Source organism: Urocitellus parryii, chromosome 13, assembly GCF_045843805.1.
Source record: "Urocitellus parryii isolate mUroPar1 chromosome 13, mUroPar1.hap1, whole genome shotgun sequence".
In the NCBI taxonomy this organism is placed as follows: domain Eukaryota; kingdom Metazoa; phylum Chordata; class Mammalia; order Rodentia; family Sciuridae; genus Urocitellus; species Urocitellus parryii.
The window spans coordinates 64,955,941-65,028,029 of NC_135543.1; the positions used below are offsets into that span (position 1 = coordinate 64,955,941).

The 72,089-nt window shown below is 42.4% G+C and overlaps 1 protein-coding gene across 4 annotated transcripts; it reads right to left on the bottom strand.

The window, feature by feature from the left end:
- Nucleotides 1-8,871: 8,871 nt before the first annotated feature.
- On the bottom strand, nucleotides 8,872-40,347 carry LOC113176149 (uncharacterized). Of its 4 annotated transcripts, none has more exons than XM_077792310.1 (7): nucleotides 39,966-40,347; nucleotides 39,004-39,371; nucleotides 38,712-38,922; nucleotides 38,121-38,178; nucleotides 36,017-36,143; nucleotides 17,604-17,705; nucleotides 8,872-12,259 (listed from the first exon to the last, which is right to left on the bottom strand). In XM_077792310.1, the coding sequence occupies exons 4-7, from the start codon at nucleotides 38,157-38,159 to the stop codon at nucleotides 10,389-10,391; spliced, it is 2,139 nt and encodes a 712-aa protein (XP_077648436.1). In that variant the 5' UTR covers nucleotides 38,160-38,178; nucleotides 38,712-38,922; nucleotides 39,004-39,371; nucleotides 39,966-40,347; the 3' UTR covers nucleotides 8,872-10,388. The 4 variants fall into 4 exon arrangements, with proteins under 4 accessions (XP_077648436.1, XP_077648435.1, XP_077648434.1 ...); XM_077792309.1 differs by lacking the exon at nucleotides 39,004-39,371 and adding an exon at nucleotides 39,737-39,826; XM_077792308.1 differs by lacking the exon at nucleotides 39,004-39,371.
- Nucleotides 40,348-72,089: the final 31,742 nt, after the last annotated feature.

Consider the following 72,089-nt stretch of genomic DNA (forward strand, 5'->3'; position numbering starts at 1 on the left):
TAATAATTTCCACAGGGCTGGGGATGTGGCTCAAGCGGTAGCGCGCTGGCCTGACATGCTTGCGGCCCGGGTTCAATCCCCAGCACCACATACCAACAAAGATGTTGTGTCTGCCGAGAACTAAAAAATAAATATTAAAAATTCTCTCTCTCTCTCTCTTTAAAAAAAAATAATAATTTCCACAAGTGGCCATTCATGGAAAGCCCAGAGCTGACATAATCAATGGGAAAATCTGAAATCTTTTTCCTCTAAGATCTGGTACATGGCAGGGGATACCCACTCTCACCACTTCTATTCAACATAGCATTGGAAGTACTTGCAAGAGCAATCAGACAAGACAATGACGTAAAAGTCCTCCAAATTTAAAAGGAAAAATTAAATTTTTCCTCTTTGCAGATGACATGATCGTGTATGTAGAAAATCCCCCAACTCCATAAAAATGTTGAAATTTAAAAATTCAGTAAAATGACAGAATATGTAATCAACATAGAGAAAGTTCCTTTTTTCTGTTTCTTCTTCTTGTACTAGGGAACTTTACTACTGAGCTACATGCCCAGTCTTTTTTTATTTTGAGACAATATCTTGCTAAGTTGCCAAGGCTGGCCTCAACCTTGATATCCTGTTTTAGTCTTCCATAAAAGTTGCTTTTCTGTACATCAAGAGCAAACTATCTCAAAAAATATTTATTTATGATAACATCATTTATCCCATTTATAATAATATAAAAGAAAATCATAATAATCATCATAATCCCATTTATGATAACATCAAAGAAAATACTTAGGAATAAGTTTAACATAGGAAGTGAAGGATCTGTGCACTGAAAATTATAAAACATTAATGAAAGAAAAACCAAATGGAAAGATATGCTATAATCATGGTTAGAGGAATTAATATTGTTAAAATGTCTAAACTGCTGAAAGCAAATATTCCCTGCCAAAATTCCAACAGCATTCTTCACAGAATAAGAAACAAAATTGTACAATTTGTAAAGAAACACAGGAGACCCTGAAACAGCCAAAGCAATTTTAAGAAAGAGAAAGAAGGTCAGAGGCATCACACATCCTGATTTCAAATTACATTGCAAAGCTATTATAATAAAACTAGTATGTGAACAGCTTAAAAACAGACTCATAGACTAACAGAGAAGAATGGCAAACCCAGAAATAAACTGAAACATACACAGTCAAATGATTTTTGACAAACACACCAAGAACAAACAATGGGGAAAAGGGCAATCTCTTCAATAAATGGCAGGGGGAAGACTGAATATCCACATGCAACAGAATAACTGGATGCTTATCTTACACCAGACACAAAAATCAACTCAAAATGGACAAAAGACCTAAATACAAGACCGGAAACAATGAAATTCATAGCCAAAGACACAGGGGGAATATTCTTGACACTGGTCTGCATATTGATTTTTTGAATATCATACAAAAATTTCAGACTATGAAATAAATAGTACTATATTAAACCCATAAGCTTCTGCACAGCAAAGAAAGTAATCAACAAAATGAAAAAGCAGTCTATAGATGAGGAAACTACTTGCAAACTGTGTATCTGGTAATGGATTAATATTCAAACTATATGAAGAACTCACACGTCTCAAAACAAAAGAAAAGGCAAACAAGAGCCTTTTATTAAACCTGACTTAAAAAATGAATTAAGGACTTGAATAGATGTTTCTTAAATGAAGACATAAAAATGGCCAACAGGTATATAAAAGGATGCTCAACATCACTATGCATCAGGAAAAAACAAATCAAAATCATAATATCACCATGTGCCTATTCGGATGGTTATGATTTAAAAAGGTAAGTATTCATAAGGGTATGGAGACAAGGGTGCCCTTCTACACAGTTGGTGGGAATGGAAATTGATGTAGCCAGTATGGAACACAACAGTTTACATAAAAAATTAAAAACAGTACTGTCATATAAACCAGCAAACCCTTTGCTAGTTATGTCTCCAATGCAAACAAAACCAGCAGGTCACAGAGATAATCTGCATTCCCATGATCACTGCAACCCAGTAGCCACAAGACAGAAGCAACCTAGGCTAGATGAACAGACAAATTGTGTGTGTGTACAGAACACTGTTCAGGCTTAATAAAAGAGAGCCTGCCATTTACCACAACACAGGTGAACCTGGAGGCCACGTTGCTGAGTGAAATAAGCCAGATAAAAAAAGAAAAATGCTGCAAGATCTCACTTATGGTGTGAAATCAACTACAGGGGCTGGGGATGTGGCTCAAGTGGTAGCGCGCTCGCCTGGCATGCGTGCGGCCCAGGTTCGATCCTCAGCACCACATACAAACAAAGATGTTGTGTCTGCCGATAACTAAAAAATAAATATTAAAAAAAATTCACTCTGTCTCTCTCTCTCTCACCTCTCTCTTAAAAAAAATCAACTACAGATAAATAAAAAATAAAACAGTGACTACCAGGGGTGGGGTGGAACCGGGGGAGAGGTAGTAAAAGGACATAAAGTGGAGATACATTGGATGAAAAAGTCTAGAGGTCTAGCAGGAGGGCACAGTCAATAAGACTGTATTTGTATTTGGGATTTATGCAGAGTAGATATTGGATGCTGTTTCTACATGCATGAAAAAGTATGTTAACTTGCTTGACTATAGTAGTAGTCACACTGTATGTAAGTACAGGTGGCCCTCTACTTACAATGGTTCAACTAAGGATTTTTTTTTTTTTTTTGCTTCATGACAGTGCAAAATGATACATATTCAGTAGAAATTATACATCAAATCTGAATTTTGAAATTCAAATTTTCCTATGTTAAACTTATTCCTTTTCCCTGGCTAGGGACACATAATATGATACTTTCTGCAATGCTAGACAGACAGGAGCAGCAAACTGCAGATCTTGGCCAGGCACATAATTATGAGGGAGAAGAGACTTTCAATTAGGAAATTCACTTTATAACAAACACAGAAATCAGTACAGACAACAACAATGGAAGAGGTTCCATGCAGGGCTGGGATGTAGCTCAGTGGCAAAGCGTCTGCCTTGTATTTGCAAAGCCCTGGGTTCGACCCCCAGTTCCAAAAAGGACAAAAAAAAAAAAAAAAAAAAAAAAAAGGAAAAGTTTCCATGTAAACAGAAACCAAGAGAGAGAGAGAGAGCAGAAGAAGTTATTCTGACAAACCAGAATTTAAATACAACAGGTTAACAAAACATCCAACAAAGCAAGAAGAAAGAACAATTATAAACATTTATAGACCTAGTAACAGGCCATCAAAATACAAGAACCAAACATGGGAGAAATACAGTCCATGATCACAGTTGGAAACTTCAGTTCTAATTGTTGGATTGTACAGCCAGACAGAAGACAAGCAAAACCTGAACACAGTAAACCTGTTGCTCTAACTGACATGTATTAGCTACCCAACAACAGAATACACATTCCTTTCAAGTGCATGGGGCATTCTGCAGGAGAGACTATGTCAGTCCAGAAAGTAAGTCTTGAGTAGTTTCAAAGATAGATATTACACAGTGTCTTCTACAATCCTGGTGGGATGAAGTTAGAAATCTGGAATATTAATAAATTTCTAGACATTATGCTCTGAATCAAAGAATGAAAGATGAAATCACAAGGAAAATTACAAAGTACTTAGAGACAAATGCAAAGGAAAACATAAAATACCAAGGCACATGGGACAATGGCCAGAGCAGCACTAAGCAGCAACCTTATAGCTAAATAATATAATAAGTTTGGGAAAATATGCCAAGGAGTCAGGCTAAGCAATTTTACTTTTACAATTTGTGTTCATTCACCCCCTCCCCAAAATTAATAATGTGAAAAAAATTACCAGTGTTTGCTGGAAATGTCACTTGAGCACTCTGCAACCCTACTGGGCAAGAGTCACATATCCCATCTTAACACGAAGCAGGACTTGATATTGTGCAGCACTAAGTCATACTTTGTGTCCACAGATGCAGCTTTTGTCCTCATCCAGGGGCTGAGGCCACTCCTGACCTCAGAGACCACTCCTGACCTCAGAGAAGGCAGGTGCGTGGGAAGCACTGCTCAGAGGCAAAAGCATCTCTACGATTGCAGGCCACAGAATGCCCACCTATCATGGTCACCTGCTGGGGGGGCACCTAGATGGTGGTTTCCCTGACTCATAATTCCTCTCCATGAAATTAGTGGATACCGGAAATCCCAGGAGCTTTTGATTGACAGCCCTTATTGGGCCCTGGTCCCAGAAGTTGCTCAAACCCTGTGTTTTCAGAGCCTGGCCACTAGGTTCTGCAGGAGGCCTGCACATCCTGCCTGACCAACCTGTCATCCATGCCAGGTGGCCATTCTTCCCAGGACATGCAGGTGATATGGCTCTTTTGGGCGACAAGCACTTGGCCTGTTGACCCAGGGTAGGAGTTTCATCTTTGGATTGAGTTTTTTCCAAAGATGTTACCTACTCATCTAATGCAAGTGGGAAGGTAGGAATGAAACCTTCATCTCCACCATTTTAAATGTAAGTTGGTATTAAAGCATTAACGAAGAATTAAGGGTTTGTAATTTATTATTTATTTATTTTGGGTGCTGGGCATAGAACCCAGAGGCGCTAACAAGTCAGGCAACCACTCTACCACTGAATTACATCCCCAACAAGCAATTTATTTATTTGCTATTTTACCATATATTATTTTGTATGCTTTAGAAATTGTTATATCCTAGCACAGCAATGTAAACTGATGGCAACTTAGTGGTGACTATTGCATACTTCTACACAACAGACTCCTTCCATAGTCTTCAATACTTGTTTTCCTATGTTGTGACTACTGGCTTCTGTCCTGTTCTGGCAATTTCAACATGAAAATAAATTACACTATCAAATAAAAGATGACTTTTCCCTCACCACGTGGTTCAATTTCACCTAACCTCCCGCTGAAGCATTTATAAGTACAGCCATGCCCATCCTCCTAGTGAGCTCCTCAAGATATGGAAGACCCCTCAGCATTGAGCTCATTTTACAAAGTCCTTATTAAAATTCTCCACTGACCTACAGGATGAGTTTTCAAACTATGACCTATGTCACCACCTCATGACCACTTTACACTTGGCAGGGACCCTTTACTATTTGAAATGATGGCATTTTTCTCAGGTCATGACGTACCTATGGCAAAGAAAGTGAAACCTCATCCTTTGGACACAGTAAGAGCCAAAATAACTGTTGATCTGAGTCCTCGTTTCTCTTGGGGCCCTTATGATGTGATTCTACTTCCCCAAAGAAGTCAGGATGCAGTTTCTGTGTTAAAAGACATTATGGGGGGCTGGGATCGTTGCTCAGTGGTAGAGCGCTCGCCTAGCACGGGCGGGGCCCGGGTTCGATCCTCAGCACCACATAAAAATAAAGGCATTGTGTTGGGTCCATCTACACCTAAAAATAAATATTCAAATAAATAAATTTAAAAAAAAAAGACATTATGGGGAACTTCTGTGATTTTTTTAAATTGTTGGTTGTTCAAAACATTACATAGTTCTTGACATATCATATTTCACACTGTGATTCAAGTGGGTTATGAACTCCCATTTTTACCCCGTATACAGATTGCAGAATCACATCAGTTACACTTCCATTGATTTACATATTGCCATACTAGTGTCTGTTGTATTCTGCTGCCTTTCCTATCCTCTACTATCCCCCCTCCCCTCCCCTCCCCTCTTCTCTCTCTACCCCCTCTACTGTAATTCATTTCTCCCCCTTGTATTATTTTTCCCTTTCCCCTCATTTCCTCTTGTATGTAATTTTGTATAACCCTGAGGGTCTCCTTCCATTTCCATGCAATTTCCCTTCTCTCTCGCTTTCCCTCCCACCTCTCATCCCTGTTTAATGTTAATCTTCTTCTCATGCTCTTCGTCCCTACTCTGTTCTTAGTTACTCTCCTTATATCAAAGAAGACATTTGGCATTTGTTTTTTAGGGATTGGCTGGCTTCACTTAGCATAATCTGCTCTAATGCCATCCATTTCCCTCCAAATTCTATGATTTTGTCATTTTTTAATGCGAGTAATACTCCATTGTGTATAAATGCCACATTTTTTTATCCATTCATCTATTGAAGGGCATCTAGGTTGGTTCCACAGTCTTGCTATTGTGAATTGTGCTGCTATGAACATCGATGTAGCAGTGTCCCTGTAGCATGCTCTTTTTAGGTCTTTAGGGAATAGACCCAGAAGGGGAATAGCTGGGTCAAATGGTGGTTCCATTCCCAGCTTGCCAAGAAATCTCCATACTGCTTTCCAAATTGGCTGCACCAATTTGCAGTCCCACCAACAGTGAACAAGTGTACCCTTTTCCCCACATCCTCGCCAGCACTTGTTGTTGTTTGACTTCCTAATGGCTGCCAATCATACTGGAGTGAGATGGTATCTTAGGGTGGTTTTGATTTACATTTCTCTGACTGCTAGCGAAGTTGAGCATAAAAATAAAGGCATTGTGTTGGGTCCATCTACACCTAAAAATAAATATTCAAATAAATAATTTTTTTTAAAAATGACATTATGGGGCACTTTTGTGATTTTTAAAATCAACTGTACTGGGGCATGATTCATAGAATGTAAAATATACACATTTTCAGTACATTTTGAGGAGCTATGAAAACTCATACAGCTTTGTAAACACTATCACAATCTAGATATATATCATCTCATTAGACAAAAACATTTTTTTTTAACTGGACTCAGTAAATTCTCACCAAGGCAAACCTTGCTCTAAATTAGTTATGTCTTTCCTAGATTTCACATAAATAGAATGACATATGGTTCTACCCACTTGTGCCTGGCTCAGCATTATCTTATTGAGATCTATCCATGTTGTTATCTGCATTAGTAGATCCTTCTTTTGTTGGTGAGTGGAATTCCATTATAAGGTAATATTGCTGTGTGTGTATTTTTCTGTTGACAGACCCTGCATTTCTTTCCAATTTGGGGTTACTGTGAGTACAGACTACATGGACATTTTTGAACAATTCTCTGCTTTTAGAATAGAAACTGCTGGGGCTGGGGATGTGGCTCAAGCGGTAGCGCGCTCGCCTGGCATGCGTGTGGCCCGGGTTCGATCCTCAGCACCACATACAAACAAAGATGTTGTGTCCGCCGAGAACTAAAAAATAAATATTAAAAAAAAAAACAATTCTCTCTCTCTCTCTCTCACTCTCTCTCCTCTCTCACTCTCTCTTTAAAAAAAAAAAAGAAAAAAAGAATAGAAACTGCTGGTTGTAGGTATCATTACCTTCTTGAGGAGCTAACAAATAGATCACAGTATCACATTATAATTTTATCTTTCCTTGTACTTGTGGGCCTCCTATGTAACTTTCGGGAAATGCTTATTTTGACCTTTTCCTTTCATTGCTAGTTTTATCTGACTTTTTTTATTACATCAAACTTTTTTTCCAAAATTTCAAATATTTATTACCAAACCAATCAAAACCACCTTCATGACTATATGATTACATGACTTCATGACTACAGCACCTTCGTGACTAACCAAAAGATCACATTCCCAGTTATACATTCTCAACTGTCCCAATAAGGGGTCCTTTTCAGCTTGATGTGACAAGGAGATCATAACCTTGATACGGCATAAATACATGTATCATTTCATGTGTAATTCCTTCCAGACTCAGCTTGGTTCTCCTCCAACGTCTCCTCTTGGAATTGCACCTGATTTTATTGTCAGTATTCATTGGAACTCACTGGGGAATGCAAAGATTCTGCTGTGTCTCTTGGCTAGGAACCCCTTGATTCAAAAGTCTTGTGAGAAGACAGGGTAAGGAACTGAATTAAGTGCACACACCATAGTCCATATTGTGAACATTCTTTAACACAGATGTGAGAACTTCGTCAGATACACCTACTAGAGTGTCTCTCAGTCTGTGGTTCCCTTACTCATTTTCGTGTTAAAATTTAAAAAGCTAAAGTTTTAAATTTTAATTCATCCCCAAATTTTTTACTCTTTGTTTCAAGCTTTTTAAAATTCTACCTTAAAATTTCTGCACACCTCAAATGCAATTTCTTCAGTTTTCTAAAAAAATGTACTTTAGCTATAATGTTTGCATATATGATTCTAAGTACATTTCAAATTACAGTGTAAGAGATATAAATGCATATACAGTTATTTTAGCACCAGTTTTGGGGAAAAAATCATCTTTCTTCTTCAAACTACCCTGAAACATTTCTTAAAGATTAACTAATGATTTTCCATTATACTTCAGGGAAGTAGGGAGCAGGACAGAGTATTATTCCTATCTGTACAGAAAGAAAACAGCTGGAAAGATTACAACTTTTCTTGAACGTACAGATACGGTGTGAGGTCACATGGCAAAAAAAAACTAACCCCCAATTCTGGAGAGCTCTTTGGCTTCAGAGAAAAACAAGGACCCAAACTGTTGCTTACCTCAGAGGATGCCAACTACCACATAAAACGACTATAATGGAAAAGATGGACACCATGCAGGATCAGACAGGTAATTCCAGCAGAGAGATGGAAATGATAATAAAATTAAAATCCTAGAAACACAATTAAAATCCTGGAAATAAAGTTAAAATCCTAGAAATAAAAAAAAGTGCAATAAAAGGGCCCACTGATATACTCAACATGGCCAAGGAAGCCATCAGTGATGCTGAAAGCACATGTATGTGTGTCCGTGTTTTACGTGTATCATGACTCTGTAATAAGGTACTGAAAACTTTTAGGAACAATGGCTCTTCCTATATGCACATCAGAAGGCAGCAGGGAACGTGGTCTGGCACTCTCAATTTTCAGATATTTGCTGTACAAGATTTATTATTAATATACATATGGCAAATTGAAGCTGATGTCAGAATAGTTATTAAGCAGGGGGTACATGATTCCATTCCAATTATGTTGGATTTAAATTCACAAATGCCTGGCAAGTGGCATGCATATATCCATATATAAATGACACTTCAGAAAACACTCATGTACATGCAATGCTTTTGTTTAGTTTATGCAATTTATTTAATTAAAAAATTTATTTAATTCATTTGTATGCAGTGCTGAGAACTAAACACACTGCTTCACACATTAGGCGGATGCTCTACCAGTGAGCTACAACCCCAGCCCTTTTTTTGTTCTTCTTAAGCTTTTTTTTGTACTAGTGAATGTGAATGAGTCAATATTGTATATTTTACTAGATATTTTCATATTTCATATGAACAAGTTTTGATATAAAATTTCTAAATAAAGGCTATTACCTACCTTTCTCAAAATTGACTCCCTTTGTATCTCTGAGACATAATAAAGTTTGATGTCTTATTGAAATGTTCATGTATTCAAAACTCAATTATCACAAATTTTTTATACCACTTTCTTTGTAGATTTCCTGTGTGTGTGTGTTAAAATACTGTTATTTCTACTTCCAATATTTTCCTGTTTGATAAAGAAGAGTTTTGGACAGAAGCTCTGGCCATTCAGGATACTGTCAGGTTTCCTAAGGGACTTTTCTGATACACAGAAAACATAAGTTGTTCTTACGTCCACAGAAATCACATGCTTACGTTTTATTAAGTAAGGGTTGGTGAGTTTAGGTCATTGCCAAGTATACCAAACCTTGCAGAACTTCAGCAGAGAACAAGTTTATTTTCTTGATATGAAACACCCAACTGAGTATGTGGAGGAGGAACCCCATTCACACGGTCCTTCCTTGACCCTGGTTTCTACCATCAGGTACGCCTTCATCCTAGTGTGTGAACTCCAACTTTTCCCTAGAAGTAATATCTACCCCACTCTGGTGAGAAACCAGAGGAATTATAGAAAATTTGAGAGATGTATTTAATGAGACTCGTCTGTCCCTGAACCCTACATTCTATTAGCTGGAAGTTAACAATATGACTTCCTTTGGTGAGAGTGGTTGAGAAATTATGTCTAGATGGAGGACGGGACAGAAGAGGACATGGCTACTGGTCAACATATTTAGTAATTAGATGAGGGAGACTACCTTTGTATAAGTCAAACTGGGGGTTGACTATGGCAGGATTGCCCATACCCGTCACCTGCATTCCTTGTCTGTCTTGATGTGTGGTTAGGTCTCTCTCTTTTAAATATTCTGGGCTAAACTGAGAAAGATAACCTTTGGCTAAAGGTTATCACACATTTATTACTTTCTAGGTTTTCTTTCTGTGATTTCTCTGATGATGAATTAGTTTTGATTGCCTACATAAAAATTTCATGTTTTTATTAGTTTCTTGAAGCTTTTTCTACAACATGCGCTTTTTGAGGATTGAATTCACAGAATATTTCCTATAGTCATTATCTTTCTAGTGTTTCTCTGCTGGGTAGGTTCTGTGATATCGATGAGATCAGCACTCTGGGTGAGAGACTGCCCATGTTTCCCATCTTCTTTACATTCCTACATTCAATCCTGCATGGGCTTTCTGATGTTCTCTGAGGCTTGATTTCTGGCTGAAAGTCTTCCCACATTCATCACATTTGTAAGGTTTCTCTCCTGTGTGAGTTCTCTGGTGTACTCTGAGATTTGATTTCTGGCTGAAGGCTTCCCCACACTGAGTACAGGTGTAGGGTTTCTCCCCCGTGTGAGTCCGCTGGTGCTTTCTCAGGACTGACTTCTCACTGAAAGCTCTTCCACATTCATTACAGTCATAGGGCTTCTCCCCGGTGTGAGTTCTCTGGTGTCCTCGGAGATTGGATTTCTGCCTGAAGGTTTTCCCACATTCCTCACATTTATAGGGTTTCTCCCCAGTATGAGTTCTGTGATGTACTCTGAGGTTTGACTTCTGACTGAACGCTTCCCCGCAGTGACTGCAGGTGTAGGGTTTCTCCCCTGTGTGAATCCTGTTGTGCCCTCTAAGCTGTGATTTCTGTCCGAAAGCTTTTCCGCACTGATTGCATCTGTAGGGCTTCTCCCCTGTGTGTGTTCGGTGGTGCTTTCTTAGGCCTGACTTCAGTTTGAAAGCTTTCCCACACTCATCACATCGATAGGGTCTCTCCCCTGTATGAGTTCTCCGGTGGTTCCTAAGGCCTGACATGTGGCTGAAAGATCTGCCACATTCACTGCAGTCGAAGGGTTTCTCTCCCGTGTGCGTTCTCTGGTGTACCATGAGGATTGACTTATAGTTGAAGGACTTCCCACACTCACGGCATTCGAAGGGTTTCTCCCCTGTGTGGGTTCTTTGATGGATTCTGAGGCCTGACTTTGCACTGAAAGACTTCTCACATGCGTCACATTTGTAGGGCTTCTCTCCTGTGTGAGTTCTCTGATGTCTCCTTAGGCGTGCCTTCTCACTGAAAGCTTTCCCACAGTCAGGACATCCATAAGGTCTCTCCCCACTCTGACTTTTCTGAGGCCGAATCAGGCATAAATCCGGAGAGCAGGATTTCCCACATGCATCACACTCGCAGGGTTTCACCCTTACGTGGGTTCCTGGATGCTCATTAAAAGTTGGTTGGCAGCTTAATGTTTCTGCACACGTGTTAAGCTCAGCGGGTTTATCTGTTGTGTGGGTTCTCTGATGTACTCGCGGGGGTAAATTGTGGCTGAAATTTTTTTCAAATTCAAAGTGCTTCACCTCAAAGTGAATTCTCTGCTGTCCTCTCATGTGGGATTTGTGGCCAAAGGGTTTTCCTCCTGTGTCAGTCCTTTGGGTGGTCCTACTGAAACTATTCCTGCTTTCATTAAGCTCATTGTGACTCTTGTCCTTTGGATGAATGCTCTGGGAGATGAAAAAGGTGGATCTGTCGCCTTGGTTTTCTCCAAACGTACTGAATTTATACGATTTCACCTTTTGGTGGACCACAGGAGAAGTAATGAGGGCAGCCTTTTCAAGTAAAGTTTTACCTCGTTCTTTATATTGAAAATCCTGCCCGAAATTCTGAATTGTCTGAGGCTGAATAACTTCCTCCTTACAGTGAAGAGCTCTCACATTCTTACTGCTAACAAAAGACTCCTCTCCAAGATTAGCTGTGTGACCCTTAATACTGAGGAGCCACCTCTCATACAAGTTAAGCTCACAAGTCTTTCCTCTTGAATACTGACAGCGTGAGGCCAAAAGGCTGAGGCTCGGGTAAGTAGGCCCAGAAGCAATACACTGATAAGGCATCATTCTTGCAGGGAAAATATTTATTTCCAGGTTACATGGTTTCTCTGGAATTTCTTGCTCTGTAGTCAATGATCTGTTGGTGAACAAAACTTGCCACAAACGTTTGCCTTGATTTTCTGGGCTCTTTTCTGAGACTTTATCAGGTTGTGAGTCTTCTAAAAATGAGAAAAATAAAAATACTTTTTAAATAGTTAAAGTATTTTTGTACTTAACACAGCCGTTACGAATGGGACACATATACATAAGCTCTATTACACATCTGATTCTGTGGTTTCTGGCTTAGCTTCCCAACAATTTGACATATATACTCTTTATGTACCTTTTTTTCCCCTTCAAAAAAGCTTTTTTTTTTTTTTGTAGTAAAAGGGAGGAAAACAAAAATGAACACACACATGCACTTGGCATCTTAAAATATAATTTTCAAAAGTGAGTAGAGAAAAGGATATAAAAGAAAGGAACAGCTGAGAATGTAGTTTATTTAAGACAGTTGAGATCCTGGGAGACAAAAATGGGGAAATGTGAAGAACTTGACAAAGAGTGTCAGCACTAAGTAGATGACAAGAGTAACAACAAGAAAATCAGTGCACAGCAGGGTTTACATCAGGGAGGAACACCAGATCTAGGTTCTCACTCAGTCAAATACAGATTACAAAGGGAGGACAACCATTAGCCTATTCTGGCTATAGCTGTTTTTTCCATTCTGCGTCTCAACACCAACATAATTTATAATGGCATCAATTTCCTCATGTGGGAAGAAGTCGTCCCACAGGCCAAGCTTTAATTCCCTCCACAGCAGCGTCATGGGAACACAAATGGGAAACTGGAGTGTGGAACCGACAGGAGTCAGTCATTTCCTGACTAGACTGTATCATTACATCAGAGACATTTAACAGTTACCCTTTCTAGTCATCAAGTGTTAATTTTCTTTCAACTCGCTTACTCATTTCCCCCAAACCAGTCTTGTCCCTCTCCAATCCTTAATTCTGCTATCTACTTTTAAAACATACTTATTTTGTATTGACTCAGAATCTTAAGGGACTGTTTTTCAACCTGGCCCTAGAAACTTCACATTTCCTTATCATGTATTTCTTGCAATATATTTGATACAATTGCCCTGCTGCTACACATATGCTATCCAAAAATGTCAGCCTGTGCTAAAAATGTTCAAAGCATTGAATTTATTTTCCTAGGTACCAACAGGTAAAAGATCTAAGAGGGATGTGATTCAGGAAAAGAAAGCTGCATGCCTATTATGTATTCGAGCTACCACTCCACTAGTCCATGGTACTTTGCTCTCATTTTGACAAGACAGCAGTCTTTTTAAAAAATATTTTTTAATTGTCAATAAACCTTTACTTTATTTATTTATATGCGGTGCCAAGAACCAAACCCAGTGCCTTGCACATGCTACGTAAGCGCTGTACCACGGAGCCACCATCCCAACCCCAAGACATCAGTGTTTAAATGACACATGGCTCATTTCTATCAATTTCCCTTTTACTCACATTCTTTCTCCAAATCAACCCAAATTCCTGCCTGACACACATGTAATTTCATTTAGAAAGACATAGTATTGTCTAATGAAGCAATATGAAATTTCTCTTCCAATAGGCTCTGGAGTTAGTCTACAATGTTTATTACGTGGTACATGCTGGAGTATGGGAGAGTGAAACATCCTGCTTTACTCCCCTAGATAATCCAGGTGGTAAAAGAACTCACTCAATCACTGTGTTCTCTGGCACAGAGTTTCATTTGTGTTTTCGCACATCCACGAAGTGAGGTAAGAGTTTACAGAGAGATAACAGCATTTCAAGATTAGAGTAGAAATCTGAGCCAACATTTAACATGAGTAGTAATGCTTCATTCTCCTTTTCATGTATAGTAATTTTTATTATTTTTATTATGAGAACCACTTTTTGGCTTTACAATTTGTATCATTATAGTTTATAGTTTATTTAGTTTTACTATCTTTTTAAATATTTATCTTTTAGTTATAGGTGGACACAATATCTTTATCTTATATTTATGTGTGCTGAGGATTGAACCCAGTGTCTTGTGCATTCTAGGCAAGAGCTCTACCATTGAGCCACAACCCCGCCCCTCATTATACTTTTATCTTTAAAAAGTATGACTTTTCTTTGAAAACATTCTTGCTTTTTAACATAAGTACATAAACAAATATTTTTCTTTTAAGCAGAATTTTGCCTGTTGTCCAAGATGCATGTTTTTCATTTTTAAAAATCTTCTGGATATTGAAAAATTTTGATTTACTCTAATCAAATATGCTTTTAAAGATACATGCTCATTTTTTAAATTTCAAGACAGACTTTTTTTTAAATTATATTGTATTCAAATTTTAGTTTCATGGAACAATAATATCTCTACTTTTTGGCGCTTACTGACATTTCCCTAAAATACTTTTACATTTTGTCAGTGTTCCGAGGTGGTTTTAAGAGGTTTATTCTTTGTTTTCAGAGTAGAGAGTTGAAAAACATGTCAATTTAATCTTAATGAAACATGCTGACTTATAAATTCTGGAGCAAGGGGTCAGTGAACTTTTTCAGTGAGAGGGAGGAGAGTGAGTGATCTGGCTGTCTTGTCACGTGGCCTCTGCTGCAATGGCTCCGCTCTGCCTTGTAGCAAGAAGCCATGAACAGACATGGCTGTGTTCTAATCTCTCTTTCTTCACCAAAACAGGCAGCAGGCAGGGTTTGTGCTGACGGGTGCAGTGTGCTGAGCAGTATTCTAGAGAGTCAACTGGTATCACTGGCTGTGCTACTGAAATCAGAGAGGAATATGAAGATCTACTGTATCCTACAACTGGAGAAATGAAAAGTTGTGCTCAAAAAAAAAAGATCTACTGTATTTAATTTGGTCATGTTTCTTCTTACAATTCTTGCAGTTTTTTTAAAAAATAAAACTTGAGGGGCTGGGGATGTGGCTCAAGCGGTAGCGCGCTCGCCTGGCATGCGTGCGGCCCGGGTTCGATCCTCAGCACCACATACAAACAAAGATGTTGTGTCCGCCGAGAACTAAAAAATAAATATTAAAAAAATTCTCTCTCTCCTCTCTCACTCTCTCTTTAAAAAAAAAAAAATAAAAAAAAAAATAAAACTTGAGATCAATTTATTTGGTGGATAAATATTCAAAACTCATATATTCTTTTAAAATTGTCTCTAGCATTATTAAAATGTCCCTTTCCTCATCTGTTCTTTGATCTGAACATTTAGTATGAGTGAGATAAACATGGTTATGCTTATTGGTTTAACAACTCATAACTGTAGTCTGAACTATCTCTTTAAGCCAACAGGGCATCATTTCCTTTTAAAATGAGAATGTAACCCATTTATATTAGTTGATGTAGCACAGGCATCTGTCTTACTCTGTATTATGCTGTGGGTCTGAGTAGCCTTTGTGCAAACAAAAGATGATACAGCAGGCCTGAGACAGGACTGCTTCAAGGTCAGCCCTGGGCTGGTGTCTGGGAACTTAGACTTCAAGAGTATTCCCAAGGTTCCCAGCACTGCTCAGAGGGGCCATCTTACCCAGACTCCCTGTGCCTATGCTGAGCAACGCTCTCCCTCCACATCTACACAGGGTCCCAGCACTGCTCAGAGGGGCCATCATACCCAGACTGCCTGTGCCTATGCTGAGCACCGCTCTCCCTCCACATCTACACAGGGTCCCAGCACTGCTCAGAGGGCCATCTTACCCAGACTGCCTGTGCCTATGCTGAGCACCTGCTCTCCCTCCACATCTACACAGGGTCCCAGCACTGCTCAGAGGGGCCATCATACCCAGACTGCCTGTGCCTATGCTGAGCACCTGCTCTCCCTCCACATCTACACAGGGTCCCAGCACTGCTCAGAGGGGCCATCATACCCAGACTGCCTGTGCCTATGCTGAGCACCTGCTCTCCCTCCACATCTGCACAGGGTCCCAGCACTGCTCAGAGGGGCCATCTTACCCAGACTCCCTGTGCCTATGCTGACCACCTGCTCTCCCTCCACATCTACACAGGGTCCCAGCACTGCTCAGAGGGGCCATCTTACCCAGACTGCCTGTGCCTATGCTGAGCACCTGCTCTCCCTCCACATCTACACAGGGTCCCAGCACTGCTCAGAGGGGCCATCTTACCCAGACTGCCTGTGCCTATGCTGAGCACCGCTCTCCCTTCACATCTACACAGGGTCCCAGGACTGATCAGAGGGGCCATCTTACCCAGACTGCCTGGGCCTATGCTGAGCACCTGCTCTCCCTCCACATCTACACAGGGTCCCAGCACTGCTCAGAGGGGCCATCTTACCCAGACTGCCTGGGCCTATGCTGACCACCGCTCTCCCTTCACATCTACACAGGGTCCCAGGACTGATCAGAGGGGCCATCTTACCTAGACTGCCTGTGCCTATGCTGACCACTGCTCTCCCTTCACATCTACACAGGGTCCCAGCACTGCTCAGAGGGGCCATCTTACCCAGACTCCCTGTGCCTATGCTGACCACCACTCTCCCTCCACATCTACACAGGGTCCCAGCACTGCTCAGAGGGGCCATCTTACCCAGACTGCCTGTGCCTATGCTGAGCACCGCTCTCCCTCCACATCTACACAGGGTCCCAGCACTGCTCAGAGGGGCCATCTTACCCAGACTGCCTGTGCCTATGCTGAGCACCTGCTCTCCCTCCACATCTACACAGGGTCCCAGCACTGCTCAGAGGGGCCATCTTACCCAGACTGCCTGTGCCTATGCTGAGCACCTGCTCTCCCTCCACATCTACACAGGGTCCCAGCACTGCTCAGAGGGGCCATCTTACCCAGACTGCCTGTGCCTATGCTGAGCACCTGTTCTCCCTCCACATCTACACAGGGTCCCAGCACTGCTCAGAGGGGCCATCATACCCAGACTCCCTGTGCCTATGCTGAGCACCTGCTCTCCCTCCACATCTACACAGGGTCCCAGCACTGCTCAGAGGGGCCATCTTACCCAGACTGCCTGTGCCTATGCTGACCACCGCTCTCCCTCCACATCTACACAGGGTCCCAGCACTGCTCAGAGGGGCCATCTTACCCAGACACATCCACACTTTGACTCATGATGGATAAAGATGCCTATAAACCATCTGCCTGACTCACAGACCGTCTGATCATCCACACAACCTGTGAATCATCTACGACTCATCCTGAACCTGTGCTTTCCATCTGAATACCCAGACTTTTAACATACTATTGAAGGTACCTATATGATAGAAATCCTGGGCTCCTAGTCCTAATCATCAGGATTCTGAGTAGACAACATGTTATAATTCATAGCCAGGGGAACCCACTGTGTCCTGTTTCTGTGATTGTGCCACTTTTCCTGGTACTCTGCCTCCTGCCCTTTTTAAACGGATTCTCCTCTGTATCCTTTCTGTTGATTTTTAGCTACAAGTATGGCCATATGCTGAGTGGTAAGCGTCCTCCTAGCTACTCAGTGAGTTTTCTGCCAGTATTCGATTACTCACCCGGGGAGCTCCAGTTTAGGAACCCTTTCTCTTTCTCTAATGACCACGGGTCTTCTCCTTGTTCCAATGTGAAGATCAGTTCTGGTTTGGTAAAGCAGAACCCTGTAAGTAGGAAATAATTTAGAACTTGAGTAGGCTGCGTAGATTCCGGTGCTCCTGAGTGTGAAGAAAAGCACTGGGGGAAGCCGCCCGTGTGACGCGTTAGGACCTTTCCTGGGCATCACAGCCAGGGGAGGGACAGGTCTGGCACTGGGAACCTCAAGTGGCTCTCCCACGGAGAGGGACCGCCCAGTACACGTGACCTTCTCTCCGTTCTGCTAGAAAGGTCCCAGGCAGCACACCAGAGAAGGGACTGACCCGTCATCAGGAGCTAAGCAGCCCACCTGCCCCACCTGTATCCTTTTTGGTGAAAATCTTTCCTGCAAAGCCTGTGAAGTCTCCCGATATAAATAGAGCAGGCACAGGTTCCTTTGTTGGAAGCTGGACCTGTCTGGTCAGCTGGCCCATCCTGACCTTGCCTTTGAAACTACTTTCTGTGTTCTGTGGTGATTTCACCATCCTGTTTTTCTTAGCTCCAGCCTATTCCACTGGAGGGATCTCCATTTCCACCGCTGCCCAGGGTGCTGGCAGTAAGGCACAGCTTAAAAAATGGCACATTTTGGGCTGGGGATGTGGCTCAAGTAGTAGCGCGCTCGCCTGGCATGCATGCGGCCCGGGTTCGATCCTCAGCACCACACACACACAAAGATGTTGTGTCCGCCGATAACTAAAAAATAAATATTAAAAATTCTCTCTCTCTCTCACTCTCTCTCTTAAAAAAATGGCACATTCAAGGTGTTTGCTGTACCTTTTGGAGGGAAAGTGACAATAAACATTTTTTTTCTTACACTCAAATAATTTCCTTAAATCTCTGAACTGCAATCCTAAATAACATTATATACTAAAATGGTCAATGTCTTGGATTTAAACAGGAGATTTCATGAGGACTTCCATTTCTATCTATAGTAAAATAAATTCATTTCTCTCTCCATATCAGACATCTAAAAATAAATGTATATTCCATATACAGGCTTAAGACAAAAGGCAGGAGGACAGAGAGACAAATGAGGTGAGCCCTATAAGAATAACAGATCATTATTTCATATTTGGCAGTAGAATTACCTCATATTTCCTAGCCTTTAAGAGACTTGCCTTGATTGTCCTAACACTGTTTCAAGGACACTGTAAAAAGTCCTTCAATTTGAGATTGTCTGATGTTTTTCTCATAACTAAACTGTTGTCGTGTATATATGGGGAAAAGCCACAGATTAAATGTCTGCCATTTTTATCACATTTCATTAACGGTACGTGCTACCAACACTAATGGCTGGTGAGGTTATCCTTGTTCATCTGGCTGAAAAACCGTATGCCAGGTCTCCCCTGGAAATTTGCTCCTTCTCCCCTGTGCACACTGTCTCCAGAAGGAAGTCACTGGGCACAGCCCACTAAAGTAGGGCAGAGTTATGCTCTATCTCCCTGAAGGGGCAGTAACTACATCAATTAGTAGGATAACTCTGTTTAGGAGATTTTTCAACTTTTCCCAATTATTTATTTATATTCAATGACTTAACTTAGTATTCAAGTATGGGTATTTTATACTTTGGGTTATAAATCAATAATTTATTGTTGCTCAAATTGCTGTAGTCTGGGCTACTGAGAATTTAGTGCCCCAAACTGAATTCCTCCTCTGTTCTCTGTCATATGCACATATCTTGGTTCTTGAGCGTTTCCTCACTTTCTGGATCTACAAGATGCTCCATGCTCATCTCACATTCCTTGTCTGGATCCTAGAATCAGCCATTTCCCCAGGAATCCTGGCTCCTTTTACTGGCGATTGGTACTAGAAACTACTTGTGGTCTAGAAAAGAGATTTTCTGTTTTCATGATTCAGTTTTGGCGCATGCTGTGTTTCTAGGAATGTGTTCCTCTCACCCAGCTGATGCAATCTGTTGGGATACAGCTGTTCACAGTATTCTCTTATGGTCACTTTATTTCTGTACAGTTGGCAATACCTCTCACTTTCACTTGTGATATCAGTAATTTGAGTGTTCTTTCTCAATCTAGTCTGTCAATTTTTCGTATCTTCTTAAGTAAAAAAAACTACTGGTTTATTACTTTTCTCTGTAGTTTTCCTTGCCTTTATTTCTTTTCTAATCACTATTATTTCCTTCCTTCTACTAATTTAGATTTAATTGGATCTTCTTTTTCTAGTATTTTCAGATATAAAAGGTAGGTCACTGATTCAAGATTGTCCTTTTTTTTTTGGGGGGGGAGGGCGGGTACCAGGGATTGAACTCAGGAGCACTCAACCACTGAGCCACATCCCCCGCCCTATTTTGTATTTTATTTAGAGACAGGGTCTCACTGAGTTGATTAGCACCTTTCTTTTGCTGAGGCTGACTTTGAACTCACAATCCTCCTGTTTCAGCCTCCTGAGCCGCTGGGATTATAGGTGTGCGTCACCAAGCCTGGCAAGATTGACCTTTTTTAAGGCATGCATTTAGGGCCATAAATTCTGATCTTAGAATTACTTTCACTGCACCATCAAAGTTTTGGTTTATGATATTTTTTTCCCTAGGTTTTTCCTTCCTATTTTTAAATCATGTTCTTGTTCTCAAGAACTTCTTTTCTGTGCCCAAATTGGTAAAGTTATACTCTGAAGGGATACTGTCCTTTCAAACAGGTCATCCTAGGCAGCTAACTGTGCAATGCATTGGGGTCTCTGAGCAAAATTCTGTGACTTGAACGAAATAGTTTTAAGTATGGATTTTTTTGAAAACTAATATTTAATATTGCTTTTCCTAAAAGGAAAAACTGCCTACTTTGCTATTTAAAAACTCTCAACAACTATTTTCTACTGCCGCTTATTTCATGTGCACCCACAATGAAAATGTTTAAATTAACTATGTTGTACAAACAAACAGAACTTTATAAAAATTAGCCAGATACGGTGGCACATGCCTGTAATCTCAGTGGCTCAGAAGGCTGCGGTAGGAGGATCATGAGTTCAAAGCCAGCCTCAGCAAAAGGGAGGCACTAAGCAACTCAGTGAGACCCTGTCTCTAAATAAAATACAAAATAGGGCTGGGGGTGTGACTCAGTGGTTTAGTGCCCCCGAGTTCAATCACCAGTACTTGCCCCCTCTAAAAAAACTTAGTTAAGGCTTTTTGGCTCATGTTTCAGCACATGGTCAGCTGGCTTCGGACCATGGACCTGTGGTGAGGCTCAGCACCATGGGGGAGAAGGCAGGTGCAGCAGAGCATCTCACCTCATGGCAACCAGGAAGCAGAACTGGCATTTATACAAATCCATCTGATCTTGCTTGTCTCATGCTGCATCATTTAAACGTCTTGAAAATTTGGTTTTTGCAATAGATGCTTTAATCTATGACTCCCCTTGTAATAACAATATAACTATATTGCTTCACATATGGTGTAAGCATCTTTATAACTGTGTTCCCTGTAGCCCATCCTATCCCATGGAACTGCTGTGATTCACTTCAGTTATCTGTATAAACTAATCACCCAACCACTGTAACGGCTGTTCGTATTTTCATTTGTATCCTGGGCACTCTAGGCATTATGTCAGGAGGCTCTGGGTTTTGTTTATCTTCTGCTTTAGGAAGTGTCTGGATCGTTTCTGGTACCATGGAAGCTGGAGAGGCAGATACTTCTGATTTCAGGGTGAGGTCTGGAGTCCAGGTTCTCCATCTGGTCTTTACTGACATGTGAGAGTGCTACGGTTTGAATATTGGTCCTCTCCAAAATTCATGTTAAAATTTAATTCCACTGTGATAAATTTAATCGTGAGACCTGTAAGAAGGGATCAGACCCTGAGTGGGACTAACACCATGATACAAGAGTGAGTTCAGCTCCTTTCTCCCTCTTGCCCTCTTTGTGCTTCCACCCTATGCCATGTGATGACACATTTAGGAAATCCTTGCCAGAGGCTGGCACCATGATGCTGGATCCAGGAGTACAGAACTCTGAGCAGGTTCTGTTTGTTCTGAATTACCCACTCTGTGGTATTCTCTTAAAGCAGAACAAAACAGAAAACGTAAGAGCAAAACTGGTGCCGGAGGAAAGAGGTGCTTCTGTAACAAATACGTGAAAATGTGCAAGTGGCTTTGGAATAGGTGATGGGTGGAGGCTGGAACCGTTTGAAGTACATGCTGGGAAAAGCCTTTATAGTCGTGAATGAAGCACGAGGGAAATTCTGGCGAGGGCTCAGAAAGAGAGAGTTATAGGGAGTCTGAAACTTTTTTTTTTCTTTTTGGTACCAGGGACACTCAATCACTGAGCCACATGCCCAGCCCTTTTTTGAAATTTTTTTTTTTTATTAGCCATAGGGTCTCACTAGTTTGTTGAGGGTGGATTGGAACTTTCGATCCTCCTGCCTTAGCCTCCAGAGCTGCTGGAATTCCAAGGGTGTGCGATCACGCCCAGGAGCCTGAAACTTCTTAGAGATGACTTAAGTGGTCACGTATGTTGAGGAAAATAAGGGTGATAAAGGTAATTCTGATGAGGTCTAAGATGGAAATGAAACTGAAGGTATTAGAAATAGGAAAAAAGGCCAATCTTATTATAAAGTGGGAAGAACTTGGCTGAATTGTGCCCATGCGGAGTGTTTTCACTTTATTTAAGAGCAATAAATCAGGCTATCTGGTTCTTGCTGTTACACAGTCTCTCATATATATATATATAAAATTTTCCATGTTTATTCAGCTTGTCAATGGGTATTTGGACTGTTGGTATCCTATCACTCTGACAGACAATGCTCAGTAAATATCCCTGTGTATATAACACTTTATGTTTGTGTAGGTATTCCTAGAGATGCAGTGGTTGGGAAAAAGGTAATGCATATATAATTGTTTTTTTAGTTGCAAAAATTACATTCCTTAAGGGAAGATTTGATTATGTTACTGTTTTATTTAAAACCATCAATGATTACTTACTATATAGAGATAACTAATCACTCTCAGCTGGATTCTACCAGACCTTTAAAGAAAAACAAATGCTAATACTCCTCAAATTATTCCATGAAACATAAAGGAACACTTCCAAATTCATTCTATGAAGCCAGTATCATACCAAAACCAGATAAGGATACATCAAGGAAAGAAAACTGTAGACCAATATCCCTGATGAAATTAGACACAAAATACTTAATAAAATATTAGCAAATCATGTTCAACTACATAGTAAGAAGATTGTACATCAAAACCAGGTTGGTTTTATTCCAGAAATGCAAGAATGGTTTAACACATGCAAATCAATAAATGTAATTTATCATACAAATAGAATTAGTCATCTCAATAGATACAGGAGACCTTTGACAAAATTCAGCACCCATCCATTATAAAAACACTGAAAAAATTAGACAAAGAAGGAACCTATCTCAACATCAAAAAGGTTATACATGAAAAACCCAACATCAATCTCATAGAAATGGGGAAAAACTGAAAGCATTTCCATTAAAGTCTGGAATTAAGACAAGGATATCTACTCTCACCACTCCTACTTAATACAGTCAGAGTAATTAGGCTAGAAAAGGGAAATAAAAAGGATAAAAATGGAAAAGAAGTAGTAAAACCATCATTGCAGACAACATGATCTTATAATTAGAAGATCCAAAAGTCCCACCAAAAGACTGCTATACCCAAAGTAGTGGGTTACAAAATCAACATACAAAAATCAGTGGCTTTCCTCTATACAATCAATGAATCTGCTGAGAAAGAAATCAGGAAAATAATTCTATTCATAATAGCCTAAAAAACCCTCTAGGAATAATATATAAAATATGGAAGAAAGAAACTGAAGACAGCCTCAAAAGATGGAAAGACTTCCATGTTCATGGACATGCAGAATCAATATCATTAAAATGGCCAAGCCACCAAAAGCAATACACAAATTCAATGTAATTCCCATCAAAATACCAATGACATTCTTCACAGAACTGGGAGAAATAGTCCTAAAATTCATGTGGAAGACTAAAAGACCCAGAATAGCCAAAGCAGTGCTAAGCCAAAACAGCAGTGCTGGAGGCATCACAATCCCTGACTTCAAATTTTACTACAAAGCTAGGTCACAAATCTGCCTAGGACTGGCATAAGGAGACACACATAGAACAATGACACAGTAAAGACAGAGAGACAAACCCATGCATCTACAGCCATCTGGTCCCTGACAAAGGTGCCAAGAACACATTGGAGAAAACACAGCCTTTTTAACATATCGCACTGGGAAAACTGGTTATCCGTATGTAAAAGAATGAAAGTAGACCATCCTCTCCTACCCTCACAAAAGTCAACCCAAAATGATCAAAGACCCGGGATTCAGACCAGACACTATGTAACTCCTAAAAAATAAATGTAGGGTCAACACTCCAATATATAGGCACAGGCAATGGTTTTCTCAATAGGCCCCTATTTATGTCATTTGCAGGAAAATGAATAGAACCAGAGAGCACCATGTTAAGCAAAATAAGCCAAACCCAAAAGTTCAAGAGTTGGATGGTATGTGTATGGGGCGGGGGTAGGCAGGGATATCATGAAAACCAAGGGAGATGAGAAAAGGGACCAGAGGTTGGGAGGTGGGGGGAGAGAGGGGAAGTGCTTTGGAGTGATATTGATCAAAATATATTGTTATATTATGTGCATGTATGAATATTTAACAACAAATCTCATCATCGCACAACTATAATTTATCAATAAAAACATGCAAAAAGAAAATCTCCCACAAAAAAGAGAAACACATCACAACAGATGTGCAAAAATAAGACTCATGAAACACAAGGAAGCAGGCTAACAAGAGCCCTTCCAAAATTTACAACCCCTGACAATAAGTGAATCTCCAGATACGGATTTGGAGGAAGCTCCAGACAATGAATATAAAAAGTTCACTGTGAAAATCATTGAAGCAGACCTAAGGAGTGATCAAGAGGGAAAACATAGAATTTGAAAGGGCCTTTCAGTAAAGAGAGATTCAGAAAAAGAACCAAACAAAATTTCTGGATATGAAAGACAACAAATCAAATAAATTCAGTGGAAAGTCAAACCAATAGATTAGACCACAGAGCAGGCAGAATTTCAGGACTCGAATACAAAATACATGAACTTGAACACTCAATCAGCAATAAAGAAAAATAAAATTATCAAAATAGGACAACATGAAAAGACAAACCTAAGAATCACTGGAAGTGAAAAGATAAAGGCTAATAAGCTTTTCCGTGAAATAACAGAAACATTTCCAAACCTTGGGGATGAGACTGACATCTATATAAAGGAGACACAGAACCACAAATAAACAAGAGGGATCCGAAAAGAATCCTTCTCCATGACACATTCTAATTAAAATGTCTAACACAGAAAACAAGAACACAATTTTAAAAGCTTAAAGAGAAAAAACACCAGATCATAGTAAGAGGTAAACCACTAAGAGTAACCTCTGATTTCTTGCCACAAACTCTAAAATCCATAAGGGATTAGAATGAGGTATTCTAAACCTTGAAAGAAAATAACTGCCAACCAAGATTGCTTTATCCAGAACAGCTATTCTTATGAATTAAAGAAAAAATTTTTAAAAATTCCAAGATAAGCATAAACTAAAATAATTCATGACTACTAAGCCAGCATTACAGAAAAATACTTAAAAAGAAATACTATACACAGTAGAACTTAAATTCTAGAGCTCCTGAAAAATGAATCTCATTAGAAGGGTAAACAAATAAGGATTAGAACTGAATGAATCATTAGCAATACACCAAAACAGCAGGAAATAATCAACATCTCTTTATAACAGCATTCAGTGTAAATGGTCTCAATTCTCCAATTTAAAAGACATGAACAGGCAGATTTGTTTAAAAACAAAGGCCGGACTACGTTATACCAACACTGAGTGATTTCAACACTTCTCTCTCACTAATAAATAGGTCATCTAAACATAAGTTCAGTAAATAATCTTCAGACATAAAAAAATATTATAAATAAAATGAACCTAATAGACATCTATAGAATATTTCTTTCAACAATAGCCAATTCACTTTTTTTCAGCTGCTCATAAACCATATTTTAGGCTACAAAGCAAGTCTTGGCAAATACTAAAAATTGATCTCTTCATCTTATCAAATCATAATGACATAAATTATAAATCAACAACAAAAAACTACAGAAAATACATAAAGATACAGAAACTGAACAATACATTTTCAAATGATAAATGGCTCACAGAAGAAATGACTGGTGACATTAGGAAACTCTTAGTCAAACATGAAACTATAATACATACTGAAATCTCTGACTCACATGAAGGCAGTTCTAATAGGAAATTTTATAGCACTGAGTGCCTACATAAAAAAAGTCAGAAAGATCACAAATAAACAATCTAAAGATACACTTCAATGCTCTAGGAAAACAAGAACAAAATAATTCCAAATCCAGAAGGAAGAGAATAATGAAGATCAGAGCAAAAATTAATGAAAGAATACTATTGTAAATTATCTGGGAAATCTTAGTTGCAATAAACTGAAAAATCTAGAAGAAATGGACAAATTTCTAGACAAATATGACCTACCAAAAATATACCAGTAGGATATTAAAAATCCAAACAGATTAGTAACAAGCAATGAGACTGGAACAGTAATAAAAAGCCTGCCATCAAAGAAAAGTCCAGGATCAAATGGATTCTTTTTCCTTTTTTGGCTGTAGATGGACATAATAACTTTATTTTATTTACTTATTTATATATCATGCTGAGGAGTGAACCCAGTGCCTCACACATGCTAGGCAAGTGCTCTACCACTGAGCCACAGCCCCAGCCTCCAAATGGATTCTTAGCTGAATCCTACCGCAGCTTCAGTGAAGAACCAATGCTACTGCTCCTCAAAGGGTTTCATGAAAGAAAGACAGGGGTGAGGACAACTCCCAAATACATTCCATGAAGCCAGAATCACCCCGACAAAACCAGATAAGGACATGTCAAGGAAGGAAAACTGCAGGGTAATATCCCCCTTGAAGGCTGATGCAAAAATTCTGAATAAAATATTAATAACCCAGATTCAAAAACACCACTAAGAAAATTTTACAACATGATCAAGTTGATTTCACTCCAGAGATTCAAGGATAGTTCAATATATACAATCTACAATGCAATGCACTGCATCAATAAAATTAGGATGCAAATCACATGATCACATCAACAGATGCAGAAAAAGCCTTTGACAAAATTTAGCACCCCATCCTGATAAAAATTTAAAGAAACTAGGGATAGAAGGAACTTAACTTGACATTATAAAGGTTACTACTACAAACTCAAAGGCAAAATCATCCTGTTAGAGAACACATGGAAAGAAATTCCTCCAAAATCAGGAACAAGGCTAGAAGGTATTCTCTTACAACTTCTACTCAACACAGTACTTGAAATTTTAACCAGAGTAATCAGGCAAGATAAAGGAATAAAAGCAATATAAATGGGAAAAGATGAAGCCAAATTTTTACTGATTGATGATGATATGATCCTATACTTAGAAGATCCACACAATTCCATCAGAACATTTCTAGAGCTGATAAACAAAGTCAGCAAAGTATCAGGACACAAAATCAATATATAAAAATCAACAGCTGTTCTATACACCACCAATAATGAATCTGCTGGGAAAAAAATCAGGAAAACAATTCCATTCAAATAGATTTAAAAAAAAACTAGGAATAAATCTAACAAAGGAGGTATAAGATCTCTAAAATGAAAATTATAAACAATGAGGAAAGAAATAAAAAAGACATTAAAGATGGAAAGACCTCCCATCTTCATAGATAGGCAGAATTAATATTGTTAAAATGGCCATATTACCAAAGATAGTCTACAGATTCAATACAATCGCATCAAAATACCAGTGCCATTATTCATGAAACTAAACAAAACAATTCTATAATTCATACAGAAGAAAAAAAGACTGAGAATAGCCAAAGCAATTCTGATTAATAAGAATAATACTGGAGCCAGGCACAGTGGCACACACCTGTAATCCCAGCAGCTCAGGAGGCTGAGGCAGGAGGATGGTAAGTTCAAAGCCAGCCTCAGCAAAAAGAAGGCACTAAGCAATTCAATGAGACCCTGTCTCTAAATAAAATACAAAACAGGGCTGGGGATGTGGCTCAGTGGTCAAGTGCCCCTGAGTTCAATCTCCAGTACCCAAAAAACAACAACAAAAGAACAATATTGGAGGCAACACAATACCCTATCTCAAATTACACTACAGAGCTATAGTGTAGTGACCAAAAGATCTGATAAACACAATTTTAGAGGAGGAAAGGTTATTTGGTGTTCACAGTTTTAGAGTCTCAGTCTATAGATGGTCAACTCCATTTCCCAAGGCCTGAGGTGAAGCAGGACAAGAAGGCAGAGTGTGGTGGAGGAAAGGATGCAAAGTGAGAGAGCGAGAGCTCCTCTCAGCACAGACAAAATATAAACCTCAGAGACACTCCCCCACTGATCTACCTGAATGTACAAAATCATAAGAGATCCACACCAAGACACATAATAATGAAGATGCCTAACAAACAGAATAAGGAGAGAATCTTAAAAGCCACAAGAGAGAGGAAGCAGATTACATTTAGGGGTAAACCAATCAGGATAATGGCTGATCTCTCAACACAGACTCTGAAAGCTAGAAGATCCTGGAACAACATATTTCAAATGCTGAAAGAAAAAGGGTTCCAACCAAGAATCATGTATCCAGCAAAATTAAGCTTCAGGATTGAAGATGAAATAAAAATCTTCCACGATAAACAAAAGTTAAAAAGAATTTGCAGCTAGAAAACCAGCTCTTCAAAACATCCTTGGCAAAACATTACATGAAGAGGAAATAAAAAATAGCAATGAAAACCAACAGCAGGAGGTAGTAAAGGAAAAACTAATCATAGAGGAAAAACAAATCATGTTAAGTAACATACATCAAATATGGCTGGAAATACAAACCATATCTCAATAGTAACCCTAAATGTTAATGGCTTAAATGCACCAATCAAAAGACATAGGCTAGTAGAATGGATTAAAAAAAAGATCCAACAATATGCTGCCTACAGGAGACTCATCTGATAGGAAAAGACATACAGAGACTGAAGGTGAAATTTTGGGAAAAATCATATCACTCATACGGACCCCGGAAGCAAGCAGGGGTGTCCATACTTGTATCAAATAAAATAGACTTCAAGCCAAAATTAATCAAAAGGGATAAACAAGGACACTACATACTGCTCAAGGGAACCATACACCAATAAGACTTAACGATCAGTAATATATGCCCCAAACAATGGTGCAGCTACGTTCATCAAACAAACTCTTCTCAAGTTCAAGAGTCAAATAGACCATAATACAATAATCATGGGAGATTTTAACACACCTCTCTCACCACTGGACAGATCTTCCAAACAAAAGTTGAATAAAGAAACCATAGAGCTCAATAATACAATTCATAATTTAGACGTAATTGACATGTACAGAATATACCACCCAACATCAAGCAGATACACTTTCTTCTCAGCAGCACATGGATCCTTCTCAAAAATAGACCATATATTATGTCACAGGGCAAATCTTTGCAATTAGAAAGGAGTAGAGATACTACCATGCATTTTATCTGATCATAATGGAATGAAATTGGAAATCAATAACAAAATGAGAAAGGAAAAATGCTACATCACATGGAGATTAAACAATATGCTACTGAATGAGCAAAGGGTTACAGAAGACATCAAAGAGGAAATTAAAAAATTCTTAGAGGTAAATGAAAACTCAGACACAACATATCAAAATCTGTGGGACACTATGAAAGCAGTACTAAGAGGAAAATTCATTTCATGGAGTTCATTCCTTAAAAGAAGGAAAAGCCAACAAATAAATGACCTCACACTACACCTCGAAGCCTTAGAAAAAGAAGAACAAATCAGCAGCAAATACCGTAGAAGGCAAGAAATAATTAAAATTAGAGCTGAAATCAATGAAATCAAAACAAAAGAAACAATCAAAAAAATTGACAAAACTAAAAGTTGGTTCTTTGAAAAAATAAATAAGATTGATAGACCAATAGCCATGCTAACAAAGAGAAGAAGAGAGAGAACCCAAATTACTAGCTTATGGGATGAAAAAGGCAACATCACAACAGACACTTCAGAAATACAGAAGATATTTAGAAATTATTTTGAAAACCTATACTCTAATAAAATAGAAGATAGTGAAGGCATCGATAAATTCCTTAAGGCATATGAGCTACCCAGATTGAGTCAGGAGGATATAAACAACCTAAACAGACCAATATCAAGTGAGGAAATAGAAGAAGCCATCAAAAGACTACCAACCCAGAAAAACCCAGGACCGGATGGATATACAGCAGAGTTTCACAAGAACTTTAAAGAAGAACTAATACCAATACTCTTCAATCTATTTCAGGAGATAGAAAAAGAGGGAGAACTTCCAAATTCATTCATGAGGCCAATATCACCCTGATCCCCAAACCAGATAAAGACACCTCAAGGAAAGAAAACTACAGACCAATATCCCTAATGAATTTAGATGCAAAAATCCTCAAAAAAATTCTGGCAAATCGGATACAAAAACATATCAAAAAGATCGTGCACCATGATCAAGTAGGATTCATCCCTGGGATGCAAGGCTGGTTCAATATACGGAAATCAATAAACTTTATCCACCACATCAATAGATTTAAAGATAAGAACCATATGATCATCTCGATAGATGCAGAAAAAGCATTCAACAAAGTACAGCATCCTTTATGTTCAAAACACCAGAAAAACTAGGGATAACAGGAACTTACCTCAACATTATAAAAGCTATATATGCTAGGCCTCAGGCTAGCATCATTCTAAATGGAGAAAAATTGAAGCCATTCCCTCTAAAATCTGGAACAAGACAGGGATTCCCTCTCTCACCACTTCTATTCAATTTAGTTCTTGAAATACTAGCCAGAGCAATTAGACAGACAAAAGAACTTAAAGGCATAAAAGTAGGAAAAGAAGAACTTAAATTATCACTATTTGTGGATGACATGATAATATATTTAACAGACCCAAACGGGTCTACAAAGAAACTACTAGAGCTAATACATGAATTCAGCAAAGTGGCAGGATATAAAATCAACACACATAAATCAAAGGCATTCCTGTATATCAGCAACAAAAATTCTGAAAGGGAAATGAGGAAAACCACTCTATTCACAATATCCTCAAAAAAAATAAAATACTTGGGAATCAACCTAACAAAAGAGGTGAAAGATTTATACAATGAAAACTACAAAACCCTTAAGAGAGAAATAGAAGAAGATCTTAGAAGATGGAAAAATATACCCTGTTCATGGATAGGCACAACTAACATCATCAAAATGGCGATATTACCAAAAGTTCTCTACAGGTTTAATGCGATGCCAATCAAAATCCCAACGGCATTTCTTGTAGAAATAGATAAAGCAATCATGAAATTCATATGGAAAAATAAAAGACCTGGAATAGCAAAAGCAATTCTAAGCAGGAAGTGTGAATCAGGAGGTATAGCAATACCAGATTTCAAACTGTACTACAGAGCAATAGTAACAAAAACAGCATGGTACTGGTACCAAAACAGGCGGGTGGACCAATGGTACAGAATAGAGGACACAGAAACCAATCCACAAAATTACAACCATCTTATATTCGATAAAGGGGCTAAAAGCATGCAATGGAGGAAGGATAGCATCTTCAACAAATGGTGCTGGGAAAACTGGAAATCCACATGCAACAAAATGAAACTGAACCCCTTTCTCTCACCATGCACAAAAGTTAACTCAAAATGGATCAAGGAGCTTGATATCAAATCAGAGACTCTACATCTCATAGAAGAAAATGCTGGCTCCGATCTACATATTGTGGGGTCGGGCTCCAAATTCCTTAATAGGACACCCATAGCACAAGAGTTAAAAACAAGAATCAACAAATGGGACTTACTTAAACTAAAAAGTTTTTTCTCAGCAAGAGAAATAATAAGAGAGGTAAATAGGGAGCCTACATCCTGGGAACAAATCTTTACTTCTCACACTTCAGATAGAGCCCTAATATCCAGAGTATACAAAGAACTCAAAAAATTAAGCAACAAGAAAACAAATAACCCAATCAACAAATGGGCCAAGGACCTGAACAGACACTTCTCAGAGGAGGACATACAATCAATCAACAAGTACATGAAAAAATGCTCACCATCTCTAGCAGTCAGAGAAATGGAAATCAAAACCACCCTAAGATACCATATCACTCCAGTAAGATTGGCAGCCATTAGGAAGTCAAACAACAACAAGTGCTGGCGAGGATGTGGAGAAAAGGGTACACTTGTACATTGCTGGTGGGACTGCAAATTGGTGCGGCCAATTTGGAAAGCAGTATGGAGATTCCTGGGAAAGCTGGGAATGGAACCACCATTTGACCTAGCTATTACCCTTCTAGGACTATTCCTTGAAGACCTTAAAAGAGCGTACTACAGGGATACTGCCACATCGATGTTCATAGCAGCACAATTCACAATAGCTAGACTGTGGAACCAACTCAGATGCCCTTCAATAGATGAATGGATAAAAAAAATGTGGCATTTATACACAATGGAGTATTGTGCAGAACTAAAAAATGACAAAATCATGGAATTTGCAGGGAAATGGATGGCATTAGAGCAGACTGCTAAGTGAAGCTAGCCAATCCTTAAAAAACAAATGCCAAATGTCTTCTTTGATATAAAGAGAGCAACTAAGAACAGAGCAGGGAGGAAGAGCATGAGAAAAATATTAACATTAAACAGGGACGAGAGGTGGGAGGGAAAGGGAGAGAGAAGGGAAATTGCATGGAAATAGAAGGAGACCCTCATTGTTATACAAAATTACATATAAGAGGAAGTGAGGGGAAAGGGAAAAAAATCAAGGGAGAGAAATGAATTACAGTAGATGGGGTATAGCGAGAAGATGGGAGGGGAGGGGAGGGGGATAGTAGAGGATAGGAAAGGCAATAGAATACAACAGTCACTAGTACGGCAATATGTAAAAACGTGGATGTGTAACCGATGTGATTCTGCAATCTGTATACGGGGTAAAAATGGGAGTTCATAACCCACTTGAATCAAATGTATGAAATATGATATGTCAAGAGCTTTGTAATGTTTTGAACAACCAATAAAATAAAATAAAATAAAATAAAATAAAATCTATAGTTTTATAGATATGAAAAAAATAAAAAATAAAAAATTCAAAAAAAACCCTCTCATAACCCAATAATTTTTACCTTTGAATTTTCTTTAATTGTCTCCCACATGAGCTTTTGGGGGATACCTAACATGTAAACCATAAATTCAAAGAACTTAATACCCAAAAACCCAAATAACCTAATTAAAAATTGGCAAAGAATCTAAACAGATACTTCTCAGAAGAAATATAAATGGGCCAGGCACAGAGGTGCATGCATGTAATCCCAGCTCTGGAAGCTGAGGCAGGAGGATCTCAAGTTCAAAGCCAGCCTCAGCAAAAGTGAGGTGCTAAGCACATCAGTGAGACCCTGTCTCTAAGTGAAGTACAACATGGGACTGGGAATGTGGCTCAGTGGTAGAGTGCCCCTAAATTCAATCCCTGGTACTCCCTCCAAAAATAGATATATAAATGGTTAGCTAATATATGAAAACTATTCAATCTCCTCAGCAATCAGGAACATGCAAATTGAACTACAGTGGGATTTCATCACTCCAATGAGAATGGCAATAATCAAGAACACAAATAATAATAAATGCTGACAAGGATATGGGGAACGAAGGAACATGGAGGTTCTTCAAAAGACTAGTAAGGAAAGCACCATATGAACTATCTATGCCACTTCCTGGTATTTATGCAAAAGAATTACAGTCAGCACACTGCAGCAATAATTGCACACCCATGTTTACAGCAATGGAATTCACAATAGCCAAGTTATGGAACCAGTCTACATGTCTATCAGCGGATGATATATATATATACAATGGAGTTTTACTCAGTAATAAAGAATTAAACTGTGTCATTTGGAGGAAAATGGATGGAATTGAAGACCATCATGTTATATGAAGTCAGCCAGAATCAAAAAGTCAAGGTCATACGTTTTCTCTCATAAGTTAAAGCTAGAGAGAAAAAACGAATAAAAGGTATCTCATAAAACTAGTTGGGAGATAAGCTGACGAGAGGAAGGGGATGCAAGAGAAGGTGGAAGGCAGGAAAGGGGAGGTGCTGGGGAAATAAATCAACCAAATTATGTCAGAATATATCACCATAAATCCCATTGTTGCATATAACTATAATAAACCAATTAAAAAAAAACATGAAGTTGGAGGCATCAGAATACTTGACGTCAAACATATTACAAAGCAGCAATGATCAAAACAGCATGATACTGGCAAATGCAAACTAAAACCTCACTATTTTACAACTGTTAGGATGGCGATTGCTAAAAAGACAGAGGATAACAAACATTGGTGAGAATGCAGAGAACAGGGACCCTTGCATACCATCAGTGGGAATGTAAACTAGCACATCTACTAAGTAAAACAGCATGGAATCTCATCAAAACATTAAAAACAGAACTACACATGGTCCAGCAATCCTGGGAATACATCCAAAGGAAATGAAATCCATATACTGAAGGAACATCTATACTCCCATGATTATTACAGCACTATCCACAATAATCAAGACATGAAATCAACCTAAATGTTCCTCAAGAGATGAATGGATGAAAAACATGTGGTACACACAAAATTAAAAACTATTAAGCCAGAAAAAGATGAAATCATATTATTTGTGGCAACATGAATGGATCTAGAAGAAATCACACTAAGTGATTATTAAATCAGGTGTAGAAAAACAAAGTCCACATGAGCTCACTTAACATGCAATATAAGAAAATCAATCTCATAGAAGTTGTGAGTAGAATAATGGTTACCAGAGGATAGAGAGGGTGGATAGGAGGAGAGGGTGGTCAATGGGTACAAATTTTCAATTAGGTAGGAGGAATAAGCTTTGGATCACCACACAATGAGATAAGATAGACAATAATAATGTATTATTTACTTCCAAATAGCTAGAAGAGAGGATTCTGAAACGTTTCACTGCAAAGAAATGATTGATATTGGAGATGATGGATATGCTAACTATCTAGATTTGATCATTACACAGTGTGTATGCATACCAAAATACTACAGTGTACCCAAAACTTTGTAAAATTATTATCAATTACAAAATGTTATTAAAGCTTTTCAAAAAATAGTCTATGTAAAAAAAGAAGAAATATTTTCTTCTTAAAAAAGCAAGCCAAGCCAGGTGCGGTGGCTTGGGAGGCTGAGACAGGAGGATGGAGAGTTCAAAGTCACCCTCAGCAACAGCAAGGCACTAAGCAACTCAGTGAGACCCTGTCTCTAAATAAAATACAAAATAGGACTGGGGATGTGGCTCAATGGTTGAATGCCCCTGAGGTCAATTCCTGGTACAAAAAAAAAAAAAAAAGCAACCCAGAGATGGAGAGAAAAAGTTTGCAAAACATATATCTAATAAAGTCTGTACTTCAACTAAATAATAAAACAAAAAATCCCCCAAAACTAAAAGCTAAAGTAAACAAAAAATGATCTGAAGATGAAATAATAAGACTTATCAAATGTGGGTAACTAAAAAACAATACGATCATTATTCCATTATTATTTATATATATACGTATGTGTGTGTGCATACATATATAAAAAGAAATATATATATATATATATATATATATATATATATATATATATATATACACACACACACACACACGTGGCAGCATAGCTAGTTTGAAAATCTTTGGCAGTTTCTTATAATGTTATAAATAAACTGACCAGAAGACACAGCAAATCCCACTCCTACATATTTACAGAAGAAAAATGAAAACACATGTTGGTGCAAAGATCTTATGTGAGTGTTTTTTGTGGCTGTATTCACAATAGCCCCAAACTGGAAAAAAAAAACCCATGTGTCCATCAACTGACAAAGGATATTAAATTGTGATACATGCACACAAAGGAGTACTTAGCACAGAAAGGAGTACTTAGCACAGAAAGAAAAAAACTGCTAATATTCAAAGGGATATAAGAATCATTTGGTGGCCACAGAAATATCCAAAAATTTTGATTTTGACGGTAGTAATCAACTATATACATTTTCCAAACTCAGTGACCAGAATGCTGAAAGGTGCTCAGTATTATTTTCTGTTAAATATACACCTTATCAACAGTGATTAGAATTTAAAAAGGAAAGAAGAGAAAACAGAACTGCATGGTAGAGAGAGCTGCATAGTGGGGTCTGCTCACCCACGGAGACCAGGTGGCTGTAGTTCTCCAGCATCACCTCTCTGTACAGGGTCCTCTGGGCAGGGCCCATGTGCTGCCACTCCTCCGGGGAGAGTTCCACAGTCACATCCTTGAACGACACTGAGGCCTGGAACAGCACACAGCTAATCAATCTAAGGGTTCAGAATCACGGACAGGAAAATATTTTTTATCCAAGATATTGCAGTTCATCACAGAAAGAAATATGATCACATATTTCTGTAGTAAATAATTTTAAGAAAGTTTAATACCCATTAATGAGTTCTTAACATATTGAGAATGGGAGGATCTTTCTTAATTTGACAAATGGTATCTTTCAAAAAAAAAAAAAAAACAAACTCTACTGTATATTACCCTTCATAACTTAATACAGAAGACTTCTCCCTGACATTCAATGGGAATATAGTCCATTGATACAAAAAAGGAAAAGAAAAAAGGCATAAGAGTTAGAAAGAAAAAAATAAGGCCAGGCTGTGGTGGAACATTCCTGTAATCCCAGCAGCCTGGGAGGCTGAGGCAGAAGGATAGCAAATTCAAAGCCAGCCTGAGCAATTTAGTGAGGCCTTAAGCAACTCAGCAAGACCCTGTCTCTAAATAAAATATTAAAAAGGGATGAGGTTGTGGCTGAATGGTTAACGCCCCCAGGTAAATATCCAGTGCAAAAAAAAAAAGGAAAAAAGCAAAACACCCATATTTTAGAGGGTATCAGTTGGAAGGCTCATTACTGGATTTCAAGACTTACTGTAAAGCTATACTTACCAAGGCATTGTATTAGCAAACGACAAACACTGATCATCAGAAGTGAACAGAATCCAGAAACAGACCCATACGTGTACAGAGGTGCCAAGGCAATTCAAGGGAGAAGGTACATTGCTTTCAACAAATAGTACTGTCAGATGGGTGTGCAAGGGAAAAGCGCACCAACAGGGCAGGTGCACGTTCATCCACTTCCATTACGCAGAGCTCACACACTAATCACTAAGATCCTCACACCACGAAATTCTAGGGTACAGACTGGGCCAATTAGAGCATATTTTGTCCTTTTCTAATCAGGAACTTTTATGCTAAAATAATGTTTAAAGCTGCTATTGACACAGCAGAGGGAATAAAGTCTTTGTACTATTAAAAATACATCTAAAATATAAATAAAATGAACAAATTTTCTAATAAAATGTAATCAGGAAAACTGCATTAATGAAAGTACCCATGTAGTATAGTTTTATGATAATAAATTGTTTAACAGACTAATAAGTCATCTCAATAAAATCTTCACACAGAAAGTCCTCACAAAGTCCAAATTTATAGGGGAATTTCCCAAAATCTTCATATGACAATACTTTCTCACTATTCTAAATTAGAAAAGGAGTAGCAGGAAACTGCCCACTTTTATGAGACTATAATGATGATAACGTAACTAGACAGGGAAACAAGAGAGTATAATCTAATTTGTGAATATAGAAATAAAAGTCCTCGAAAAAGCTTTAAAAAAGACTAAGAAAATGTGTAAGACTCAATTTAGCACATTTATTAGCAACGAGGGTCTATATAGCAATTCAGGATACTATCAGAAAATCCATTATATTTTTTATAATATTTATAAAGGATATACTATAACATTTGTCCAACAGTCATACAGAAAATATTCCAATATAATTTAATTCCCATTCATGATTAACATGAAATCTTAGCAAACTGGTTAGTGGAGGAAGCCCACATATCCCAGCAAAGATGTATCTATCAAGGGCTAAGCGCAAACGTTGGAGTTCATGGTAAAACTATATTTCCCATCAAGATTGACTTGACCTATTTCCATTTCCTCTTTTCCATTTAATGCATGGACCCTTCTAAACCTCATAAATCAGTTACATTATAAAGTGAGGGAATGGACTGGAGATGTGGCTCAAGCGGTAGCACGCTCGCCTGGCATGCGTGCGGCTGAGGTTCGATCCTCAGCACCACATACCAACAAAGATGTTGTGTCTGCCGAAAACTAAAAAATAAATATTAAAAAAATTCTTTCTCTCTCTCTCTCTCTCTCTCTCTTTAAAAAAAATAAATAAAGTGAGGGAATGAATAAAGTGCTCACTTGAGATGTATTCATTTTCTGAGGCTCCTGGGACAGCATAGGAATGGTAAAGGCTCAGCTGGAGGAGAAATAAAGAGAATGGGGTCATAAGACTGCCTGCTTCACAGCTACCAGGTTCTCTTCCCCAACTCTCACCAACCCCATTGGAGGGCAGCTCTAAAAGAGCATCTACGCCTTGGAATGCATGCAGAGGATCATTACAGGCAGCACACCTGTCCCAGTGCAACTCTGAAATGATCATGGGCTCACACCTGCTGTTTCTTCTAAATGAACATTAAGTCTTCTAGATTGATTTAACAATAAAGCACATGTCCTTCTAGCTAAAATAAAGAAATAAAAACAAAGGATACCTTGATTTAAAGCATTTCAAAGGATCAAACACTATGCTTTCATTAAAATTAGCTTAGCAGAAAAATACTCCATTTGCATCATTTATCATTTTTTCTTAGTAATACTGCTTATCCTCTGATAGAGATAATTCACAGAAAGCCTGGTAAAAGAATAAGATACTCTAAGGCAAGGATTTTTGTTTGTTTTAACTGGATGTATTTCTCTAAAAGCCCTTTTGATGAGATGCTTTTGGTGACTTACCTGTGAGTGAACTGTACTATTTTTTCCTCCTGTCACCAACTAGGCATCCCTTGGAAAGTCCCTGAGACTTTCATATCCAATGTTTTAAAACTGTTCCAGAGTCAGAAATATAACTAACTCCCACATGTGTCATCATTCTGGGATTCTCTGAAGCCAGGATAAACTCATTAGAGTCACACGTGGTGTCAGACATGTGACAGCAGCACAGCATCTGTAGAATGGAGAAGCAAGGGATTGAGCCTCTCCAGGACAGCAGAACAGAACTTCCACCTTCTACCTAATCATCCCTCACCTGCAGATCTCCCTGCACAAGCCCTTCCATGAAGTGGCCTTCCCCCGGCAACCTGTCCCTGGGCCTCCCTGCTTCACCCTGCTATGCTCAAAGCTGGCCCAAATTTTCTACTGTCACAGTCTGCGGTGGCTTCTGGAGTTGGCACTGTCAGCAAGTCAGGCTCAACCTGGGCAGGAGGAACAAGAACTGCTTCTGATCATGCAAATCTAGGATCTGCTTCTTCTTGGGATCTTGTCTCTTGCTCTGAAGCTCTGGAGAAAGAGCTTAAGTCAGAGAGGTTTCTCTTCCAGGTAAAACTATTGTTCACAGAGGGGCCCTTCTTCCTACTTCACAAGGGCTACTTTGTTGCAAGAAGCTGAAACCTGGACCTGAAAAACAAATTCACTTTAGGAGCAAAAACTTGACTCCTGGAATTAATTACGATATCAGAAGATATTAAAAGACACACAACTTGGCGTGCAGAAGGGGCCAGGAACCTGTCTGATCCAAGGGATCTGAAGAGATACCGGTAATTTCAGAATACATTTAACACATGGTAAAATTCTATATTCACTTCCCATCCTATCCCTGTGTATTTGGAGACAAATTAGTCTGCTCAGTGCTGTAAAGGCCACGATACCTGTAACAGGCAGCTGTGATATTAGCACCTGAAACCAGAAGCAAATCACACCTGCCCTTGAATCTGAGCTCCCTCAACCGCTAGCTCATGACCTAAACTCACGACTCCACCAACCTTACGTGGTTATTTAATGCAGATGGTCATGTTGATCTCAGAGTGGTGTGGGGTTTAGGTGAGTCATCCAATGAGAAGAACAATTGTCTCCTAAACAGAACAGCACTTGTCACTTATCGGGGCTTAGTAACTTGCACCTGGCTGCGCTACAGGTGCTGCCTTACAAGTTTCAAAACAGTCATGAGGTCATGACTAACATCCTCGTTCCCAGGTGAGAAAGCAGACTCACCCAGGCCACCTAACAGGTGACAGAGCGGGAACTGATGCCAGCCTTTCAGGCTCCAGAGCTCGGGGTCTCGCCCCAGACGCACAGCACGCGCGTTCTGGCACCGTCGTGTCAACGTGCGCGAGGGCTGCCCCCGCGGCCGCCGGCTGCACCGACTGACGGGCCCGCGAGCACCCCGCGTGGCACACCTGCTCCGCGGGCTCAGTCCCACCTGCGTCCGGGGCCCCCACCGGCCTCGGCCCTCCAGGGCCCACCGGTAGTATCCAGGGACGCTGGGGGGCGCAGGAGGTCGCAGGACCTGCCGCTTCACTACCGACGGTCCCCTACGCTCACCGACGTGCGCAGCCTCCGCTCTCCGAGCTGCCGCCGGCGGAGCCCGAGCAGCCCAGCGAGGGGGCGGGGCCGATGCCGCGCGTGCGCAGAGCCCCCGAGCCGACCCAGACGCCGCGCATGCGCAGCGCCCCCGAGCCCTCCCTAGGCGTAGCGCGGCTGGATGGACCGAGTGGAGACTACGCTTCCCGGGAGGCTCTGCGTCTGCGGCTGCCCCGCCGGGCGCTCCCGCGGGTTGCAGGCCTGGCGGCTGCTGCTCCCAAACCCCAGCTGGGGGTCTCTAGGAGCCTGAGGAGGTGGGGGGCTCAACTTAAGCGCTACTCCCAGAAGCAGAAGGACCCCTTAGATGGATCCCCATCGAAATGACAGCATTTCCCCTTGGAAATGGTTTTGGGGGCGATCAGGGAAACTGCGCCGCGTGCTGAGAATATTAAGGAAAACTGACGCGTGAAGAAGATGGAGTTGCGTTGGACAGTGTGTTGGGGTTTTTGTTTTGTTTTTAAAGAAAGGCTTGACGACTGCAGCTGCAGCAGCCAGCACCCCCAATGCGGCCGCCCAGCACGGTGGTCCCGGGGGAGACACGGGGGAGACACGGGGGAGACACGGGGAGACGGGCACGGACTGGACGTGCTGGAAAATGACTGCTGACATAGGCCCGTGACTCAGTCATGAGGGATTTGGCAGTTACTTTAGATGAAGTCTCCTATCTGTAAACTGGGACAGAAAGAAGACCTAAGTCCCTGTTGGGATTTGAGCTACTTTTCTACCCTCGAGACCTGCACACACACACACACACACACACACACACACACACAGTATTTCGGGAAGTCCCTTGCTGGGCGTGGTGGCACATGCCTGTCACACCAGCTACTTGGGAGGTGGAGGTTGGAGAAGGGCAAGTTCAGGGCCAGCCTGGGCAACTTAAGGAGACCCCTCTCAAATTTTAAAGAATAAGAAGGGCTGGGGATGGAGCACAGTGGTAGAGCACCCCAGGTTCAATCCCTAATACCACAAATTTTATTTAAGTATTTTTTAAAAATACTTTAGCAGGGTGCTCATCTGTTTCATTCCGTTGGACTTCATGATTTGGTTGACAGTGATGTTCAAGACTTCCATAACCTTGCTGACTTTTTTTGTTTTGTTTTGTATCAATTATTGACAATAAGGAATTGCAACTCAAAACAACTATGATTGAGTTGTCTTCTTGATGTCTCTTTCATTCCCTTGTGGCCAGAGAGAAATAAAGAAATAAAAATAAAGAAATAAAGATGTTGTGTCCACTGAAAACTGAAAAATAAATATTAAAAAATTCTCTCTCTCTCTCTCTTTTCTCTCTCTCTCTCTCTCTCTCTCTCTCTCTCTCTCTCTCTCTTTTCTCTGTCTCTCTTTAAAAAATTTTTTTTTAAATGGCCATATTACCAAAGGTGTTATATAGGTTCAACACAATCCCTAACAAAATTCCAATGACATTCTTCATAGAACTGGGGGCTGAGGGAGTCCTTGAATTCATGTGGGAGAATAAAAGACCCAGAATAGCCAAAACAATCCTGAGCAAGAAGAGTGATGCTGGAAATATCACGATACCCAAACTCAAATTATATTACCAAGCTATAGTAACAGAAACACCATGGTATTGGCATCAAAATAGACATTAAAGACCAATGTAATAGAATAGAAGGCACAGAGACAAACCTACATAGTTACAATCATCTGATGCTTAGCAAAGCTTCCAAAAATATATATTAAAGAAAATATAGTCTTTTAAACAAGTGTTGCTAGGAAAACTGGAAATCCATATGAAGAAGAATGAAACTAAATCCCTATCTCTCATCCTCCACAAAAATTGAATTAAACTGGATCAAAGACTTAGAAATTAGACGAGAAACTTTGCAACTGCTAGAAGAAAACATAGGGTCAATACTTCAACATATTGGTGCAGGCACCAACTTCCTCAACAAAACCCCTAAAGTTCAAGAAATAAAACCAAGAATCAATGAGTGAGATGCCATCAAATTAAAAATACAAAGTAAAAAGGGCTGGGGATGTGTCTAAGTAGCTAAGAACCCCATGGTTCAATCCCTGGTCCAAAAAAAAAAAGATGCTTCTCAATAAGATAAAACAAAACCAGAAAAAAACAGAACCAAAATTGTACGCTCATCTGGCACACCGCCTGGGTTTCTCTGGGTAAGCACCAAAGTGGGGGAAGCCAAGATCCCACTGAAAAGTCTTCAAAAATCAATGAACAGTTGAACAACAGCCTACAGACATGAATCACACCTGCATTATGAAAATCTAAACAGGTTGACTCTCAGCTAAAATAAAAGGTTTAAACCATAAACAGTCTCGTGATAAAATATCAAAGCCTCCAGGATGTAGTGCAAAGTTATTATTCACACTAGGAAACAATGAAACCACTAACTTGCATAAGAAAGTATGATCTTCAGACCCAATGCTGAGATGATACAAATGTTGCAACTATCTACAAGGATTATCAACATCATTATCATCATCATCATCATTTGGTACTGGGGATTGGACCCAGGATGTTTACCACAGAGTTACATTCCCAACCCTTTTTATTTTTTTCTTTTGTGACACGGTCTCACCAAGTTGCCCAGGCTGGCCTCGAACTTGGTGAGTCTCAGCCTCAGCAGCTGGGATTATAGGTGTACACAACAATGCCCAGCCGACAAAGATTTTTCAAACAATGCTCCAACAAGCAATTACAAACACTTCTGGAACAACAAAAACTAAAACCACAGCAAAGAAATGGAAGATAAAACTAAGTGCAAATTTAGAAGTGAAAAAATAATAAAAATAAAATTGCACTGGATGGACATAATGGAAACGACAGAGGAAACCTCAGAGGACTTGACACATTCGGAAGAAATTGTCCCATTGGAATAAAGGAGACAGAATGCATTGGGTACCATCTTAGAAACAGAGAGCTGGCTCACCCAATATCCAAAACTGTCAATGCCTTGATCTTTAGCAATTCTCCAGTCTCAGATATTCTTTTAGAGCAGGAAAAATTGACTAAGAAACATATTAATTGATTTTTTATAAGGGTGTCAAGCCATTTAATGGAGGAAAGAACAATATTTTTAATAAACGATGATGGGAAAACTGGATGTTCACATGCAAAATAAAAAAGGTAGATTCTTACTTAGCACCACATACAAAAATTAACTCAAAATATATAAGAATCTAAACATACCAGCTAAAATCATGAAGCTCTTAAAAGAAAGCAGCACAAGAGCTTTATTTGACTTGGCAATGATTTCTTGGATGTGACATTAAAAGCAGAAGCAACGAAAGAAAATTAGGTGATTTGGACTTCATAAATATTAAAAACTATCTTACATCAAAGAACAAAATCAACACAGTGGAAAAGTAACTTTTGAAATGAGAGAAAAGACTTGCAAATCATGAGCCAGAGAAGGGATGAATATCCAGATATAAACAACTCCTATGACCCAACAACAATAATTAAAAAAAATTCAAAAGTGTGCAAAAGATTGGAATATTTTCCAAGGAAGATGTATAAATAGCTAGTGAGCATATTCAAAGGTGCTAGCCATTAGTGAACTGTAAATAAAAACCACGATAAGATACCAGTTCACACCATTAAGATGTTGTTAAGATGTGTTGAGATGTGGAGAAACTGGAATCCCTGTGCATTACAGGTGGGAATGCCCAATGTTACAGCTGCTGTGGGAAACACTGGAGCTTCCTCAGAGGGTTAAGCACAGAGGTTGGAGATGTAGCTCTTGCCCATCGTGTGCAACACGGACACACACACACACACACACAGAGAATTTTATGATTCAGTAATACAAAAAAGAAGAAGAAGAAAAGAAAAGAAAGCTGGTACTTGATCAAATACCTACGTTCATTAGAGAATTATTCACAGTAGCTAAAAGATGAAAGCAATCAGAGTGTCCATCAGCAGATGACTGGATAAATAGAATATGGCATATGCATGAAATATTATTCTTCTCCAAGTAGTGGACTCCTGACACACGGTACAACATGGATGAAACTTGAAAAATGATACTGAGTGAAATAAGCCCGACACAGAAGCACTGTTTTGTGTGCTTCTGTCGCTGGACTCAATGCAGTCTGTCTGGTGGTGGGAATTGAATCAGAATAGAACACCAAGAACAGGTGTCAAACAGCGTGAAATTTATTAATTTATTTGCATCCAATAAGGAGGCCATGGGGAATTGCTTCCAAAGCTGTGACTACTACCCTAAAGCTAGGGCAAGCTAAAGTTCGTCTGGGCAGGGCATGCACACTCAGGAGGTGTGAAGTCATCACACGCATGGGGCAGGGCACATGATCCTGCGCAGGTGCAGTCTGACAACATGCTGCTCCACGCTGCCCATGCTCTGGAAATGAGGCTTCAGCTCTTTCCGGGTAGAGATTTCAGTTGTGTAAGGAAGTCAAGTTTGCCTCCAGGTCACTGCAGCTTGCCCTTCAGTGTAGCCATGGAACATCACTTCTGAGGGACAACTCTCTCTTGGGGCTCAGGCTGCTGGCTGGGAGGCAGTCTATGGGCTGCTTTCTCAGGATACCCCTCTGCTAATGATTCCATTCTGTGAAGAACCTAGAAATGTCAAATTCACAGAGAGAGAGAGAGAGAGAGAGAGAGAGAGAGAGAGAGAGTTGGAACAGGGGCTGGGGAGAGGAGGAAACTGGCAGTTATTGTTTAGTGAGTACAGAATTTGGGTTTGAAAAGATTCAAGTAAAAAGGTGGAAAGGTACAACACTGTTAATGTAACTAATACCATTGAACTGTGTACTTGTATACCCGGTGCAGTAGCCCACACCTGTAATCCCAACTACTGGGGAGGCTGAGGCAGGAGGATTGAGTTGGAGGCCAGCCTGGGAAACTTCGTGAAATCTGTTCCCTGCCTCCATGGAGGAATTAAAATGATAAATTTCATGTTATAAGCATTTCACCATAATAAGAAAAGAAAGAAAATTAACAACAGCAAAATGTCCTCTGCCTCGTGGGAAGGGAACTCCTTATTTTAACCACAGTCGCAGTCTCAGTTGCATCATGGAAGGACTTGAGGAGACTGCTCACCAGAGAAGACCCCAGCAGAGCTTCACTCCCCTTGCTCAGTCCCTCGCCTCCACAAGCCTGAACTCCCAGCTCAGGACTCTCTGGTAGCTGTAGCCCTCGGGGGCTTGTCTGCTGTGAGTCAGAGATGGCCCTGGCATTTTGGCCCCTAAGTTTCTCGTTTCTTTATAGCAGACCCATATCCAACAGTCAAAGGGCTAATGAAGACAAACTTAAATTTTACACATCCAGATGTTTAATTTTTAAATTCATTTTATTTTGTAAGCTAATATATGAAAATTATACATAATATTGGGGTATCATGTGATATTTCACTATATGCATACATTTAATTTTACATAGGTATTAGAAAACAGATCTATTTGCCTTCTTTAAAGCAAAATAAAAATATTTTTTAAATGCTTAATTATCTTTCCCATCCAGTGTACTCTGAGTAACCAGTAATTAAAATGGACAGTTATTGGTTATTGCACTCGTCAAATATACATGCATAGATTATTATACTTTTTTAATTTAAAATATTTTTTCATTTAAATTAATTTTAACTGATACATAGAAACAAAATTCCACATTAATATTAATAGATTAATATTAATAGATTAACATTAATAGACATAGCCCAAACAAGCATAGTTTTGATTATTTAGAGCCGGCCTGCTTTGCCCCACATCTCCTGGCCATAGATGAGATCACCCCAAGACAAGGAAGGCTCCAAGTGCGGCCAACCTTAGGAGCTCTGTGACTCAGACTCCCAGGCGCCTGCTTATAACATCTCCTGGACCCACGAACCCCCTGTCCAATGTCCCTGTCTCTGGGAGGTCACTTGCCCACTTCCACATAAGGTCTCTCCTGTCTCCAGCCTGAGGGACTCTACCCTGCAAACCTCTGAAAGCATCCCCAAAATAAAGCTTGCAGCTTCTACTGCCACCTAGTGGCCATATCTTCCTTCTTAACCAGCCCTGGAATTCCTTGAACAGCAAACACTGTCCAGACTGGGGCCTGGGTGCAGAGAGGGTGCCCTGGGGTAACAGTTGGAAGGTGGGTCTCAGAATCACACAGCCAGGGCTCCAGTCTTGTCACCCTGCTGTTGACTGGCTGTGAGCCTGGGCCTGGCACTCAATCTCCCTGAGTCCTTATCTATGAAACAGGAGGAAAGGAAGGGCCTACCGTGAAGGGCTGTCTGAGGGTTTGGTGAGCCCGGCCCAGAGCGCACACTCAGGAGGTGGCCGCTGTGCTCTTGTGTGTGACACAGGGTTGGGCAGGATCCCCAGCTCGTCAGGCAGCTTTGATGTGATCTCCAGAGCTTGTCAGCTAATTGTCCAGATCCATCACTTGGAAACCGATATATAGCCACACATGCACTCATGCACACACCACGCATGCTGTTTTGCAATCTGCTTTTCTTCAACATAACAAAATTTTGGAATAAAACTTCACGTCAAAATGACAAATCTAGACCATAATTTTGAAATAGATATATTGTGGGGAGGTATACAGAGTAATAGTTAATAAATTCTCTATTTGGAAATGTAAGTGGCTTTTCAGTTTTTATTATGTAAGAAACTTAGTGGCAAATGGGTCTATACTTACAATATTATTCCCTTGCCTAATTACTTGATGAGAAATGGAAGTACTTGATGAGAGCATATGTATATTTTTAGGGTTTTTAAAATTGTAGATGGACAGAATACCTCTATTTTATTTATCTTTTTATGTGGTGCTGAGGATCAAACCCAGGGACTGAAACATGCTAGGCAAGCGCTCTACCACTGAGCCACAACCTCAACCTATTTTTAGGTTTTGATTCCGGATGTTGTTGGAACTTTGCAATTTTACTGAGAAACTAAAGTAGTAAGTTATTGGATGTGTTTTCATTATTAAAAAAAATATACACCACAGACAATTGGCCATCCTAATCATATTTATTTTTTTTAATTTATATACATACACACATATTTTAATATTTATTTTTTAGTTTTCGGTGGACACAACATCTTTGTATGTGGTGCTGAGGATTGAATCCGGGCCGCACGCACGACAGGCGAGCGCCCTACTGCTTAAGCCACATCCCAGCCCCAACCTAATCATGTATAGTTTAGGGACATTAAGTACATTTACATTGTTTTGCTACCATCATGATGATCCATTTAAAAAATTGTTGTAGCTATTAAAAATAACTTCCAAGTGAATTGAAAATTTATGCCCACACAACCTGCAACAGATATTTGCAATGGCTTTATTTATACTTGCCAAAACTTGGAGATACCCAGATGCCCTTCATCAGTGAATGGATAAACTGTGGCATCCAGACAATGAAATGTTCTGTAGAAAAAAGAGCTTCTGAGTCTTGAAGAGATACAGAGGAAGCTTACATGCAGATCACTCAGCGAAAGAAGCAATTCTGAAAAAGCGACTACTGTATGATTCCAACGATAAGATGTTCTGACAAATGCAAAACTACTCAGAGAGTTTAAAAAGAAATCAGTGATTGCCAGGACTTAAGAGAGCCTGAGGGGTGAGCAGGCAAAGCACAGAGGATTTTTAGGGAGTGAAAAGATTCTGTGTGATGTTACAATGGCAGTTACATGTCATCATATATTTTGGATGGTGACATTGTAACACATGTATAACGGTGTATGGGATGTGGATCTTGTGGCAAGTTGTGCCAGTGGAAAGGGAAGAAGGTCATATGGGAACTCCACACATTATGTTCAAATTTGCTTTGAACCTAAAACTCCTCCAAAAAGATAAAGCCTATTAAAAAGTGTTTTGTTTTTAAAAGATAATAAATAGATGGGAGTACTTAAATGACAAAGGTATTGGAATTTTCTGATAAATTGTAAGGCAATCATGATTTAAAAAATATTTATAGGCAAAACCAATGTGCTTGTAACAAATAAGAAATAGAAAGTTTCAGTAAAGAAATAGAAGATATAAAGAAGAACCAAACAGAGATTTTTAGAAGTGAAAAATGAAACATAAAGCTCAGTGAGTGAGCTCAATGCAGAATGGAAAAGACAGAGAAAGAAGCAGTGAACTTCAACCTAGAACACTGGAAGAGGAGGAGGAGGAGGAAGGGGAGGGGGAGGAGAAGGAGGAGGAGGAGGAGGAGGGGGAGGAGGGGGAGGAGGAGGAGGAGGAGGAGGGGGAGGAGGGGGAGGAGGTGCAGGAGGAGGAGGAGGAGGAGGAGGAAGGGGAGGGGGAGGAGAAGGAGGAGGAGGAGGAGGAGGGGGAGGAGGGGGAGGAGGAGGAGGAGGAGGAGGGGGAGGAGGGGGAGGAGGTGCAGGAGGAGGAGGAGGAGGAGGAAGGGGAGGGGGAGGAGGAGGAGGAGGAGGAGGAGGAGGGGGAGGAGGAGGAGGAAGGGGAGGGGGAGGAGGAGGAGGAGGAATAACAGAGAGAAAGCTGACTGAAAAAGATTAAGCAGAGCCTCGGGGACTTATAGGAATATTACAAAAGATCTACTCCTCATACAATTATTGTCCCAGAAAGAAAGAAGGCAGAAGTGAAAAAGTACTTGAAGAAATAGTGGTTGAAAATTCCTAAATTGGGCAAGAGATATAGCCCTACAGATTCAAAGAACTGAGTAAACTCCAGCAGGATAAAGCCAGAGAAATCCCTATCAAGATGCATCATAATTAAACTCTGAGCCGGGCATAGTGTGCACCACCTGTAATCCCAGCACTTGAGAGGCTGAGGCAGGAGGATCGAGAGTTCAAAGCCAGCCTCATCAACTTAGCGAGGACCTAAGCAAGTCAGTGAGACCCTGTTCCTAAATAAAATATACAATGGGCTGGGGGCTGGGGCTGGGGCTGGGGCTCAGTGGTAGAGCACTCACCTAGTGCCCGCTGGGTGCTGGGTTTGATCCTCAGCACCACATAAAAATGAACAGGTAAAATAAAGGTATTGTGTCCAACTACAACTAAAAAAATAAATAAATAAAATTTAAATGGGCTGGGGATGTGGCTCAGTGGTTAAGCACTCCAGGGTTCCATCTCCAATACTAAAAGAATAAAAAAAAATTTTAAAAATCTGAAATGGAAGTAAAACACAATGAGTTCAGCCAGAGAGAAATGACAATTTATGTATAAAAGGAAAGCAATTTGAATAAGAGCATATTTCTCATCAGAAACTCTAGAGGTCAAAAGGAAGTGAGAAAATATGTTTTAAGTGCTTTAACAAAACAAAACAAACAAACAACAACAACAACAACAAAACATCTCTAAACCCAGAGAGTTAGGTTCACAGCAGAGAGAAGGGGACACCCAGGCCCAGATGCATGGTCACACACACACCAGGACTGGCTCAAAGTGACCCTGCTGCCTCCCCCACCCCCATTCTGCACAGGAAGGGGGTCCTGAGGCCTGAGAGGAAAAGGAGCCCTGCCACATGCACCGCCAGGTGTTTGGGGAGCAGGGTCGACCGAGGGTGCAGGGTGCCCTCCTCTGGCTTTCCCTGCAGCCCCTCCCGGAATGCGAGCAGAGCTCTGCCTTGACCCTGGGGCAGGACACACAGCAGGCCCAGCAGGCCTTGCTCAGGGCAGTGCTCCTGCGACAGAGTGGCCGTTGATGGCTGTTGGAAAAGCGCTGGCCCCAGGACATAAGGTGCTCAGCGGCAGCACAGCCCAGGGACTGACACCTGAAGCCACTGCATTTGATCAGGAGCAGAAGGGACCAAGGAGGGAAGAGGTTGGAAAGTGATCGGGGCTTCCAGGTGAGAACCTGGTCTGCAGGGTCCACTGCCTACTGGGCCTGAGAGCAGGAGTCTCCAGGGAACTGTGGCTGCCTGTCACCTTACCTCCTCATCAGGGGAGGGTGCTGAGCCAGAAGGCAGAGCACATGGGCAGACACCAGCACCAGTCCTCAGCAAAATTTAAACACTTGGTTTCATTGAATTTTCTTTCTGTATTTCTTTGAGGTTTGCTGATCTCCCCTAAAACAATTACTTTACATATTTTCTCCAGACTTTCATCCTCTTGCTCTCCTCTGGGTCAGCTACTGGGGAATCATTGTGTTCCTTTGCAGGTGGGGTGTCTCTGTGGCTTTTCCTGTTTCTCCTTGCCTGAGGCTGATATCTGTGCCTTTTTTGTTCCCCTTTGATGCCAGGGATGGAACCCAGGGGTGCGGAACCACTGAGCCACATCCCCAGCCCTTTTTATTTTTTATCTAGAGACAGGGTCTTGCTAAGTTGCTTAGGGTCTCACTGAGTTGCTGAAGCTGGCTTTGAAGTCGCAATCCTACTGCCTCAGCCTCCAGACTTGCTGGGACTATAGGGGTGCACCACTGGGCCTGGTGACAACCGTGTCTTTTGAAATGGGGACTTAGTCCTGTCCATGGCGATTGCTTTGCCTGCGGAAGGCCCTCACAGTCAGCCATCCCGTGCATCGGGGCAGGCTGTCCAATGGGGTCTGACAGTGGGCTTGCTGCTGGGTCATTGAGGCAGGCAGGCCCGGCACCCAGGTCCCCAAGGGTGGACCTGGTGCTGAAGTGGCCTTGGACCTGAGTCCACAGGGGCTGGCTCCTCCCCGGGGTCCACCAGGCCAGGCCTGGACACTGGGTCCTCTGGGGGCTGAGGCCATAGAGAGTGGCCCCGAGTCAAGGAGGGTGGGGACTGACCTGTGCTGGGGCTGGCCTAGCAGACAGTCTGCAAGGGCTGGCCTGGATGGAGGTGTGTAGGCCAGTCCTGTGCCAGTGGGGGCTGTTCAGTGCTGAGGTCTCCTGCACAGGCCTGGACCTGTGGGCCTGCTGGAACAGGGTCCACCCGCTGCACGGACCCGCCTGGCACTGAGCAGGCCTAGGGTCTCATCTGGGGTGCCCTGTGGGGTTTGAGACAAAGGGTGTCTACCTGGCACTGGGGCAGGTCTGAAGTCTGGGCTCACACGGGCTAGCTCAGTGGGGGGACTGGATCCTGCATCCACAGAGGCCATCCTGGAGGCTGGGTCCACAGGGGTTGGCATGATGACTAGGGCTGTGGAGATGAGCCTGGTGTTGGAGCCCACCTGAGGCTGAGGAGGAGGGAACCACCCTGGTGCCAGGTGCCAAGTTGGCATGGGAGCTGCCTGGAACCTGGGGCCGCAGAGGTCGGCCTGGAAACTGAGCCCACTGGGCAGACGGGGAGGTGGGGCTATAGTGACTCCTTTCCATTACCTGTTCTACTCCTAGGGTTAGACTGTTTCAGATCCCTGTAGAAGAGAGAGCATATGCTTTTGTCTTTCTGTCCTGGCTTGTTTCATGGAACATAATGTCCTCCAGATTTATCTTTTTGAAGACCAAATAATATTCTATTGTGTGAATGTACATTTTTGAGAGAGAGAGAGAGAGAGAGAGAGAGAGAGAGAGAGAGAGAATTCTTTAATTTTTTTTTTTTTTTTTAGCTTTTGGGACACAACATCTTTATTTTATTTGTATGTGGTACTGAGGATCGAACCCAGAGCCCCGTGCATGTCAGGTGAGTGCACTACCGCTTGAGCCACATCCCCAGCCCCGTACATTTTTTTAATCTCTTCATCTGCTATGTTGTTTCTGTATCTTGGCTGTTGTGAACTGTGCTGCAATAAACCTGGGAATGCAAATATCTCCTCGATATTCTGATTTCAGTTCTCTGGCTAGAGACCCAGTAGTGGGAATGCTGGATGATATGGTAGGGTTTTTTTGAGGAACTTCCGTTCTATCTTCCATAATGACTGCCCTAATTGATATTCCCACCAAAGGTGTGCAAGGATCCCCTCTTCTCCACATCCTCGCCAACACATTGTCTTTGGGCTTTCTGATAATAGCCATCCTCACACATTTGAGGCGGTCTCTCCTCGTGGCTTTGATTGGCGTTTCCCTGCTTACTGGAGATGCTGAGGATTTTTTCACATAGCTGTTGGCCATTTGTATGTCTTCTTTTGAGAAATGTCTGCCCAGGTCTTTTGCCTTAAACACACGCACACACACACACACACACGCACACACACACACACACACACACACACACACACACAAAACAGTGGTGTTTTCCTTGCTATTGAGTTATATTTAAATTTTTTTCGTAACAGACACAAAAAGAGACCATTAAAAAATTGCACATTTTTGGGGGGTGTCATGTGCTGTTTCGATTCAGGGAAACGTTTTTAGGAAATATGTTCAGTTTTGTTTTGTCATTGGGAGGGTGTGACGGCCTCCAAGCTCCTAATGTCACCCTAGAAACCAGAAGTCCCCCGATTATTGTTTTCCTTCATGAAGCCTCTGGGTCCTTAGAGAGTGAGCTATGGGGAGACCACACATCGGCCAGGGGAGTGGTGACCGTCTGTCTCCCGTGGTCCCCTCCTGGCAGGCTGAGAGTGAACCTGAGACTGCAGGGCAGCTCCCCCGTGTCACTTCCCTCCCCCGAGGTCTGTTTGCAGGTCAGACACATTGGCTTCTTGGGCAGCCTCTGTCTTTGGTGGTGGAGGGACGTCACCACTGGGAGTGACCACCGCTCTTTTGGGAACACACCATTTCCCACATTTGGGGAAAGGTATTTGGCTTGATGACATTGCACTTGGATTTTCACTGGACAGTTCCCTCCCGAGTCTCTGCTGTGAGGAAGGGTCTAGAAGGGAGCAAAGGCTTCCCCACCCGAGGAGGCCCGTGTCCCTGGACGGGAGGACTGTGGCAGTCACTTGGGGTGAAGCTCTACACCCCTCCAGACACGGGCCTGCCTGCAGGACGGCTGCCTGCCCCAGGGCACCTCCGTAGCAGAGGGATGAGGGATTCCAGGCTCTGGGCACCTCAAAGCTGGGCCCCCAGTGACCGCCACGTGGGAGCATCTGTCATGGGCAAAGCCACCTGCAGACGCCTCCCAAGCAGAGCCACCAAAACTGAACACCAACGATTCTTCTTAGAGTCATCAAGTCGAGGTCGCAGGGAAACCACCGCCTGGGAATCTGGAGAGCCAGACGCAGCATCCCAGCTCACCCCAAGCGGAAACCTGCGCCGTGGCCAGCATCAGGCAGGAGTCATGGGGAGGGTGACCATCTGGGGGACGTGCGCTGGTCTGAGGGACAAAAACTCCTGAGGCCAAGTTTTAAAGGGGCCACATGCTTCCCATTGACGTCACCCCCAGGAAGCCCACCAGGACCTCAGGGTGAAGAAGAGGCCCCTCCTGCTCCCAGCAGGGCCATGGGCAGGTCGCTGTGTTGAAATACTCCACAGGAAGGCCACCCTCGGGGACCTCTTCACCAGAGCCCCACTCAGGGGCACGAGCCAACCCAGGGGAAGAAGCCCGACTTCAGCCCCCGCTGGCCCAGAGACAGGCGCACTTGAAGACAGGGACCTCAGCCGGGTGGGGACACCTGTGATCCCAGCTGCTCCGGAGGCCGAGGCTGGTGTTCAAGGCCAGCCTGGGCTAGGTGGCAAGGTGCCGTCTGCCCACACAGAAAGAAAGACCAGAACGGAGACCGCCCCAGGGGACCAGGGAGGATCCCCTCACCCCACACCTCAGCACCACGTCGCCAGGCTCTTGTACAGTGACAGGGAAAAGCCGATGTCTGAGGTCACAGCAGGAACAAGCCTCTCTAGAACGCCCCGCCCCCAGCAAAAATCATGGGAAACAAAAATGGCCCTGGAGGGACTTTAGGCTCTGACAGTGGCGTGTGGCTCACACAGCCACACCAGGGGGGTGTCCTGTCACCAGCCTCTCACCGGGTCCTCAGGACGGCTGGCCAGGGGTCCCAGGGCCCAGGAAAGCCACAAGCAGAGTTTCAAAAGACCAAGTGGTATCAAGGCCAGACTAAAAGACAGCAGGGACTTTGGAACTATGAACTGAGGATTTAAGATGACCCTGGGGAACACGAAGAGGGCTCCGACGGAAATGGCCCCTCGTGGGAGAACAGACGGGCAGGGGAGGAGACGAGATTCAGGGAGAATTAGAAATCTAAACTCACAACAGAAATGAACAACACCTGGGGCCCGGCACGGCGGGGCTCACCTGGGAACCCAGTGACTCCGTCACTGAGGCTGGAGGAGGGCAAGTTCAAGGCCAGCCTCAGCAATTTAGCCAGGCCCTCGGCAACTCAGTGAGACCCTGTCTCAAAATCAAAAATCAAATCAAATCAAATAAACTGAGGACTTGGCTCAATGATAAAATACCCCTGGGTGCAATGTCCAGTACAAAAAAAAAAAAAAAGCCTTGTTTGGTCTTTTTTTTTTTTTATGTTAGAACATAACCAACGTGATTATTGATGCATTTGAGATAAATCAAGACAAACTCCTCAACCGAGAAAATTAATTGGAAATTATGTCCTTACAAAACCTATGCGTGGATGTGCATAGCAGCTTGTGTATAATTGTCCACACTTAGAAGCAACCAAGGCAACCTTCAATCTATGAGTGAGTCAATAAACTGTGGTACATCCAGACAATGGAATATTATTAGGCACTAAAAAATGATCTAGCCAAGAAAGAAATGACAAGAGGAAACCTAAATGCCTATTATAAACTGCAAAAAAAAAAAAAGCCAGTCCTAAAAGGTTGCTACTATATGATTCCAACAATGTGACACTCGGGAGGTGGTAGAACTATAAGACATTAAAAACAAGAGTGGTTACCAAGGGGTAAGGGAGGAATGAAGAGGCAAAGCACAGGATTCCCAGCAGTGCAGCCATTCTGTATCATCCCATATTGGTGGACACGTGTCAGTATGTCTTTGCCCAACCCACAGACTCCCAAAACTGCTCTTAAACATAAAGTGTATTAATAAAAGGAAGAAACTCTAAAACTGAAAAGAGGTTTTTCCCTTTTCTAAGACCTAAGGACAATCACAAAAGATATAATGATATTTCCATCCTGGAAATCAGGACCGCTAGCCTGGGCTTCGGGTGACACTTGTCTCATTTTCCTCTTGGGAGAAGATTCTGGGAGTGAGTTGCCTACTACAGAGTCTCGGGGTGGACAAAAAGGTGCTGAACCAGTGGGTGCCTGGCCTCCCCTCCCCCAGCCCAGCTGATGTCTTCCCTGGGTCTTGGGCACTTGTGGGCACTGCAGATGGGACACTCCATAGGGCTCTGTGGGCTCACTTGTGTGACAGTCACTGGAAAGCAGAAGCAGAGCTGCGGAGCCCTTCCCAGCCACAGAGGGCCTATTCCCACCTGGGGTGCCCTCCTGCTGCCCCTGAGCCATCGTGGGCTCCGCCAGTGACATCAGGAGAGGCTGAGACAGGGGCCAGGAGCCTTGGCTTCCCCTGGGAGATCCTGTGCGTTCTGCTGGGCTGCTCCTTGGAGTGAACAGAGCCCTCACAACAAGAAGGAGAAAGCTGGCCAGATGGTGCTCAGCCAGGGTAGCAGTCCAGGCCAAAGCCCAGGCTGAGGCTGGACCAACACACAGGTCATCTGTGGTGGCCAGTCCTCCCATGCTGCAAGCCTTATCCTTGGGGGCTCTAAATAGAACTCTGAACAGATGTTCCTTTAAGGAACAAAGCCAGCCTCAGCAAAAGCAAGGCGCTAAGCAACTCAATGATTTTGAACTGAGAAACCTATCTTTGATAGTAATACCTATTTCGTCAAAGATATCTATTGCAAAACCAAGGTGAGGTGAGCCCCTTACCAAGACAGAAAAGCAATTCTTTGAAAGTCTCCGCATGATGGATGCAAAACACCTCTTACAAGCGGCTGGGGAGGCTGAGGCAGGAGGATCTCAAGTTCAAAGCCAGCCTCAGCAACTTAGTGAGGCCCTTAGCAACTCAGTGAGCCCCTGTGTCTAATAAATACAAAAAAGGGCTGGGGATGTGGCTCAGGGGTTAAGCACCCCTGGGCACTCCCAGTACCAAAACCAAGAAACTTACAAGGGGTTCCAACTAAATTTGACCTAAGAGCCACTTCTTTGAAACCTTGTTGTCCAAATGTGGCTAAAAGGGTTTTTGACACTGACTCCTAGTCATCAGTCATTTTTCCTCCAAGGTGGGGCCAGTTGAGACCAATGACTGGGACACCTGCATCCCAGCAACAAGGGACAATAAAAATCTAACAACAGGACAGTGGATCAACAGTGTCTTCAGGAAAAAAAACTTTCACCAAGACGAGACGGAAGTAAAATGATAAAAGTGGTCGAAATCAAGATGGAAGCTGGGCATGGTGGAGCAAGCCTGGAATCCCAGCCGCTGGGGAGGCTGAGGCAGGAGGATTGTGAGTTCAAAGCCAGCCTCAGCAAAAGCCAGGCACTAAGCAACTCAATGATTTTGAACTGAGGAACCTATCTTTTATAGTAATACCTATTTTGTCAAAGATATCTATTGAAAAACCAACTTGTTTGAAGAAAATGGGTTGACCCTTACCAGAGTCCTTGTGCTGGGTGTGGTAGTGTGTGCCTGTAATCCCAGCAGCTAGGAAGGCTGAGGAAGGAGGATCACAAGTTCAAAGCCAGCCTCAGCAACCTGGAGAGGGGTGGGAGGAAGAGACATCTTTACTTTTATCTGAACAACAAATTTAAGTCAACATTCTTTTTGTCAACGATTTATTTAAGTCATATGAACTAAAAAACATTTGGCTCTTTTTCAATTTATGAGCACTTGGTTGTCTATCAGCCAGTTTGGTACCGCATAGACACAATACACACGCACACAAATGTACTTAGTAATAAACAGAAAACAAAGATTTTATAGCTTATTTACCAGGCATTAGATCCCCACAGGTAGAGGACAAGAGAGCTACAAATGTTTATTCCCAGGGTGTCTGCCAGATTTAAACATTTAGAAACCAAAACAGAACCTACCAAAAAATAAAAATAAAAAAAATATAAATAAATAAATAAAACCTTTGTTTGAAACAGACATGGGAAGTCCAGAACCTTTGGGGAAGTTCAGGACAGAGTGTGCCAATCACGAGGGATACCCAAATCAAAGGTTCAGTTACCTTAGACGGGGCAGATTCACACTGACCACAGTCAGTCTGTCCTTTCTCTCCTGAGGACCTGACAAGGTTGGTTGACTCACCACTGACTGAAGACAGCAGGAGAAATCGCAGGTGGGGAGAAGACACTCCAGGTAGACAAAACAAATCAGAATAAAAATATGTTACTTTAGGCATGGAAAATCTTGAGCTCAAAGAGGCAGAAGGTATTTTTTGTTGTTGTTGTTTGTTTCTTTATGTCAAAAGAAGTGGCTGTCGTTACTCTAATGAGAGAACACACAGGACATGTCCACTGGACCTCAGGGCACTTTTGAATCAAGAGCAAGAGCCCCAGGGAGGGGCAGGAAAAGCAAATGGGAGAGACCTCCAGCCACAGGACACAGGTTCTTGACTCCCAGCTTGTGCACCACAGGGGTCCACTCAAGGACACCCCTTGGCCCCCCTCCTTTTGTCAGGAAGGGGTTAAGACGAAGAGTCCCAGAGTCTGAGAATGTCGGTTTCTCAAAGAATAAGGGAATACTCAGGAAGAAGTGTTTTCTGATCTTTGTCAAGAGTGCACCTAAATTACACTTTGTAGAATGAGGAAATGAATTCAGATCACCAGTTTGTCAGTGATTTGGATTTTAAGAGAGACACCCTCTTTCCCCCACAAGCAACCCTGAACAGGAAATTACTTATTGCCTGCCGTGTAAAAAAGAAAAGAAGAGGAAGAGGAGGAGGAGGAGGAGCAGGAGGAGGAAGGGGAGGAAGACAGGAAGCTCAGGCTTCTGGAGTTAACCCCGTAACTTCAGTATAAGAGAAACAGGAAAATTGCCTAGCATGGTCAGCAGAGCACCATCTAATTTACATATTTTTTAAAAAATATTTTTTTAGTTGTAGATGGACACAATACCCTTACTTTACTTATTTTTATGCAGTGCCTAGACAAAGAGGGATGAGCCCACCATTTGTCAAGGTGCCCCTCGGCTCTCAAGTGGCATTGTGTGGTCCTAGATTGTGGGATCCTAGTCCAGTCCACAAACAAGTGCCCCTGGTTTCGTGGAGGACCACGCAACACAGAAACATCGTCCTTGTTTCCATGGAAATCGTGTCACCCAGGTCCTAGGTGTTCCCCAGAGGGTCCCTGAGGTCGGGTGCAGTCAGCTCTAAGCTGGATCTTACCTTGTGCCTTCAAACTATCAGACAGGAAAGGGAAGAGGCAAAGAAAGAGACAATTCATTTATTTTTTTTCCTTATTTTTTTATTGATGCATTATAGTCATACTTAATGGTGGGATGCGTTGTTAGGTATTCATACATACACAAAATGTAACAATATAAATTGGCCAGTATCATTCCAGAGTGTTTCTTCTTCCCCTCCCCCCTCTCCCCCTGGTCCCTGGAAGAGACAATTTCTCCCAGGAGCATCAGTCTATGCCTCACCGACATCGCTGCTCGGCAGGCGAGGTCGGAAGGGGTAAATTGTGATCGTGGGCACACCAGTTTACAGCTTGCCTCTAGAGCATCCATCTACATAACTCGTATAAAGGGGGCACTGGATGGCAGTTTTTAAAAAGGGGGACAGCAAAGGATCCCACCTGGACCCCCGAAATAATATTTACCTCCCAAACAGCTAAAAGGTAAACCAGTGGCTGGGATGGGAAGGGCCCACCAGCAGGCATAGAGGGTGCCTGAGTATTCTAATCAGGCTAGAGGAAGGGGACTTATCTGTTTCCATTATTGGGCTCCAAGAACACAGCACCAGACACAGGGCTCCTGCAGGGAAGGGGTCATTTGTTTCCTTAGTGAGCTGGGAACTCGGGGCAGCAGAATTGCCCCTTCCCATAGCAGCCATCTAGTCCCTGGGAAGAACAAGGGCCCGCTTCCTTTTGTACTCTGGCCAGCTTCCCTTTGAAATAAAAAACTCTGGCCTGTCAGTTAGGGACTTCAATAATACAGGTGTCCAGCAAAAGGTGGAGGTGTTGTAAAAGACAAGAAGGTGACAGAGATTTCAGAGACACTGAGCAACTGGGCCACCAGTCACAGCTCCCTCGGTTCTGTTGGGGTCACTGTGAGCTCTGTTAATGAGCCCTGAAGCAAGCCTCAGCTGGCCCGGCCAAGGCACGGGGGCCAAGTGTCCGGCAAAAGTGATCCCTCAGAAAAAGGAAAGCTTGAGAGCCGCTGGGGATTCAGCTCAGTGGGCAGAGGCTTGCTTGCAGGCACAGGGCCCCAGGTTCAATCCCCAGTGTGGTAGGGACAGACGAGGCAAGGCACTGAAGACAGCGGGAGATGGTTTTATATTGACTGCAGCCAGGTTCAGAGGGCACAGCTTTTGCTGTCATCAATCAATCCCCTGAATCCCGAGTTCAGGGAGTTTCAGAGTTTTATACCCAGCATGTAAGGGGAGGGGCTCAGAAGTTCACAGTCTGCAGAAGTCCACATAAAAGCAGATTTTTCTTTCAATGTTCTGGGCAAGTTAAGCCTTCAAGGACAACACCTGAGAAGGGGAGAGCTTCTCCTTCCCTTTCTTTCCTCCCCTGCCAAATGTTACCATGGAGCCCAGTGGGTAACTTCTCTCATCTTAGAAATGTAGACATCTCCGTGAAGCCCAGCTCAGGGCCAGAGGCCTTTTTGCACATTTCTACAACTACTATACTGGATATGTGTGTGTGAAAAACTAGTAAGGGGTGTCCAGCACCTGGAGTGCTGGTATCTTCCCGGCCAGTGGCTAGGTAGAATAGGGCGACATGAAAATAGGAAGTTTATCTACATTGGACTCTTTTGCAGAGACTCTTTGGCTGACAGTCCTAAAATCAGCCATGGGGAAGATTTCTGGAGAGGCCCGTGAAGACTTTTCTGTGGAGAAAGAGGGTGCCATTTCACCCGAACCACACACACACACACACAAAAGGAAGGGCTGAGGTCCCACCACTACCCCAACTAGAACTTGCAGACACTGGAGGGAGAGAAGGAGCGAAGGTCTCAGGCTCTACCCTGAGGGGACTGGAGGTTAGGCTACCTTTCTTGAAAGAGTGGGAGATAAGATAACACCTGAGATAAGACTTTAGGGAGGTGACTGCCTGTGTGTCTGTCAGCTCTCCTGTCTTCGAGCAAGCGGGGACACCGGATTTAGGAAAAGCACACAAAGTTTATTAGCAGAGAAGGAAGAAGGGGAGAGCCCTCAAGGGAGAGCCTCTGGGTCCTCCCAGAGATTGACAACTCATTTTTTTTTTTTTTTTTTTTTTGGTACTGGGGATTGAACACAGGGGCACAGGGCCACTGAGCCATATCCTCAGCTCTATTTTGTATTTTATTTAGAGACAGGGTCTCATTGAGTTGCTTAGCACCTCATTTTGGCTGAGGCTGGCTTTGAACTCACGATCCTCCTGCCTCAGCCTCCAGAGCCACTGGGAAGACAGGTGCGCGCCACTGTACCTGGCTCGACCACTCACTTCTTTGTGTCCCAGCCTCTACGGGGGTAGAAGGGAGATGGTTAGCAGGTCCAGCCCAAGTATCATCTCTCACTCTGGATTGACAGATTACACTAGCTGACAACCCACAGGCGACTCTTGGCCATGGGCCCGACTGATAGATCCTAATTGCAACTGGCTTTACAGAATTTATGGTTGGAAGCCTCTAGACTTTTTTTTTTTTTTTTTTTGGTACCAGGGATTGAACCCAGGGGGCACTTAACCACTGAGCCACATCCCCTGCCTTTTAAAAATATTTTATTTAGAGACAGGGTCTCATTGAGTTGCTTAGCACCTCGTTTTTGCTGAGGCTGGCTTTGAACTCAACGATCCTCCTGTCTCAGCCTCCTGAGCCGCTGGGATGACAGGCGTGCCACACAGCTCTAGTCTTGATCACCCTGCTTTTCTCTGTCCTCTGAGTGGGATCTAGCCTGAGACCGTCTTAGCCATCAGGCCCTGCTGAGCAAACATGCCCCCTCCTCATGCAAAGTTCATGTGAATCGTAGACGATCCATCTGTTCGGCTCAGATGCAAGGGCAGCACTTCTGTGAAGTAAGACATCGAGTCTTAAGGTGTGATGGGAAGCTGCGGAGGGGCCTGGGCAGAGAGAACCACCAGGAAGGCAATACCACGGGAAGAGGCAGGGTGGCCCTTGGCCTTCTTCGGGCCCTGGCCTGGAGTGCTGATCAGTGGGTCTTGGGTGGAGCCTGCACACCTGCCTCTTTTCCAAGTTCCTCTTATGATCCTGATGCACAGCAAAGCGGGGTAACCATGCACTGGGGTGTCACCTCCACACTCGGGAGTCATGCACTTTTCTCGACTCAGCCGGTGGGTGGAGCTCCGCACTTGTCACACCCTGGGGACCCCGTGGCTCAAGGCACTGCCTGTGTGTGCCCCCTCTGCTGTCTGCTGAGTCGTGGAAGATTTGGTCCCAGTCTGTCCCCGTCCTTCCGGCTGTACTTGAGTTGAGCACGAGGGGACTCAAAAGTAGACTGGACCTCAGGGTCGCGGCAGGGAATCTGCCTTCCTAGGACCTTTCTGACCAGGTCACCTTGAGCTGGCTCTGTCCTGGCCAGGTGCTGACCGACCGGGGGGCTCCCTTCCATGGAGTTACATGAACAAACCCTTCCCAAGGGCCGCTGAGGCCTGGAGGTGGTGACAGCTGGCCTGCAGCCAGCCCCAGGTGACTGTGGTGACACCTGGGGCCTGCAGCCAGCCCCAGGTGATTGCCTGCGCTCATTTCTGATTTCTGCTGTAACAAATCCCCACACTCCACCGTTCCAAACAACACACGGATTCTTTGTTCTGGGGCAGAGGTCTAAACCAGTCTCCCTGGTTGCTGGGTTGGAGTCAAGTCCAACCAGGGGTGACTCCTGGAGGCTCTTCCTGCCTCCTCCAGCCTCTAGAGACCACGGGCCTCCCTGGCTGGCAGCCCCTGCCTCCACGTTCCAGGACACCAGTCTTTCCTCCCCTCTGACCCCGGCTTCTGCCCCCCACATCTTCTTCTCCGACCCTCAGATGGACTCTGCTGACGACACTGAGCCCATCTGGCTACTGCTGAAGCCAGAATCAGGCAGACAGGCAGTTGGTATGGATGGGTAAACCGAGTCAGGACAAGTCAGGCCAATTCTGAGCGAGTTCTGGGAAGATGGAGGCTGTCCCCTGAAGGACTGAAATGTTAATTCCTTCTGAGCCCTTCCTCCACCCTTATCAAGAACCTGCACCTGCTCCAAATGATGCTAAGGTAACCTGTTCCAGGAATTGCCCCTCCCTACAGGGAGCTATTAGGTGGTTAATTAATAGAGTCCAGGGCTGCTCCATCCCACCCTTTCCCCTTCTTTCCACCTTTTGGCCATCCCACCAGCATTCCTGGGCCTAGTCACCTATGCAGGAAGGAGAAAGATAAGGGGAAGAGGGCAGGAGATCAAAGGGAGCTCGCTTCTGGGGATCCCAGGATACCAGCTATGGCCCCTTCTCCCTCCCGGGAGAGGTCTGTTGCCCCTTTTTAAATAAACCCTGCTTGATATGCTTGCCTCGGCGTATATACTTATCTAATGTTCAAACTTCAACATGTCGGGGAGCAGGACTCGTCACCGCTAACTTCTCACTGCTGGTGACCCCCTCCACGCTGGTCAGCTCACCAATACCTGTGTCCTCTCCGCTGCACTTTCCACCTGCTCAGAAGAGAAGCTGTCCAAAGCATCACATCGCAGTGTCCATCTTGCGAAGTGCCACCCACTCCCCTAAAAGCTGCCTTGCCTCCCTCTCTTCAGTCCTTAGTTGTTCCTTGTCTACTGTCAAAGCCAAATGTCCTTTTGTGACGAGCTTGCTTCATCTGGCCTGATGTCCTCAAGGTTCATCCATGTTTTGGCATTTGTCAGAACTCCTTCCTTTGCCGGGTGCACACACCTGTAATCCCAACAGCCCTGGAGGCTGGGGCAGGAGGATTGTCAATTTAAAGCCAGCCTCAGCAACTTGATGAGGCCCTAAGCAACTCAGCAAGACCCTGTCTCTTAAGTGAAATATTTAAAAAGGATTGGGGATGTGGCTCAGTGGTTGAACTTCCCTGGGTTCAACCCCCAGTTATCCCCACAAAAAAAGAATTCCTTCCTTTTAAAAGCTGCATAACACTCCGCTGTGCATACACACCACATTAAGTTGATACATCCGTTGGTCGACGGGCACTTGGCGGGCTTTCAACTTTCGGCTACACATTGTGAATGATGCTGCTGTGAACATGGACGTACAAATCTCTAACAGCTTTCAATTATTTTGTGTGTAGACCTGGAATTTAGGTCCTAAGGTGTCCAGCCCAGGGCTGCAAATGCCCCGGTGGACTCTTTACTGATCCCAAAGAAAGAATGCACAGGGCTCAGTGGAGAGGTTTTGGACTTTTTATTGCTCATACACTCCTCTGCGGCAGGTCAGGATACAATGGAGGACCTGTTCCTACAGCAGTGGGATATATACCACGGGCTGCGTGCCCACTCTGCAGGTGGGGATCCTTAGATGTTTTATGAGTACATTCCTTTACAACCAAGGTCATTCTGCTTTTATAATTCCCTAAAGACTGGAAATACAGAAGTGGCCAGCTTCCCTATCCCTCTATATTTATATCATAAATATATGTATGTGTGTGTGTGTGTGTGTATGTATGTATGTATAAATGAATAAAATAAAGGTCCATTGATTTTATATATATTTTTAAATATATATTTTATATATATATATTTTATATATTTTTAATACATATTTTAAATATATATTATATATATATATATATATATATATATATATATATATATATAAAATCAATGGACCTTTATTTTATTCATTTATATGTGGCACTGTGCCAAATGCCAAGTGCCAATGTCTCGGCTGGCACTGAATCACGAGCCACCACACAGCTTTGTAGGTTCAAACAGCAATTCTTTATTCCGGATCTCACACCAGCTTCCACACGCGTTCAGGGGCAATTCCCAATATGTCCGATCCCAAATCCTACTCCACGAGGCTTTTTCCAAATCCCATTTTAATCTCACGAGAACTCAACGGGAACAAGCAGCAGGAACACCCTAATCCCAGCAGCCATAATCTTCAACCTCAACTTCCCTAAAACCCCTATTGTCTTAAACAGGGAACACCCTAAACCCAAGGACCGGGATACTTCCTCAAACCTGGATCCACCCTCGATCACCTTGAGCAGGGTCATCTTACTAAAGCATACATGCAATGTCCCATCGAATGTCCTAAGCAGCATGGGGTACGCTGGCAAGGAGATTTTTTTGCGTCATACCTACTTGGTAATGGCCCTCAGCAGCACTGAGAGGTCAAACCCAGTGCCTCACACATGCTAGGCAAGCGCTCTACCACTGAGCTACTGAAAGACCTAAGCAACCTCATTCTACTTAGGACCTTATTTTGCTCTAAAACTTACCCCCGGACCTTCTGTAGTCCTAAAGTCAGGAAAATGCCGCAGTCTGGCTGGGCACAAGATCACGAGCCACTCACACTTAGGAGATTCAAACAGCAATTCTTTATTCCCAAACTCACACCGGCCCTGTACAAACACGTTCTGGGGAAATTCAAGTTCTGGGCCTGCACAATTCACGTCCCAAATACTTTCTCTATTCCACAAGAACTCAACGGGAACTCAGGCAGCAGGATACGCCCTATTCCCAGCAGGAATAACCTTAAACCTGGAACTGCCCTAAACCCAGATTGTCTTAAACCCGGAACGCCCTAAACCCAAATTATCCTAAACCCGGATACTTCCTAAAACCTGCAGGATACATCCTAAACTTGGATCCATCCTCAACCTTGAGCAGGGTCACCTTTCTCAAACACACATGCAAGGTCACAGCGGATTTCCAAGGCAAGTCCATTTAACATGGGGTACGCTGGCAAGGAAATTTCGATGTGTCATTCCTACTTGGCAGTGGCCCTCAGCAGGAAAATACCACAGAAAAGCTCTGTGGAAACAGTTCTCAGAAAAGCCGCAAATGGTGATTACCTAAGATAGGCCAAAATATCAAAATATCTGAAATTCCAGATGGCCCCCACCTGGGTGTGGTGACCAATATCTAAACTAGAAGCCCTGCAGTTTGGCACATACCCAACCTTGTGACATCCTCATGATTTAAACCAATCAATTTTAAGTGCATCAACCCCTTGAACTAACCTGTTGAGAGCCACAGCCAAAGGGGCCCCAGCAAACTTCCAGCTGCCGGCTGATGATTGGCTCACAGCGGCCCCAGCAACATCTAGCTGATTGGCTCCTCTGTGGTGATGCTCATTGGAGATGCTCATTGAGCTGTTTCCCCGCCCTTTCAGACTGCCAGCTGATAATTGGCTCACAGCGGCCCCAGCAACATCTAGCTGATTGGCTCCTCTGCGGTGATGTTCATTGGGCTGTTTCCCTGCCCTTCAAGCTGCCAGCTGATGATTGGCTCACAGTGGCCCCAGCAACATCTAGCTGATTGGCTCCTCTGCGGTGATGTTCATTGGGCTGTTTCCCTGCCCTTTCAGACCATGGAGCTGCTCATTGGGGGACTTCTTTGGCTCCGCCCACGTGACCCAGCCAATCGGCCTCAAGAGCAGGAGGATTGTGGGAGGTGGAGAGGGTTGTGTGGGTGAGAGGCTTGTGGAAGCCGGTGGTGGCAGTTGGGCTCTGAGGGTTTTTCCTGAGGAGCTGTTTTGCTTGGCGTTTGTAGTTCTAAAAATAAAGTTAGTTTCTTTTGACAAGTGGCTCCTGAATTGTGCCCAGCCAGACTGCGGCACTAACCAATAATTCTTTTGAGATTCTTTCCCGCCACTTGATACGCTAATCATGTTTTAGAGTTGTTATTTGATTTTCCCGCGGTGTGTGATGATTGGCTAAGAGATGCTATGATGTATGTGGGGGTCCCTGCCTTCTCCAAAGAATGTATAAAACTACTGCAAATTCTGGGCTCGGGGCCTCTCAGCGTCACCAGTTGCTGTGTGTGCGCGGAGGACCGAGCTAGCTCGCAATAAACACCTCTTTGCTGCTTACATCCATCTTGGTCTCTGGTGGTCTTTTGGGGGTCCTGAATTTGAGCATAACACTACAACCCCAGCTCTCCTTTATATTCTTTAGAGTACTTCTTATCTAACTACAAGATTTCCTAGGTACTGACTGATTAGTGTTTAACCCAGTGTATGGTAATTCTATTTTTTAAATATTTTTTAGTTGTTGATGGACTTTATTGTCTTTATTTTTATGTGGTGCTGAAGATTGGACCCAGTGCCTCAAGCATGCTAGGCGAGCACGCTACCATTGAACCACAAACCCAGCCCCATGGTAATTCTATTTTAATTTTTTTTGGTTGGGGGGTACTGGGAATTGAACTCAGGGACACTCGACCACTGAGCCACTTCCCCAGCCCTATTTTGTATTTTATTTAGAGACAGGATCTCACTGAGTTGCTTAGCACCTCACTTTTGCTGAGGCTGGCTTTGAACTCATGATCCTCCTGCCTCAGCCTCCCGAGCTGCTGGGATTATAGGTGTGCACCACTGTGTCTAGCTCTATTTTAATTTTTTGAGGACCTTCCACACTATCTTCCATAGTAGCTGCACAATTTACATTCCCACCAACAGTGCACAAGGGTTTGAATTTCTCAACATCCTCCTAACTTTTTTTTTTAATATTATTCATCCTAATGGGTTTGAGGTTTATCTCATTTTGGTTCATTGACAAATTTAATTAAGTGAGGGACTTACACATACTTGTACACCCATGTTTATACAGTGTTATTACTGTATCCATCCAAAAGGTGGAAACAACTTAAATGTCCATCAACTCATGAATACATAAGAAATGTGACATATTCATAGCATGGAATTAATTCATTTTTCTCTAGAAAAATAAACTTTTAAAATGCTTATACTTTAGGGGAGGAAATATTGAGATTGGGAATATAGCTCAGTGGTTGATTGCTTGCCTACCATGTGCAAGGCCCTGGGTTTGACCCCCAGGATTGAAAACAAAATTAGTATATTAGACTAAAAATTTTCTTCTAATCATTGATTTACTTATCAACTGAAAGGTTCTAATACACATGTTTTGCATGTTTGTAATTTTATGAATATTCTATAAATTTTATTCTCATTTATGACTTCCAAAAACAGGGCTTTCTTTGAATATTTTTATTGTGATAAAATATTTAATATAAAAATTTACCATCTTAACCATACTTCAATGCACAATTCAGTGGCATTAAGTAAATCCATAGCATTATGCAGCCATCACCACTATCCACTTCCAGTTTCTTGTTACCCCAAAGAGAAACCCTCTCCCTATTAATTACTAACTTCTCATTACCCCTTCTTCCAGCCCCTGGTAATCTCTATTCTTTGCTGACTTTATGCATTTCCATATTCTAGGGATCTCATGCAAACTGAACCATGTGATATTTGTCTTTTTTGGGTCTGGCTTATTTGACTTAGTATAATATTTTCAGTTCATCCATACTAAAGCATGAGTTAGAATTTTATTCCTTTCAAAAAGGCTGAGGCTTGGCATAGTGGAACACGCCTGTAATTCCCAGCAGCTCTAGAGGCTGAGGTAGAAGGATCTCAAATTCAAAGCCAGCCTCAGAAACTTATCAAGGCACTCAGCAATTCAACAAGACCCTGTCTCTAAATCAAATATATTTGAAAAGGGCTGGGGATGTGGCTCAGTAGTTAAGCATCCCTGGGTTCAATCCTCAGTGCCAAAAAAAAAAAAAAAAAAAAAAAAGGTCGAATAACATTCTATGCTATTAATATGTCACATTTCTTATGTATTCATGAATTGATGGACGTTTGTTTCCACCTTTTGGATGGATACAGTAATAACACTGCTATAAACAAGGGTATACAAGTATGTGTAAGTCCCTGCATTCAATGGTTTTGGGGACATTCAGTTGTTCCTCGGCTTACAGTGGGGTTATATCCTGATTAAACCCATCATAAGTTGAAATATTACAGGTCAATATTACATTTAAAACACCTGTCAAATACCACAGCTTCGGCTAGTCTACCTTAAAGGTGCTCAGAATACTTACATTTGCAAAATCACCTAACACAAAACCTATTTATGATAAAGTGTTGAATGTCACATGTAACTTATTAAATACAGATCATTGTTTAATAAATATGGTATAGTATTGGTTTTTTACCCTCATGGTTATGTGGCTGAGTGGAAGTACAGCTCTCTGCCACTTCCCAGCCACACGAAAGAGCATTACATCACACATCAGCAGGCCAGGAAAAAGATTCAAATGCCAAATTCAAAGTACAATTTCTACAGAACATGTGTTGCTTTTGTACCATTCTATAGTCAAACTATTGTTAAGCAGGGGACTGTCTATACCTAGGCATGGGACTGCTGGACCATGCGGCAGCTATTCTGTGTCTAGCAAAGGAACCCCGTAACTGTTTTGCACAGTGGCTGCGCCATGCTCCAATGAAACCAGGAGTGCACAGAGGTCTTGATTTCTCCTCATTATCACCAGCACTTTTTTTCTGCTTCCCTTTAGGTTTTCCATAAGAACCATCCTAATAGGTGTGAAGTGATATCTCACGGTGGTTCTGGCTTGGAGTTCCCTAATGATTCGTGACATTCAACATTCATGGGCTTATTAGTCATTTGTTATGTCTTCTTTGGAGAGATGTCTGTTTAAGTCCTTGCCCATCTTCGAATTGGTTTGTTTTGTTGTGGAGTTGTAGGCAATCACAAAATTTATATGCTGAGAACCTCACTCCCAATGTGACTATATTTGGAGAGAGAGGGTCTTTAAAGAGATACTTAGGGTAAATGAGGTCCTGAAGTGGTTGAATAACTAGTGTCCTTATAAGAAGAGGAAGGGACACCAGAGAGCTCTCTTTCTCTCCTTCATCTCTCTTCCTCACTCCCTGTGTGCACAGAGAAAAGGCCATGTGAGGACACAGAGAGGGCAGCTTGTCTGCAAGCCAAGTAGAGGGGCCTCAAAAAAAAAAATATATATATATATGCATTTCTGTTACTTAAGACACTCTGTGATATTTTGTTATGGCAAGCAGAACAGGCTAAAAGACTCACAAAAAAAAAAAGAAAGAAAGAAAAAAAGAAAAATTGATCATTGTAAAACCTCTGCCCTCTGAAAGGTACCATATGGAAAGAAATACAGGATGAGAGAAAGTATCTACAAATCACTTATCTGAAGAAATATTTCATAGAATATACATAACCCTCCAAATCAGTAACAAAAGGGACTTTTTAAAATGGAAAAACAGAATAAAACAGGCACTTTCCCAAAACAAAAAGAAGCTCATTATCAAAATTAGGAAAATCCATTACAAATCTAACATCATGGTTCAATTTTTAAAAACTGACGTTAGTAAGTGCTGGTGAAGAGGTAACTAGGACCCTCCCTGCTGATATGGGAATGCAAAGTGATGCAGCCACTTTGAAAACCACTTGGACAGTTTCTCCCTTGTTATGAGACCCAGCAATTCTACTTACTCCTTGGCATTAACCCAAGAGAACGAAGACATGTGTTCACCCAAAGAAACCTGCAGATGAAGTGTGCATGGATGGAGATTGTCTCAAGGGGGCAAAATTGCGACGACGTGTGCAGTCGGGGGGAGAAATAAAGAAAGTCCACGGGCTTCTGCCCCTTTTCAATGCTTTATTCACTCAAATTACTCAATACAGATTTACTCTATAGGTTCTTAATCAAGGAAACGACAATCCTTAATGCTAGGCGCTGCAATAGACAAAATCAATTCACAGCAAATATTCTAGATTAATTAATTCACAGCAAACAATTCTAGATTAATTCTAAGCACTGCAAAACACACTTAACCATGGCAGACATTCCCTCTTCGTGCTAAGTTCAAAGGTCTCAAGCCTTAGGCTTTGAGTCCAGCAGATGCACACTCACTCAGACTGCGGTGATCGAGTCCGGAACCAAGGCAGGCTTTTCCTGGTGTGGAGTGGACAGCCGGTTGAGGAGGGGGTCGTAGGGAGGAGTTGGCTGTCACCAAGGTCCAGACAAGGCGGCGGTAGAGTTTGAGAGCGGTGAGGATCACGCAGAGGCTCAGGAACAAAGACAAGTAATGGGATGTCAGGTCCTCATCAGGCTCTCCAGCTGGTGTGCATCCTTGTTTCCGCTGGCTGAATCCCTGTTCATTTGCTCTATCATTTATACTAAATTTTGGGGCTTTTGACCCTCCCCCCCTTTCAATTCTCAACAGCTACCACCGGATTTCTCAGTGACATCATTTACCCTGAGACCAGAAACATCTGGCCTGGTGGTCTCCACCCTGATCTTCTCGCCTTTCCCTCTTATCAGGCAAGGACAGCCTGCCAGGGGCTTCACCCTCTTTTATCAGGGTGAGGGGAAGTAACTTGTTTGAGGCCATACTGGAGGGATCTGTGGATGTGCCTGGTGAGACTGCAGGTCTTTTAAAGTGAAGCTAAAATGGAGTTGCTTAGGCTCAGACCTAAGGCCATCCTACCAGAGATCATCAAATATACATTGACTAGGAAATGGATAAATAAATTGTGGATCATCCATATTATATCACTGCTTATTTTTTTAAAAAATGAATTACTAAAACATGAACAACACAAACCTGTGTCAAACTGAATGGCGCTTTGACTCCTAGATCTGTCACAATCTATGTGGCTCTGGACAATAGGCCGGTGCTCTCTGGTCCAATTTTGTCAAAGTCTGAAATGAGTCAGAGCAATGACCTTGTGGAAACCCTTTGTGAACCATCACTGGGGGACCCCTGAAGTCAGGATATTCAGGATGGCAAGGACTGTGTGACAACACAGCATTTGTAGAGAATGGAGAATGAGGGCCCTGGGGGCTGTCCTGGGATAATGGAGACACCCTCTGCCTGGTGACCCTTTCGGCCTGACCTCACTCTGGAAAGTTCTGCAATGAAACAGCCCTTCCTTGGCAGCCTGCCCCTTAGCCTCCCTAGAACACTTTGTACTTCTCAAAACTGCTCTGAACATTCTGCTGCCAGAATCTCTGGTGGCTTCTGGAGATAACTGCATCACCGTATCTTGCTCCTTCTGGGCAGCGAGATCAAGAACTGCTTCCGTTTTGCAGACCTGCTCCAGCCTGGGCTTTCCTGCCTCTGCCAGGACACTGGGCAGGGAAGTCTAAGGTCGGAGGGGTGCTCTCTTTTCAGGTAAGATTTCTATTCCCCGAGATATACCCCTGCTTCCTACTTCACCGGAGCTGAATGCTCTAAGATAAAATTGGTTTCCCAGGAGCTGGAAACTTAATTTTAGGGCTACAAATACAGAGGGCCTGCCAGTGCCCGAGGGCTGGGAGCCCAAACACGTGACACACAGTGAGGTTTCATCAGCAGTCCCTTCTCATTGTATCTTCTCTGTATTTGGGAGCAGGTTACTCGCTCAGCGCTGCAGAGGCCACAGCACTGGTTTTTAGGCAGGTGTGATGTTAGCGCCTAGGACCGGAAGGAAATCACACCTGCCCTTGAATCAGAGCTCTCTCACGGCTAGCTCGTGACCCAGGGCGCGTCCTGAGCCTCGGTTGTTATTTTTAATGCAGATGGTTATGCCAACCTCAGAGGGATGTGAGGTTTACCGAGTCATCTCGTGAAAAGAACAAAGCAACTTCTAAACATAATAGCAGTTGTCTCTCCGGGCTCAGTAACCTGCCGGGGGCGGTCTGCTTGACCGGTGATGACTCACCTAGGTTTCAAAATACACCAAGCAGTCATTACCAAAAGCCTCAAGTTCTACCCGGCCTCGCGCAGAAGCAGACCCCGCGCCCGCGGATCGCCGCACCGCGGTCTGGTAGTCGGGGGCGTCCCCTCCCGGGGCGGCCACGGTTTTCCTCCGTCGGCCAGGCTCACGGTGCGCACCGA

Coding starts and splice junctions, on each gene's coding strand:
- LOC113176149 (XM_077792308.1), bottom strand. CDS start 38,159: ATGCTGTCCCAGGAGCCTCAGAAAATGAATACATCTCAA. Junction 36,144..38,120: donor AGAAAATGAATACATCTCAA/GTGAGCACTTTA, acceptor GTGCTGTTCCAG/GCCTCAGTGTCGTTCAAGGA. Junction 17,706..36,016: donor CAGCCACCTGGTCTCCGTGG/GTGAGCAGACCC, acceptor TCCTACTTACAG/GGTTCTGCTTTACCAAACCA.